Raw genomic sequence first — 60,948 nt, 5'->3', positions numbered from 1 at the left:
TCTCCTGCTTGTTGCATCTGCTCGTTTCCTGAGGTTATTCTGTAGCAATTTTCCAGGGCAGGGAAAATTTCTGTGTTACGTGTGAATGGTGCCGAACACTGGGTGGCTGCACCCCTAGTGCAGGCAGAACTTAGACACTTAGACACAGTCTTTTGGTGCCATGTGCTGTTTTCAGTCACTTGAGGTGTAGCTTCAAGTTTTTTAACCACTGTGGTTTTTTTTCCCAGTTAAGAGACCCAGTAGACAGAAGAGAGCATTTCACTTGGTGGATTTCAGGAGAAGGTGCCTAAGGAGCAGCAGGAATAGACTGAAAGATGGTCCACATAGCCTTCCCCAGGGAAAGAAAAAAGTGAAAGGACATGGGCAAAGCAAGGGAAACTGTTGACCATCCTCCAGTGGTACAGGCAGTAAGAGGTGGTACTGAGGGGCCACATGCACGTGCTTCAGTATTTGATTCTCTCTAAGCCAGTAAATAATAGAAGTCCTCTAAGCCGCATCTCTATTGTTCTAGTGAAAATGCTGTGACTTGCTGTGAAACCAGATTCAAATGAACAGAGAAACTCATCCCAGTTACCTATCCAGGGGCAATTCAAGCCTTTGACTGCAAAGACTTGTGATTTGAATTGGCCCACTCACAGAAAATAAGGGGAGAGTACTAAGTAATAAAACCACAGTTCATCTTCCAAATTGTAGGAACAAGTACATAATTTCTGGTTTAAACAGTTTTTCCTAAGCAAATTTTTCTTGAGAAACCAGATCATGACTTTTAAAAATGTCTCTGTTTTATCATTCAGCTCTCTTTTCCTGTTACTTTCCAGTACCATTTAAGAATTGGTACACAGACACAGAGCAGCTGCTTCCTTTTTATTAGTCTTAATGAAACTCATTTGCTTATAAACAAACAAACAAAGCCTCCCAACACACCAGCTTTGATCAGCATTTGCACTATAGTCTCCCACTGGACACCTTAATCTGTAGGTCCTCGTTTTCTGCTGTATGGTCTGTGTATCAACTACATGACACCATCATGATGAATTGCTGTCAGAGGGATCAGCTGTTCCATCTGTACATTCTACATAAGGAAAAGGAACAGTTCAGAGTTGTTATTTACAATGTAAACTTTTTGGAAATTGGTGGGTGAAATGACCTGAATCTGTAGGTGGACTTGTCCTGTGTCTGCTGAGGTATTTGCTGTGGCATTAATACTCCATGAATGGACTATAAAATACTTCAGTTCCCTGGCACTGCAAACTGGAAATTGTCACATCCACATATCTGACCTGGCAGTGTGTTTTTTGCTCCTTTATGAGGAATGAGCTCAAGGAGAAATGTCCATTGTGTTTTGGAGTGGCAGCACAACAGTCTGGTGGGTGAGAAATGATAGAAGCAGCCCAAGCAGCAACAGCTGCCCTGTGAGGAGCAAAGTAAAGAGTCACTGTTGTAAGCCAGAGCATGTCAGCACAGGTCTCCCACCCAGTCAGAGCCAGGATTAGATGGTGCCGCCTGACACAAGTGCACAAGCACCCACAGTGCTTCAGAGGATGAAAGATGGAAGGACATGCCAGATGGCAAATCCAACCAAGAGAAACCACAGCAAAAGCTACCCAAACTGCCAGCAGCCAACACACAAACTCTGCTTGTGAGCTGTCTCTCTTTCCCCACTTTTTGGGGCATTTTATTTTGACTGTTTATTGTTCAGAGCTAGCATAAAAAAGCCTCACCTTCAGTTTCTCAAAGACATGTCTAACAGCAACCAGAAGAGTGACAAAGAATCTTATTGCTAAGTAACTGTGCTAAATGAAAACTAGCAAAGATTATATAGAATAAGTTGCTAATGAAGCTTCATGCAGGGAAGGCTGAAATAACAGTGATCTAAACAGAAGGAATATCAACTAAAGTAAAAGCAGGAATACCAGCAATTAGCTGAAACTTGAACACACTCTTTGGAAGGATCTGAGAGACCTGTCCAAGCCCAGTAAGTCTGCACTTGTGTGCTGTCACACAACCGTTACCCCAAGATACTCTAAAGCAAATGGAGCATCTGCTGTAGGCTGGGGGTTGAAGGGAACAGCTTGATAGGAATGAACCAGAACAGTTTTACCACAGAGTACCTTGTAACTTAGGAGGCAAAGCAGCACGGTGTAGGGTCAAATCCTTCATGGGTAAATGAAAGACTATTCACACTGGGCGGCTGGATGAGAGAAAGCCACCAGATTCCTTTCTGATTGTTTCTGAAGAGACTGATGTAAGAAGCACCCAAAGGTGTTTAAGTGAAGGAGGGATACACACTGCTAAGCGCTGTCTACACAGAAATTCAGTGGCTGAAGAATGATAAAGGCTTCAGAGCCTGCATACTAAGATGAAACTGAGCAGAGAACTTCTGAGTATCTAATTTTGGGCTTAGACACTTCTAAAGAAAGCTAAGCACATAAATCCTTTTTTAAACATAGCCCTCCTTGCAACAAAAAGGCATCACTATAGGATATCATCAGGTTTTGTGAAGGTTTTAGAGTTTACTTCTGGTATGTGTTACGAAATTTGAGCCGTAGAAAACTCCACAAAGAAGAGCAGTGTAAAAATAAATGAGACCAAAATCTGCCCCACAACCAGAAATACTTGTGGAGATTGAATGTTCTTTGACACATTATGTAACACATTTCCGAAAAACATTCAGTTGCTTCCAGGACTCTAAACAGTATGAAAATAGAGTTATTTTTTAAAAAGATGAAGAGATATTTTTTATTCATTAGAGTAAATTTTTATCCAACTACTTGTATATGGAAGTGCCTTATTCGAAGTAGAACTGGGTCACTTTATCTTTTGTTTCAAAATAAATGTCCTTCAATTTTTTTCTGTGAAGGATGTAAGGGTGGGATAAGAGGAAGATGAAAAATTAACGCCAACTCTTTGAAATGTAAATTGCCTAATAAAAGATTAGCAGTGATAACAGTTGATTTGTGGAGTGTGATGGTGCATCATAGAAATGGTTTTTGACATGCTGATGCACACAAGCCTCTAAAATAGGTTTTTATTTCTATAGCATGTCCAACAGATTTTGTCTTCCCTTTTCAAGTACGTCAGTGCACGCTAAGATTGGCAATTTATTCAGTACGAAAAATTAATGACTTTGAAAGAATACATAGGTGATAGAGAAGCATGGCTTCTGCAGTAAACATTAAAAAACCCTAGCAGTACTGTTCTCTGGACTTTGATTGGTAAAAATTCTAAGCAGTAAAACAAGCCTTCTAAAGTTCCTATAAATTTTTTGAGATTCCAGATTATGCTAGCACTTCAGGGTTCTAGATATAAATTAAAGTGGATTAAGCTGGAAAAGAAGGAAGAAATGGCTTGTAAGAAAATGTTTTCTTTTCAGATTACTGTCAGACTTTACAATACTACCCCTATATAAAATGTTACCAGTGTGACCTGGTTTTGTTATTAAAGTGTCTTACAATGATAGCAAGAGATGAAATCCTAGTTGCAAACAGTCAGTATCGATTTCTAGTTTATAGAAAATTTTATATGTTTGTTATTGTATTTATATACAATGTATTTATATTTGCTCAGTCACACAGTGTTAGTTCTGTCTTTGGGACTATGCACGTTTTTGGTAGTTGCCTAGACAATGTTTGTATGTTCTTCCAACTACCCCAGTGCAATTCCCTAATTTCTCTACAACAAAATCAGGTCTGGGTGAGACTGAGCAGTAACATCACGGCTCGGTGCAGGCTGGAGGGTTGCTGGGAGCACTGGGGGTCCCTGGGGTGCCCGGAGCAGTGCATTGCCACCCAGGACCATCCCACTGCCCCAGCCAGGGTGCTCCGGTGCCCTGCTGTATCTCAAGCCTTCTGTGCAGCCAGTGCAGCTACTTGCCACAAACACCCTCTGGGCCTCACGATAACTCTGATGGAGAGCCCCAATACACTCATGGTGATGTCAAGACATAGCTGATGTCCCTTTCTCTCATCTGCATCAGCACTTGCTCTCTGCTTCGGAGGAGTTTTATCTCAGAAATATATACAAGCAGGAAGAGACGAACCTTTCAATAACCTAAGGAGCAAGTGTTAACTGAGTTGTCCTCCAACCACAGCTTCTGGGATTGCACCATTTATGTGCCTGCAGACATACCAAGCTGGGGGTTTGCATCACTGACAGCCAGCATGCCTGGGCTTTTCAGAGGCACTGAAACTGATCCTAGTTTTCATATTTAACACCTTTGAAAAGAGGGAGAGACGAGCCTACGTATGATACACAGACCTCAGTTAGTTCGTTTTGTCAGGTCAAGTGGGAGTAACAGCAGAGAGAGAAATAGCTTGATTTGGGCACACTCTAACAGTGATAAAGTGAGAGAGGATGTCCCAACAGAATCAGCTGTACAAAAGGCTCCTAGGTCATGGTCCCTGGACCAGACACTGTGAAGTGAAGCTCTCTCAGAGCTGGATCCCTGCCTTACAGGGGGATCCTACAGTATGGGGAGGGGACTAGTTAGGGTAATATGGAAGGAAAAGAAAGTGGAGAGAGAGGGAACTACTCTTTCCCGTGATAGTAGAGCTGATTTGGTCCACAACAGACATGTGGTTCTTAGTGACAGAAAATCGCATAGACATAACCTCTTCAGCAATTTCTATTGATCTGCTAAAACAACCACTCTAAAACAATATTATTGCAAAACTCTACAACTTGGAAATATCTCAATGAAATCTGCTGTGGTCCAGAAGCACAATAGATATAAGGGATATGGTGAACATTTACACGAGTGCTCTTCTAAAAAATCCTTATTTTCTTACCCAAACTACTGTATTGTGTATTTCTAGTGCTGAACTCCCCAATTTGAACCTGTAGGAAGCAGATGAAACAGATTCATTTTCATCCTAAAGTGAAGGAGCTCTCGTACACATCGGGTGCTCACCTCAAGGTTCCTTTGATCAAAAGGAATATGTAACCAAGTGCATAACACATCAGAGGGTCCTCTTCCGTCTCCTGACTAGAGAAAAGTGTTACTGCTAGTCAGGGGTTACAGAAAGCAAGATGCAAGTAGTGCAGAAACTCCCCCATCCCCTACAAGTCACCCGCAGTAAACAAAAAAACAAAGAAAAAAAGCAACAGCAACAAAAATTGACCCACAATGAAAAAAAACCTACCAAATTCAGACTTTTTGAATAGGTACTACATGTATCTGACATTTCAAGTAAGTCAAATAACTCAAACACCTCACATAATTTCAAATAACTAGTCAAAGTGCTACAACTTCTTAAACATACATTTCTAAAACAACTTGTGACTCAATGTTGATTCTGTATTTTACAAGCAGAGTGATGACTGGCTTGCATCCACACTGAACTTCTGAGTCTGTGACAGTTTCAAGATGGAGAGTTTAGCGTACACTAATTAAAGAAAGGAAGTATGTTTCATATCTGCATGTCACTGTGTCACTTCTTCAATCATCTAAAACTCTCTTTTAATATTCTTAAGACTGTCTTCTCATATATTTCAGTCACTTATGCACTATACCACAAAGGTTTTCTTAGAAAACCTTTTCTTAGAGAGAAAACTCTGAAATTTCTATTATTCCTATTTAATGAATTATAGAGGCTATTCTTTGACACAAAGAATGAATAAACCCATTTTGTATAAACATATTTTACCTGATATTTTTACTTGCTTTATTCTACTGTGATATGACAGATGCTTTCACAGAATTTCTATTACGGAAATTTATTTTTCTTTTCTATAAGTTCACCTTGCTTTGTGAACTCAGACACAACATTATTGCAACTGAAGATTTTGGTCATCTCCTTCCCACAAGGAAAATCTTGCCTCACTCTTGATACCTACAGGGAATCCATTAAGGAGAGACAAGAAAGACATGGACCTGTTTGGTCAGGTCCAGAGGAGGTCCATGAAAATGATCAGAGGGCTGAAACACCCTTGCTAGGCTGAGAGTGTTGGAGTTGTTCATCCTAGAGAATACAAGGCTTTGGGGAGACCTTGCGTTGCTGCCTTCCAGTATATAAAGAGGGCTTAAAGGAAAGGTGAAAATAAACATTTTGCCAAGCCCTGTAGAGACAGGAAAAGGAACAATGATTTTCAGCTGAAAGAGGGTAGATTTAGATTGGATATGTGGACATATTTTTTATGATGAGGGTGCATAGGCACTGGAATAGGTTGCACAGAGAGCAATGTGTGGATATCCCATCCCTGGAAGTGTTCAAGGCCAGCTTGGACAGGGCTTGGAACAACCTCATCTAGTGGAAGGTGTCCCTCCCCATGGCAGAAAGCTCAGATGAGATGGCCTTTAAAGGTCCCTTCCAAGCCAAACAGTCCTGTGATTCTGTAACTTCCTGATAAATTTAAATCACACAACATAAATCATACACAGACCACTCTGCATGAGGAATCAAAGAGGTAAGAGTCAGGTTTGGGTCTCTCATTCTACATTCTTTTGCTCTGCTACCCATACCTCCTCTCCCCTGGTGCTTCCTGTCCTTTTTTGTCACCTCCAAAGACATTTTATTCCAAGGCTCTCTCAGATGTTATTTCTTCTCTGAAATCCTGTCCTGTTACTGATCTTTCATTCCAGCCCTTAGTTCACCACCTTTTCCTGGTACCCTTGACCACTTGCCATACTTCTCTCCTGACCCATTAAATCTCTGTCCCACAAAGTGCTCAACTCAGATGTCCAGCTTGGGCCATGACACATACTGTGCAGTTCAGCCTATATGAGTGCATATACTGCTTACACGGTCAAATTGAAAGGCCTTGTTGGGTTTGGCAGCCACAGTCAGTCCCATGAGGAGTTATACCCATCTTTCATGGAAACTACAAACAGCTCAGAGGAGTTTCTTCACTTTTAGTAAACCTAATCAGAAACTAAGTTGGTTTTAAAGTTACTTCATCAATCATTCCGCTCACTACAGACCTGTAGCTAAGAACAATATCATGAAGCAGCTACCTGAGGAGGCTGGATATTACAGCTCGTCATCCTCACCAAAAAGCTTTCAAGTGCCTTGAAAACTGCAGCCCAACATGAAGCCAAGACAAACTCTTTCCTCCTTTTTTGTAAATACTCAAAATACACTAAGTCTTCATTAAACCTTCTCACTTCCCAGCTGGTTATTTTTCCCTGTTTTCAGTGATTATTTTTTAATTTTGTTAAAACAGGTTGCCCAATAACCATCTGTTGCAGTGGGGATTCTTGCAGCATGTATAAGACAGCGGGGCCTGTGGAAAAGAAATATGGACCGATTCTTGCTGGATGTTTTCAGAGATGTTTATTTTCCAGCCACATGGCCAGGGACTGCCCAAGAGCTGTAGCAATCATGGCACCAGCTGGTACAATGTCAACCAGCCTAAAGTAGGTATTAGACAGTTAATCTGCAGCAATACTAGTTGTGGTATGAAGAAAAGTTCAGGACTTACAAACCCTTCATTTTTCTGTTTCAGTAGCAAATCATGGCATCTTAGTTGATGATTAAACTGCAGCAGTACTAATTGTGGTATCAAAAAGAGTTCAGAACTTATAAGCCCTTTATTTTTTTGCTTCCATGGCAGATAATGACATATGAGTCCACTTCTAAATGATAAATTAGTAAAGAAATGGCATCTTTATTCAGCATTTCAACAATAAACGGATGAACTCTCAAAAAGAAATACAGCCTTAATAGGTATGTAAGTGATCATTATAGTGAACCCATCTTGTTAAGAATTTCCACCTAAAGGAATTTCAACATCAGTTTTTCTCTATTAGCAAATGTTGACTTTTTAATGAGATCATCGCTGCACTCTCTGGTGGTGCTATTTCAGTTTGCCTCCAATTATAAACTCAGTAGGTCACAACACAGCCTGAGGGGGACTCCATTCCCCCCTCCCCCCAAACAAAACCCAAACAAAAAACCAACTAAAAGCAAAATGAATAAGGAAAAATCTACAGAGAGCCAAATTTATCAATAGTCCCAGTAAAAATATCAAATACAAACTCAAGGCTTAGGGAGGAACCAGCAGGCACAGTTTCACAGTTTCATTTTGTGCTGAAAGAAATACTAATATGTCCCCAGAATTACTACATTTAAACCTTGCTTGCATACCTGGGGGTTCCACTTGCAGAAATACAGTGCCATCACCTCCAACCTGCAGCACAGGAGTTCCAGCCTTAGGAACGTCCCTGTCAGTCTTCCACAGTGAGAAGGAATGAGAGCACAGATACATTAGCACTATAGGCCAGATGGGGAGTGTGTTTTCGAAAAGAATTTACCAATCGCCTTCACATACGTTGGCTCATGCCAAGGAGCAGGCTCAGACCAGAACAGCTATATTCCTTCTGGATGACACTGGGATGTTCAGTGCTTTTCACAGACTGACCTAGTGCCCTCCAGCCACTGACAGACATTCAGGTCAGAGGATGAGACCAGGGCTTCTTTGAAACAACTTCACCACCACCTCCAAAAAATATCATCGTGCCAACACCAGCACCATGGCAACAACCTTGTTAGCTTCTAAGTCACGCTATTAAGAGCACAGATTGAGCTGAACTGTAACATGACCACAAACAACTGCAACTCTTATAGCATAACTACAGCACTGAGAAAGTTTTCCTTGACCTTAAGCAGTTTTTCTATTCCTCTGGGAAGTACTCAGAACTTTTAAACCCCAATTCATTAACAGAGCTTCCCTACAGAAGGAATAGTTCTCCTTGCAGATGCAGTTAGCAATAAAAGTGAAAGATGGAAAGATTACTGAAAATTATCAGTGAACAACTCAGAGCACTGTTTTGCCTAAACCACAAGGCAAGGGGAGAGGGAGGAAGAACAGGATAAATTGACTGTGAATACATTTAGATTGTTAATAAGAAAAAGATGTGTAATTCAAAAAGGAGTCAAAAATTGAAAGCATCCCAGAAGTTGCTGTTATCACAATTTCTAGCCAGGTCAAATGTGACCTTGTAACACTTGATCGTGTTTTTAAAGGGATTACAGAAATAACTGTCTGTGAATGCAGCAAATTGGACCATGTATCCCAGTAAATCTCTTTAACTCCTATTTTCTCCTAAGCTCCCCTGAGAGAGATGTACTGTGGGTTAGTGTGAATATCATGAAGGAAGAAGATTTGTTCCCACCTAGATCCTGTGTTATCACTGCCTTAGCAGGTGAGGATCAGCTCGTCAAAGACTCCTTTGAGACCTGGAAGGGAAAGACAAGACAGTCTAAGCAAACTGATAGGTCCCCACTGTACTTTCTCATGTAGCTCTTTTCACCACCTGTCGATACAACAGCAAATGCTTATGTGAAAAGCTTCTCTAGTTTTTATGGAAGAATGGCAACCCAAATCATGGTATTTTAGCAGCATATATGTATGGAAGATTACATGGCAATCAATCTTAACATAACAAGGTACTAATTTTTTACATAAAAACACTTCTAGTGAATGTGGCAAGTAATATTGCTGTGCATGCAGCCAGAAGTGTGTTTATCTGCTGATAGTGAAGGCTTACAAAGATAGATGTACCTGTCTGAAATTCACAATTTCCCACTCTATTCAAAGGGCTGAAAAATGTTTCACCACAAGGAAAGCCTACGCTATCTCCTTCTCTGAAATGTAGAGAGAAGTGAGAGGATCATGCTCCTTCTTGCAGAATGAATAGTGTCCTACTCTGGAGATGGGAGTTTGGTTTCCCTAGGTATGGCAGGGGCCAACACTGTCCTGTCCAAAGTCACAAAACAAACTGATGAAGCCAGAAACCTCACTGTCATCCTCAAGTAGCACAGCTTTCACACACTGTTTTTACTTCCCTGCAGTCGATTGCTTTTTAGTTCATCTAAGAGTGTCTCTTATTACTTACAATCAATCCTTTATCACGGGTTTTTCTTTAGCAATGTCAGGTACTCAGCTTGCTCCACAGGAAATAGTTCCGGGTCATGTCAAGCAGGGCAAGTGGTGCAGGTGGACCATCCTTAAGTAACAAAAAACAGAAGGCTGCAAACTTATCATCACTGGGAAGAGGTTTGACATAGCAGAACAGAGGCTCCTGAGCAATAGAAGTTTGAGATCATCTTGTACATTCTGTTATCTTTGTTCTCTAAACACTAGTCATGTTATTTTAAATGCCTCAAAGACATCTCTCTTTTCTTTTTTCAAGAAGGGAACTACTCTTAAAATAATTTAAAAACCTGTTAGTACTATGTGAATGTTATGAGAAGTAAAAACTCATTTGAAAAAATGCCTATCAGACTTCATATTTAGACACCAGGCACTTTAACAGAAACTGTCTTACTGACAAACATACACAGTCATTGCAAACAGAAAGAAAATGAGAAATGTCTGAGAAGGGAGAAAATATGTCTCTTCAGTCTTTAGCAAATCCAACACTAACTTCTGGTAATGATGCCATCCATTTAATTGAAGCAAGGTTACAGACTGGGACCATATTCATCATTTACACCTGGAAATAAACTGGGAAGATAAGATGCAAACCAAAAATCAATGGAAATTTTATCTTATCTCTCAGTACAAGTCCAGAGAATACCAAGTGACTTTGGTTCCAGGATGCCCTGATTCTATTACGAGAGGCTCACACTGTTTAGAGCTGCCACAAAGGCAATTCTTTCACCATCCAGAGAAGACCCCTCAATACCCACAATAACAAAAGAGTGTATGGATAAACATTTTATCTCATTTTTGACATCAGGTGTTTGAAGAACACAGTTCTGTGGAAAGATAAACTTCCTAGTTATATTCAGATTCATCACTATTAAAGAGATTATCAAAAATAATTTTAGACTTACCTTTAATTTAACAATTCAGAATTACTACTTAGATCTCCAGTGGCATTCTCTCAAAGAAAGCCTTTGAAGTTTAAGGACAGAGGGGGAGATCTTGTCCTTCCTCCTTTTCTGCAACAGAGATTTTAAGAAATAAGCCCAATTATTATGATAAATACCAGGCATAGAGTGCTGTAGTTATGGAAGCTGCTGCAGGAGACTTACTGAAACCAATAGCCTATCGATCTGATAACTGCATAAAGACTGATATGAAAAATTACATACTCCATATGTAGAGACAAAGAGAAGTGGGAAAATTGCTGTTGCTACTGCATTCTGAAAAGCACTTCTCAGCTGCGCTAACGATTGCTCCATGCAATGTCCATCAGCGTGACAATAAATATTTTTATCTATTATTTCAAAGATGGCAGTATAAAATAGAAATAGTCTCCTGGAGCTGAGGCTTTTAGCTAGGGCAGTGGTGCCCCCTACATGCCAAGACCTAAAGTCAAAAGACCAAGTGCCTCAGCCAGATTTGTTACTTTCCCGTACATTGTATTTTTTCACTACTTCAGATTGTTTCCCTTCCAGCTACATCTCACCTATACCTCAACTTTAAATATAATTTTCAAACTTTTGTGCCCAAACTGACACAACAGTCCAGCCAACACAGTAGATAAAATAACACTCTAAGCCTATGGGAAAGCTTTGTCATTGCTGAGCAAAATAAAACGTTAGAGGAAATCATGCTTACAATAGAAGCAGAATTTTTTGTCAAAAGGAGAACTGGAAAATGAATAGCTGGTTGAGACAGAGGAAAAGAAGTACATGTAAGGGATTTGAAATTCAGCTGCCAGATGTGAAAGGTGGGAAACAGGAAGTACACAGAACATGATTATCGCTCACTGGACAAGAAGCACAGAGAAAATTTCTCCAAAGAGAGATTTGTAATAAAGTCATCAGGTTTCAACAAGAGGATCAGGGACTCCTTGATATTAGTGAATGTTTTGACACTGAGATCAGAAGGATCTGAATTTCGATGCCTGGAGGCCTGGAATTCCTCTCAAGACTGCCTGTTTTTACATAATGAAATCATCTTGTTAGAGCCAAGATCAGACTATTGCATTTTTCTGAGCCAGCAGCAGCAGCAAGAATATCTCTGGTGAAAGTGAAATACGACTTTAGTGTATATAATACTGGATATATAATATAAAGTATACTTAAGTTGCAGGTGTTTACTCTTTACTCCACCATAATTCTAATTCACCTCAGCCATGGCACATAATAGTCATTCTTATCCAGCAGTGAGCCAACACATCATGTTTGGTGCCAGTAAGGACATTTTCAAGACTGCAAAAAGCTGCCAAGAATTGCAATAGGAGGAATTTCATTAGTTTCCAGCTTACCCCTTTTCTACTGTGAAGAGTTCTTATCTCCCCACTGGGACAAACATCCAAGTTGTTACTGTAATAAATATTGGTTTACAAATTCTGGATGAATTTTAGCAATTTAGAGTAAATTCATGGTATTTGTATAGTCCTGTTGTCTCAGATTATTTTACTTTTAAGTGTCTCTACCAAGATAAGAGGCTATCCTGTCCATGTCTTAAATTCAAGCACCAACATGATTTCCTTGAGTCTAACATGTCTTAGAGGTTGCAAGATTTAAAAACATGTTATATTTTGATTAGGAGTTTGATACACTAGATGCCTCCATTAAGTACCTCAGCTGCAGATGCTTCTAGCTTGTCTAGGGAACGACCCAGCAGTGTTGCACCGTTGACATAATGCTACATATATTAATATTTTCTACACTAAACTAGTTCTGCAGCTTGAGGCAGGCTTCAGTCTGCTCCCTGTTCAGTTCTCTCCTTTGGAGGTGACATGAACTGATGCCCAAAGATCAGTACTGCTCCCAGGTCAGAACACAAGGATGCAAGAGAGTGAACAGGACTATGCTCACACACAGACATCTTCCTGCACTTCCAAAGCCCAAAAACATTTGCCAAGACCTCAAAGCAGTTTGTTGCAGGCTGCTCAGCAGGAATGCAGCAGACCAGGGTCCTGGATCTGAACCCCATTTAGATGTCCCTTTATAATGAGCAGCACCTAAGTAGTTATTAAAACTGGGGAAAAAAGGAACTGAAATACCATTATAATTTGCTTCAGTAAAGGCAAGCTGTAGCTGCAAGTATGTGTCTGACAAATAACATCATGCAGCACATTTGTTTTTAAAAATCTCCAGATCTGACATATTTCTAATTGAAGGAAAGCTTATAACTTTCAACGACTTCTGTCCAAAATAAGAAGATTTCAGTTTTAGAGAGATGGAAGTACCTGTGGCTCTCAATAAAATAAAATAAAATAAAATAAAGTAAAATAAAATAAAATAAAAAATAAAATAAAATAAAATAAATAAAAAAATAAAATAATGCCCATCAACTTCAGTTGCAATAGTCATGAAATCAAATAACACTGGTGCAAAGTTCTCTGTACTTTCCAAACATTTTAGAAAAGAGTGGAATCATAACTGAGCGAGGAAGAGCGAAGCAAAGCAAAAGAAGATACAAGACTGTGTCAGGTGCAGGTGTCCAATATGTGTGGTTACAGTATTTAAGAAAAGGTAAAAACACCACAAGAGGGAGGGGGAGAGAAAAATGAAGATATGTAAAACAGGATCATGGACACTGAGGTCTGAGATGAAGGGGCAGGAGGAGGTGTCCCATGTGTACAGGTCTACACTCTTCATGCCATGGAGATGAGCCCATGCTGTAGCAGTTCATGAAGGACTGTGCTCTGTGTGAAGAACCCAAGCTGGAGCAGGGGAATGGTGTGACAAGGAAGCAGTGGCTCTGTTACAGACAGAGTGCAACCCTAATTCCCCATTCTCCTGCACTGTCTTGTGCAGAAAAGAGGTAGAGTAGTGAAGCTGAGACTGGTAAGTAGTTGGGGAAAGACATTGTTTTAATTTTTGTCTTTGTATCTCACCATCTTACCCTAATTTTAGTTGGCAATGAATTAAATTAATTTACTGGAAGTTGAAAACAGTAAAAAATTTGAAAAAAGTTGAGACAGTATTTGGTAAGTGATCTCTCTGTCCTGACCTTGATCCCTGACCTTTCTCATCCTCTGTTCTCCCACTGCCGCGGTGGGGCAGTGAGAGAGCAGCTGCGTGGGAGCGTGGCTGCACGCCAAGGCTAACCCACCACAGTGACTCACTGAAGGTCACACAACAGCTCACAGAAGCAAAGCCGGGAACAAAAACTGTCTCTCTGGCCTCCCAGCCCGGTGTATGTTACTGTCAGCCAGGTCTCCGACCTCCCTCATAGCTGCAGGAGAACAACTCAGTTCATGCAGGGCTCCACAGGAAACATCAACAAGGTACACAGAGTAGCCAACAGGAGCACTGAGGCTGTGACTAATGCCTGACTTCAAAGGCAATGTTGCACTGGCACGGTATAGCTGGGGCTTAAGAGACCTTGCAGTTATTTCAGTAAGTGCTTTGGCACCAGCCACGTCAATAACGTTTCATGAGAATAGCATCTGCAGAGCATCAACGCATGTCAGTGTAACATTACACTATTTTTACACTCAGATTTGTTGTCTGCAGTTTGCTGTAAACACCCAGCTGTTTTAGAAAGCAGACCTTACACAACAGAGTAGGGAAAAATTCGGGGTTTTTTCTATGACAATTTTCACATGCCTTCTAAAGCACTGCCATTCTCTCACTTAAGATACAGGAATTTTTAATTTTTATGACATACAGCTGAAAAGCAAATTCAGTCTGAATCAGAAGAGATGGAAAATTAACCACAAAAGATATTTGTATGTTTACAAATAAATTTATAGAGAGATATATAAGTATATTTAGAGTAACTATAATAGAATTTCACCAACATACCTACAGCAGGTATTACTGTGGAAAAAACCCTCATATTTATACAGGATTTTGGAAATATTCCAATATATATTGGAAAAATGTGGCATTCATACTGCGACAAAACACAGCTTTTTCTTTTTTCTCCTCTACCCATTAGCCATGCTCATTGTGTCTGCTCAGATTCAATACACTGTCAACAACCTCCACAAAATACCCTATCACAATCTGTATATATGGATACACACAGGGCTTCTGAAAGAGCTTGTAAATATCACAATGGCATGGACGGGTGTTCCAGTCTAAGGTAATTTTTTTACTTTTTTGATCTGTAAAAGCGACACACAAGGGCAAAACAAGCATGAATCTACTGTGGCACTCTGCTGCAAATGGTCAATGACCACATCAATTGTCTAACTGTTTTTCACAGCTCTGTGTGAGCAGAGACAAAGCCAGTTACTCTGATAAGAAAATTGTTAGGCACTATTATGAACGTCACATAATTTCAGGATCTGTTTGTTTTAGCATGTTATGCCCTATTTTTAGGGCACAAATGCTTAAACATTTTTCAAGGTGCACAAGTGGTAGCAACTTATCCCATGGCAGACAATAATATGAAAAAAATTTGGACTAAAATGACGCACTTATGAGAGAAAGACAAAGTGATCAACTTTGGCTGTATTTCAAGGTTTTCCAGGCTGCTTACAAAACCAGTATGTGTTGCAATGGAAGTAACACTTGAGAGGAAAATTGAAGTTTTGCACATTTTCCTTTCCTCAGGTAGAAATGGCCACTTAACTTTTTACACAGGTACTTATACAACAATCACCTGCAGTGCAAGGCTGTTATCAACAGTAGATGCTGTGATCTCCCTCACATTGTACTACATCAACAGAGACTTGAAAGACACTGGAGTATTTCTGTGGGCATATAGTGGGATAGGCAATCAGGACATGTAATCTCTCTTACAATTTAAATATTTTAAGATGCATTCTCAGCAGATTAGCAACCACAAATGTAATCTTAAAGCTTTGATCTTGTTTGAATCCTCAGGCTACAGAAAATCTTTGATTTTGTACCTCTATAAGAGCTATGAATTAGAAGAGGCTGTAGAAACATGGCAACAAAATCAAAAGAAATTTGGCCATGATGAGCTTGTGCTGAGTTTACAAAAGAGAGTGCATAGCCAAGACTTAGATAAGAAAATAATGTTGGAATATATGCTAATGCATTGAAAAAGGTCTGAAATAAATAAAGTTTTTACAGTAAAAGTGTAAGGTATCAACACTGAACCGCGTTGAACCGAATCCTATTATGATAATGTTATCTGATTTTGAATTTAAACCAAACAATATCAATTGCCCAAAAACCTCTAGCAAAAAAAAAAAAAGAAAAAAAAGAATGCCGTTCCTTTCTATTACACTCATAGAAATTCCTACAAGGTAATGTTTCACCTTTCTCTTCACAGGTAAAAAGGAGAGTGTGGGGAAAAAACTTTCAAAGTTTTTGGTTTTGCTCTTTTGAGTAAAATATAAATTGCATGGGGGAACACAAAATAAAGGACAAGGTTTTCCATCTGCCACTTGTGTTTTATTAAATTATACTGTGAATTCAGATGTGACTCCATCCCCAAATACAGCTATAATATAAATGCCCTCTGGTACTACTTGAAAGTTAAGCCATATCTAAGGTTTGAGAGATGCTGGTGATCCAGTAAAGCTATAGAGCAGTGTTTTTATTTGCACTGAAAAGCACCCCACAAGCCAGCTAGCCCTACTTGCCTCCACAATGTGGAGTAGAAGCACGTATATGGAAAAGGAAAGACTTATGTCCTCGATGAAAGCATGTTCAAATGAAATGAACATCAGCTATCTGAGGATATAGAGAAGCCTAAAGAAAAATCAATTGGTCAATATTTTAAAAGGGTAAAGAAAGAGATTAATTAGTATTACATAATCTGGTTCTCTCTTCTTCGAAGCTTTTGCCTCAAAAAATTATTCCACCTATTGAGTGCATCTAATCGGCAAACACTGTTTCCCTGAGCACAAAGTAATTTCTCAGCTTACCTGTTGTGTGATGCTTTATCAGCTCACAAAGTTCTTTTTTTAATACCTTCTCTGGATCAGCAAGGCTGGCCTCGAAAGGTCGTCCTTGCTCCTGGGATGTGGTGACTGACGGCAGACTGTGACCTCCTGTGCCACTCACTGTCTTCTTGGCTGTGTTGTGTCACCAAAAGAGTGGGAGGCGGTGTGAGAGGCACAAGACCTGTGAGTTTATTTCACTCACTCACGGTCACTCGCTCAGTCTCCACTTCCAGCTGAGTCACTATCCTGTCACTTCCAGTTGCACACCTTTAAAGTGGGTAAAGCAGCCGATGAAGAGGAAAATAATCATTTGTGCACAAGGCTGAAAGCATAAAAGGAAGTATTAATACAATCCTCCAAGACTTAAAACAACAACTTCTAGAGTCAGTCAACTCTTGCTTCTAAGAGGAACTTGGAAAAAAACAGAGAGGAACTTTTGTGCTTACAGGAGGGATATCTGACAAGAAAACAGCTTGTTGAAGAGGAGGAGACTGGCTATAGAAACATTTGCATGACTGACAGCCTGAAGTGCCATTTTCCTTTTGAATCCTTTTCTTTCTTCTGTGCACCTGGATAAAAAAATAGTGCACAGCTAGTTGTCATCATGTCCCCAAGAGATGATGTCTATTTGTCTTTTAACCCAGCTACAACAAACAAGCCCTTCAGGAATAAATTTTTTATGCTCCCTTTTTCTGTCTTTGCGGATTATTTTACATGTCAAAAGCATACAAATTTTTTAATTCTTTCAGGTTTACAAAAGAACAGATCATTTAGCTACAAAACTTTTCCTTTTTCTTTGGAATAAAACTTTAACTCTTTTGGTAATTCTGCATTTCTGTCCCTTTCACTGAAGAAAGGTCAATCAGAAAGGCATTGTGACACTGAATATCAATACTATTTAGTAAAATGCAGGTTTTGCCCTTCTTTGTCAACCTTTTTATGTTAAATGTCCTCACTGATTTTAGTGGGGCTTCTAAATGAATAGAAATTTATTTAGTGGGCAGGTAGAGTGAGCTATGCAGAGCTTGGCAGTGAGTAGTTATTTAAAGTTAAATATTGGCTTGAGGTCCAGAGGCCAGTCTGCCATTCATCCCAAATTCAGCTAATCAAGCAGAAAGACAATCTTCCCTTAATCAGCTATAGCTAAAAAGTAATCAAGATGGACAAGTGAAATAAATTACCTTTTTTGTCTTTAAAAATTCAGTTCTTGACTATCTCAACAGCTAAACTTTTATTCACGTTATTCTGGATTTCACTGAGTTTTGTAATTGCTCTCTTCTCTTAAACATGCTTGACATGAAGTTAAATCCTATCAGTATTGAGCAAGGTGGAACACCATTACTTTCCAGGTGAGACAACAGACAACTTCATGATGAAAAAAACCTGTTAACAGAACATTGCTTAAAGACTGTACTTCAATAAGTCACACAGGCTTCTTTTTTCCTACTTTTAGTGATAGTAGGTTTTACTTCCCACAGTAGTTCACAAACATATTTCTCCATGACTCCAGAAAATTTTCTGCGATTTTTTAGAAAAACAAATTTTGTTTCATCTCTGTGGATACTGTTTTCCCAGAAAACATGAGAAAACAATTACTAATGTTATGACATCGGTCCCTTCTAACTTCTCATGTATCTTTGTTTTTTCCTTAATTGTCTGCTGTTACTGTCTTTTGCAAGGGTACTGGACATGCAGAACATGCTCAGTTTCATGTCTCAGCACACGTCTTTGTTATCAAGTGGGATGATGGCCTGCCACAGTTATGCTGAACATAATTTGAAGGGAGATGAACATCACAGATGGCCGTGGAATCTGCACGTGCAAATTAGGAATGAATAATGTGGTCTATGTCTTACAGTGTAGTTTAAAGCATTATGTGTTACTTTGCAAAGACACTTTGGAAAAGACTTCAGGAACATGGACTTCTTCAGGTACAAATATTAACAAGGAACAGTTTGGTATTTTAGTCGAGGACCTCTAGTTCTGAGAGGACTGAAGGGATTATGATATAAAAACATTTGTCAGAGCTGTGGTTTAACTAGGCAGGGAGATAAGCATCACACAAATTTTTGTTCACAGGGGGAGAACTGGGTAGGGGGAGGGGGGGAAGTAAACGATCCAGCATTATGTCACATGGTATGGAATATCCCTTTGGCCAGCTGGGGTCAGTTGTGCCAGCTGTGTTCCTTTTTCCTTTCACAGCTTCCTGTGCACATCTAGGCTCCCTGCTGGCAGAGCAGGAGAAGCTGAAAACTCCCTGATTTAGTGTAAGCACTGCTCAGCAACCACTAAAACATCACTGTGCTAGCAATGTTATTGTCATACTAAATCCCAAACACTGTGCTTATGCCAGCTACTAGGAAGAGAATTAACTCTATCCCAGCTGAAACCAGGACACCCACATAAGAAATATGGGGAACCAGCACCTAAAGGATCCCAGATTATTTTAAAGAGAATGTAATACATGTGATCATCCCTTGAAATTATGTTGCCAAATAATGTGCCACATTTCTTGTAAATGCTTCTCAGTTCACAATTCTTTCTAGGCAAAACAGCTTAATTTTGAAATAATTATTAAGTACCATTTTGCTTATTCTTTTTATATGCTGAGTGATTCATAGAAGGCAAAGTAGAAGAACTGAAAAGAAATGGAAAGAAGTGGTAGTCTAATAGGAATAACTACTGTACTAAAGGGAATTTAATAAAGGGACTGAGAAATGGGCAGAGAAAGGAACAGACAACTTCAAGAATTATTTGGTTTTCATGCAAAACTCAGGCTATCAGACAGTGTCAGAGAGCAGTTTGTCTAATGTACTCTGCCCATGTACAGAAAGTCAAAAAAACCTACAGTTAGAAAGTGTCTCCTGCTATAAAATATAATTAATTCCCTGCAGAATGTGTTGATCTCCTCCTGTCCTTCCCTGAACAGGACTTAAGAAACCATCAGTGTTCCTGCACAAGACACATTTTGTGCTTGAGGCAGCATTGCCCAAATACCTTCTCCCTGTTGTACTCCTTAAGACTCTCTGCACTGTTCTTTCTTCAAAAAGGAGCACATCCTCCAGCTGAGTGGGGAGCTCCCCAAAAAATCACCACTCTTATTTCCCCTACTTCTTTATAATCCCACCAGTGAAGTACCACAAAAGAGTGTATGTCTTTCTAAGGCTGTTATCATATTATTTTTTTGAATGCTTGACTGCCTTTTAAACATTTTCCAATCAGTGACTGAAATCACTAATGGCAGTACCTCTTTACACAATGTCTGGGAGAGATCACCAAAAGCACCTCAAGACATTTGAGTTTGATACCAATGTGTGACAATCACTCAGAGAATAACTGATTTCTAACTCATTATGTTTTGGGTAACTGTAAAGAATACCATACCTTGGTATGAAGGCAACACAAGTCACATCTTGCTTCATCTTCTTCGTCAGTAAGCCAGCTGCTTTGACAAAGAAGAAAATAATATTAAACTGACTATCAGATCTTAAAAATAATCCTGCTGGTTTCATTCTGTTGTTAACTTTTTAAATTGGCTGATTGAGTTTATTTATTACAAGATTTACACCCCAGGTTTTAGAAAATCGCATTATCTTTATTATCAGATCTTTCCACTGATCAGAGCGAGGTTGATCAGCCAGTAATTTTCTAGTTCATCTTTCATAAAACACAAACACCATGTCACGGTTTTCATGCAACTGATTAGGTAACTAATTCTTAGTTACCTAATTGATGACAGAAAAGAATAGAACTTCCACAGGTAGTGGCCTTCTTTTCCCTTTAATGAGAAGAAAAAAAAAATGCTAGAGGATTGCAGTTTGGGGTTTTTTTGTTGGTGTTTGGTATTTTACTGTTAGATAATATATTTATATGATTAAACAATGGAATTGTTTGTGCATCAGAGTTATCATAGCCATTAAATCTTAGAAAGTATATTAAACCCTGAAAAAGAGGAAATAAGCTCATCATAATTTATGTTTAACTACACACACATATAGGACACTAAACAGAAGATATCAGACTGACAAACCATGTTTTTCAACCTTCCACTCAGCAAGTTACAGTGGAAAAATCCTATGCCTTCCCCATATGTGCTGCAAAAAGGTCATCACCCCTGATCCTGTGCTGCTCTGCTGCTTGCCAGCTTTGACTTGTCTGTGGATCCCCACACCACCTGTCCTCCCAGCCCCTCCATGGGGTGGCTGCTGCTCTGTTTTCCCCTGGCTTTACCATCTGCAGGATCCAGGCAAGGACAAGGAGAACACCACTGTTGTCACTGTGTTAAATACCAGGAGGGTTGGTAAGGAACCTCCTGGAAACAGTAAGCCAGCAGCAACCTAGCTCAAAACCTGACCCTGTGATAAATCCAGGAAAGCAGATTATGACAATGCAGAAATAAATTTATTTTAGATGAAGAGAACAGGTTCTCAATATATTTCTGTGTTCTAAATTTACCTATGAGGAAAAACAGTGAAGGTTTATTGATGAATGAGAATATCTCTGTCCAGTGATGAAAAGAAATTGAGTCAAGGAGAAAACCTCTCATTCGCCTAAAAAAAAAAAAGGTAAAATTCTGAAAATATAGTCCCGTAAAGTCAGATAAGAAGCAATTTAATGTGACTGTCCAAATCTAGTAACACCTCTATGAGGAGACACAAAGAATAGAGGAAAACACAGTTAAGCCACAGGTCAAAGGAGGCACAACTACCTTCATCTAACTGATGGCAAAGACATATTGAGAGACAGACATAATGAGAATAATTGGAGTAAATTTGGACTATTTAAATAAAGAAAGGAGCAAGAAAGCATGTAAAAGGAGTGAATGACTGGGACAAGACAAAGTCATGTATATTGCAAAGGAGATAAAAAGAATTTATTTCTTACAACGTGGTAGACATTTGGGACAAGATGCTGCAAGACAGAACAAACAATCAAACAAATGAAGAAAAAGATCAAAACCCCCTGCACTTGGGGGGCTCAGAAAGGCTCTACAGCATAGCTAATGAGAACATCCATAGGGTTAATGTGCAAAAAAAAAAGAAACAGATTTGAACTCCTATTTATTAAGAAAAATGGTCTCTCCAGTAATTACCGATTCAGTAACCTCTGGCAATTTTTCCTAAAACACTGATAGTATCTACTATAATAAAAAAGACTAGACTGGATAAATTATTAATCTAGTCCAGAATGGCAATTGCATTCCACTGTAAGAGTAACCTTATTCATGTCCTGCTGTTTGTTGCATGCTACTCTGGATTTTTTCTGGACATGACCACTCTCAAATGTTTTTTCTGTTACTTCCTTTTTGTTTTTAGTTGGATTTGGTATCGTGGTATCTTAAAAAAAAATAAAAAAGCAACAGCTGGTAAACTCTGTTTAAAACCAGTACTTGGAAACATACAGTGATGTCGCAAAGCCAAAGGTCTTGCTGTATTTTTGTCCACTGCATGCCTGCAAAGTTGAAATGTACCACAGCTGGCAATTAAAAAAACAGCCAAAGGACAATAAGGCAACATGAAAGCAGAGACAAATGAAAAAACCCTATATTTGGGCAGCAGATGAATGAGAATTCTTCTTTCTGGTCACAGGAAACTTAGAACTGTTCTGCATCTGTATTTTTTTCTGAGATGTTGGTGGTTTTTCTCAGAAAAAACCAATAGAAAACTGAAAACAAACGTTCAAAGAACAGCCACAACATAAGAGAATAAATGAGATCAGAGGATGTAATTGCTGGTTACACCACCTACTCCAGATGTTCCTTCACATTGATTCATCTGATTGATCTGTCATCCACCCTGTCCTGGAGGAGGAATACTTTTACCACTAGACTTTTGTGGGTTAGGTAACCCTTGATACTCTCTTTTGAAGGTGCTTCTCTGTATCAGTATATATTTCATTTGCAGGGTAGGTCAGGATGGGAAGTTTTCAGTTCCTTCATGTGCCTTATCTGCATTAGAGAGAATGTTGGTCTCTAGCAGGTGTCTGCTCATGGGAAGGGGGGTGGGACTAAATGATCTTTGAGGTTCCTTCCTACTCAAACAATTCTGTGATTTAATGAAATTCAAAAATACGTGGAAAATGGCGGATGTCTGTGTGTGTTTAACTGCTGAGATAAAGTGTGAGCATATGGTTTCATTGCCCATGACTAATACCAAAAGTAGCTATCATTTTTCCATTCTGGTTCTAGCTGGTGCTTTGTGAAAAGGAACTACAGTCCCAATCTTCCTGTCTGCTGTTTCCTGCTGTGCCTTATCAAAAAAAGCATGGGCCAGGACAGGGTGACTTCCTAGGTCCAAGGCTGTCACTCTGTATCTACAGGTTGTTGTTCATATGTTCTTACAGGTTCCCAAAAAAACAAATTCTGGCCAACCTCATCATCTACCTAGCACTCCCCTATTTTTCCACCAAAAAGGGTTTTTTATCGCTTAATCTGAATGGTGCTTTCCACAGATTTCCCTTTGCACTGCAGTAAAGACAGAAGGAAAAGCAAAGAGAACACGTTTGTAGATGGCCCTTTCCCTCTGAAATTTATTTGAAGGACATAAAAAGTACAAGAAGTGCACAGTCAGAAAACTCTCAAGAGGTGGGAGAGAGCAGGAGCCTGAAATATTCTGACTCCTACAGAGGCTCCCAGCTCAATCCCACCAACACTGGACGGGTGGAGAGAACAGGCCAGAAAGCTCATCTGTTTTGAAGCCCAGATGCTCTCCCTGCTGAGACACTGCTACCTTGAAGCACCATGCCAAGAAAGATGCCAACCAGGCAGGATATTTTCACATTCATTTAACAAACACTTTTTGTGTACTTGCACCTCTGCTGCCCAGAGGTTAATCAAGAAAAGCAGGAACAGGCCTTGCTATCAGCATCACTCCATCACCTTCCCCTCCCCACCTTCCACCTGCATGTCTCCAGGTTTCATATCCTGACATATTTTCTTTTCCCAACTGAGAATTGATAACTGATACAAGACAAAACCCCTGGTAACTGCACTGTAGATCCTAAATTTCTTTCTTGAAGGAACAGCACTATGGGTAAATTGTTTTTCAGGTAAAAAATAAGTTTAGGAGTTCATGGATAACTTTTTACTGAAAAGTCAAGTAGCCAGTACCCACTGTGATATCAGACTGAAATCCCTACAGCTCTTGAGCTGATGACCGTGTTCAAGACAGACGGTGGTGCAAGAAAAACATCTCTGAATATCACTCAATGTTTACCACCTGAAAGAAACCTTTGGTCATGCCTTGAAGCCAAGAAAAGAAACTTAAAATTAACCTCTATTTTCTTTTCAGTAGGAGAACAGGAAACAGAGGTGATGAATTTTTAATGAGGGTCTAAGGCATTACACTAATACAGCTTTTCAGTTGGTGAAATACTTCCATATGGCCGTAGTTACAAACCATGGGAATGATCATCAGTAAAAGCACTTGAACATTGGAACAGCAAGAACCAAGAAAAGCATTCAGATTGTATCACTCATTTCACCCAGGAGCAGCTGTACTTGCCCCACCACTTTACAACTTGCCTTTGTTGACTCCCGAAGTTGTGACTGTGGTTTCACTGAGTTACTCACGCCCCTTAACAGCAATTTCCATGCTTTGAATTAGGTGTCTACTGCCAGTCCAGCCCAGGTTCTAAGCATGCCATTAGTCTAAAGTATTAAGTCAACATGCTTATGCACACAGAATCATAGAATTGTTTGGGATAGAAGGGACCATAAAGACCATCTAGCTCAAACCCCCCTACCATTGTTTGAGCTTTAAGTTTTCTCTGCTGCTCACAGAATTAAGGACATTCCCATTAGGACTCCATTATAAATTTGGAACTACCAAATCAAGTCTTTTAGTCAATGAAATAGCTACCAGGAAAATAATACATTTCATCATAACCCATGTCAGATGTTCCTAGCTTGTGTTAGAGGCTCACATTAAGCAGAAACAGCTCAGTCCTGATTTCTTTACTATTTCTTCACTTAAGGTAGTTGTTTATACTTCCAAATATCTCTGACCCAAAAATAAAAATGATTTTACAATTATTTTGTTTTTAAAAAAATAAATTCTGCAGTGATACATCCTGGATTTGTCGTTGTTTTAATTACTCTGCATAATCCTGTGTGAGCGGATCCAGCACTGGAAACTAAGTAAGGGTGAAGTTCATACTCAAAAAAAAAGAGGAGAAGGAAAGAATATTTCAAAAGGGAACTCCAACTGTAAAAGAAGAAGGTATTTCTACCATTTGTGAAACATAAAAAATGTGTTTTTTCTCCTTTTTCTACAGCAGATATTATTCTTGTGCCCCTGAGCAGTTATTTCACTAAAAGGAGGACACTCAACAATATGTCCCCATGCTTTCACTCCTGCACCATGGAAAGTTATTATGGATCTTGCAAAGACACAAAGAGCCTAAGTCACTTGATGCAACTCTGTTGCTAATCTGAGTGTGATTTCAGCAGAAAGGAAATATCAGAAGACAGAATATTAATAAACAGACCTTCAGTATCTCAAGATCACCCTACTAAATGATCAGTGTAACCTGAAAACCTGTTTCCTTCAGTTGAATACCAACATCCAGTTTAATTAATAAAGTTCATCTGCAAGCCAAACCATTACAGACATAATGAATCATAGAATCATACAATGATTTTGGTTGTAAGGGACTTTAAACATCATCTAGTTCCAATCCCCCAGACTATGGGCAGGGGTATCAGTTAATGAAATTGTGTGTCAGAGTTCAGGACCGAATGTACATTTTTTGTGTTAAGCTGTGAGGAGTTCTGAATGTGTAAATATCCAGAACTCTCTTTAAGGAGGTCAGTACTACTCATATCTCCTCCTTACAACCATAACTAACATAGATTATGACCTTCTAAGTATTTCTAATAGTGTCCTCATCAGTGTCAAGTCTTTCCAGAACAGGTCAGGTTACCTAAGAGTTTTCCTACTCAGCCTCTGCATGCTGTTTACTTTATTCTCACTGGACTGGTTAAGCTTATCAGTGAAACTTTAATCCATATATGAATGTGCTAGTTATATTTCTATTCCCATTAGGAAGGAGATGTTCATTGGAGAAATTTTCCAAGTACAAACCAATCCTAAAACAGAGAAGTATAGGTCCCTTATCAACTTAAGTATACATAATAATTAAAAATTTCAAAAAGGATAAAGGGCTTAGAAATGAATTTTAAATTAGTTCTGATAACATGAACACTTATTAAGATTTTACATAGCTTTTTTATTATTGTGTAACTTTTTGAAGGTCAATAAGCAATCTATTTTCAGAGCATTTGGAAACTGCCAATGAATTACTTTTTCTCTAAAATAGTGATATCATCAGACAACTAAACAAGTGTTGTCATGACTATCATGACAGTCCCAGTCAATTGCAGTTGATATCAGTTTTACTCACAGATAGCTTTAAAATCTATCTTCATAACTAATTTTACATAGAGAATAGGAGAAAAGACCTTCTAGGTTTGTTTCCCAGTCACTCCAACAGCAGCTATCTCACTGCAGGTTTCTTGTGGATCACAATCATGGGGTAAATCTCATCTCACAGAGTTCTGCTGAAGAAGGTAAGGGTCATACATAAGTATGGTGAGAATACAGAATTAAGCAAAGTAGATTCAACTGAAAGGATACTATGTGGAAAGGGAAAGAGGATCACTTTCTCTTAGATGTTAATCCTTCCTTATTGCTCTGCTGAAGATACGTGCACTACAGACAACTTCAGCACTTCAGCTATGACAACCTCAGCTGTCACTTGTAGCTCTTTTCAACACAGTGTCAGTACCCACCTCAGTATCTTGCCTCACCTTCTCAATTTGTTTCTTAGATCTAAACTAGACACAAATTAGCATTAAAATGCAGAGTCACTGAGAATCAGGGAAAGACCCCAAGTTTAGAGGTCTACATGCCCGTGAGGAGTACCTGATTTTGTTCACATGATTCTTACCCTCCATTTCAGAGTTCCGGAAGATACACAAAACACCATAGTGTGTTGTTCTAAAGTAAAACTTTATCCATGTGATCTGCTGACAAACTCAGATGATCAGAGAAATATCTCATTTCCATTTGATGTGCAAAGGAATATGCAAGGTAAACACGGAAACACTTTGGGAAGGCTTTAAGATGCTTGATATCAGTACAAATTTGACTTGGAGAACATTCTGACATCCATTTCACTGTTGTTCAGGAAGGAGCATTTCTAGTATGTGTAGCCACCTGGCACATATGTAAGAACAAGCAGCTCTGCCTCCCCTCTCCAACAGGTTTTACTTAGCAAAGTGCTGGAGACACTTATAGTAGGGGTCACAGACTGCCCTTCCTGGTATCTCAACTTTCTGGTAAAACTGATGCTGCATTCCCTTGTTGGGCATGTTTTTACTGCTGTATGTCTTCTCAACAAACCTTCAACAGAAGCTCTGGAGCAGAGAAAACAGAAAAACAGAATTTTAAATAGAACCTTAGAAAAAAACTTATGTTTCCTGTCCCTCACACTTGATATTTGTAGGCACCGATTTTGATTAGACACTTGGTATTTGTAGGCACCGATTTTGATTAGCAAACTCAAAATTTAGCATAGGTAGAATTCAAATGCCCTTATATTTTAAGAGCATCTAAATTAGGAAGTTAGGACAAATCTAGTTCCACTCTTTCCTTCAATGGTGTTTATGCTGTTTTCCTGTCTAAAAGCAGATGTCGTCAACAACAGTTATATCAAAGACCTTTCTGAGTTTAATATTTGCAAGCTATTCCCTTTTTTGTTTTGTTAGCAGCTTCTCTTGTACATATTAATTACTTCAGACCTCTGCCAACAAATGTTAATATCCTAACACAGCCTCTTTCATGGGAAATGTCAAAGATTAAATTCAAATGAAGGATGACATTTCAGTTGGCATATCTAATGTATAATGTTTCTTCTAGAAACTTCAGCTGAGGAAAACCATAAAATTTAAAGAAAAAAATAATCACTTTTTTCATAAAATTGCTAGGTCACCAAATTATCTTTGGAGAGGCAAAAAGTCCAAACAATTCTGATATGATGAAAAATATTGGAAATTAAATTTAACTCTGTCTTTACTTGCCAGGTGCCAATACAGAACTGCCAGAAAAATAATAAAATATATCTTATACTCCTGTCATTTTTTTTCCTGTTTGCGTGTTTGGGCAGAATGCATTAAAAAGCACATCTGCTTCTCCCAGACAATGTTCGCTGCTTTAGACTAAATTTCTCTTTTTGGCAGGTTTCTACTCACGTGTCCAGAAGAAGTAAGGGCAGGCTGTTCTTCCAGGGAAGGTGAATCAGTGCTGACATCCCAGAGGGGGCAGAGGCAGGAGGTCCACAACATCCAAATGAGGACACTGATGTGGGGCTGGGATAGTGACAGGCATGACTGAGGGACTTGTGTCTGCCACACCAGCCCTGGCAATGAAGCAGGTCCAGGATAAATACAGGTAGCCAAACCAGCCAGAGTCAAGGCAGTGTGGGACTAGACACAGCATTCCTGTAATGTACCTCAGGCAGAAACCAAGGGCAACACCTGTTCTCATGAGTAGATCCTGAGAGAAGAAAAGGTGAGGTTCCTGGGCAGTCCTTCTCACAGCTGCACGATTGCTGTCTGAGATGGATCCACTCCCAGGTAGCTGAACCTCCAGCAGCAGGAAGAGGCTGATGATACACTCATGTCTGACATGACAGTCAGAGACAACCAGCCACCAAGATTACTTTTGGAGGGTAGAAGAAAGCTATGAGAATAAAGATGATTATTCACAGACTTGAGTTTTCTATATGAAGAATTTGCAGCTCCATGGAAAACATTTTGGTGAACTCCAAGTTGAAGAACATTGATAAGCATTAATCTCAGGAGAGTCTTCGATTGAGTACTTTTTCTTGTGGTCTTCTCCATGAGCATGTTATAACCATACAGACTTCTTTAAAGTTTCTCTGAACTGAAAAAAAAGCAAAGCAAAAAAATGCCCCATGTCCCAGAAAACCCAAAAAACAAACCTCAAATTAAAATTGTAGACAAGTTAGGTCTTCAACAACTTAAATACTCTTAGAAGAAATATCCTTGAGATTGACTCCAATTAATATTCTTTTTGTTTGGCTGTTTTTCTCCTCTGGGAAGTCTTCATGTTGCTGGTGTTTAAGGGGAAAAGCACAAAAAATATAAGAGATATTCAAAGTGTTAAAAGTGTGAAAAAAACAGGAGAGTGAAGTGACAAAGAAGGATCTATCATGAGACAAGATGACTGAAATACATACTTCTACTGTAATGCCTTAGACTTATGGAGTAGTAGAGTTAGAACTCTGATGTGCTGGAGGCAGCTGTGAGAGTCAAGAACCCTATTGGATTTGTGAGAGCAGAAAAATGATTGACCAGACATACCATCTCTATGTGAGCCCTGCTAAAACTGAAGAATTACATAGCTAGAAATTAATATCCTGAATATTGTTGTGATTTTATATACTCCATCAGGCAGTTTTTTGGATTAATAAGTCCCTGGATAGTTAAGCATAACTTAAACATCACTTAGTTTATTTTTATAACAGAGACTACTGTATTTTTTCTTAATATTTGTAGTCTTGTCTTGGTATCTGCATAGTATACCACAATAAAATTGACATTTTGTTTTCATTGACTCTCAGCAGGACTCAGAACTAGTCCCACAAGTCATTTTCTAGTAAGCTGAGCAATGACTAAACTCAAAATACAGAAGCTCAAAAGTTCTGCCTTACAAGCCTTGGGCACTCTGCAAATACAAATTAAAGAATAATTCTCAGTCATTTGTCTAGGATCTTCATGAAATATGTTGTACATATGTAATTGAATAGAGGTAGAAGTTCTACAGTACAAATTTTAATAAAGAATCACATAATTATTAGTTCAGGAAGCTTCTAAAATATGTTCTTAGATTAATCAAATATGTCATATGTCTTATTTATGATCCTGAGGTTTATATGAAATGGACGCTTAGTCACAAACATCCATTTTTTAAGCAATTTTCTTGTCACTGTTATAAACATTTTATAGTAAGAAAATATATAATTTATAATAAGAGGAAATAAGAAAGACCTTATTCACTTTCCTGTACTTGGTCTCAAAAAAGCATATATTCCCCACATTAGTTTTAACTGACATATATTTGTTAGAGCAAAATTTTGTAGATTAGCATTTGTATTTCTTTTCTGCTGCCATTGATTTTCCTGGTTCAGCTGATATTAACAAATTCTACTGCTAATTGATTTTGATGGCTTCCTATTCCTAGGAAACAGTGATCAGTAGAGTGGAACTTCAGTGAGCAGCAACCGTGTTGCAATCAGAATAGCAGTACACGATGGTATCATCTGTTTTTCAAAAACCATTTGACTTGATATTTCTTTCAGAGTTGTATTAAACTATATTATCTGTGTAATGAATCATATTTGTTCATCCACCTTTCAGCATGTGCAAGCCAAGCATCCCATATTGCAACCACTGAAACATACAAATGCATAGACTTTGCAGAATACACTTACAGGATTATATTTTAAAAATCCCTTATATGCCTGAAATTAAAGAGCAGGATACAAATAGGCCTTAGGCCACAAAGCAGAACAGTAGTGCTGGGCAGCACTGTCCCTTTTGTGTCTGAACAGGACTATCCATAGTATATTCCCTCATCAGAAGGGATAGGCAGAGCACTCCTCTGCCCACCTGGCTCCTGTCCTGCCACACAGGCAAGTGGAAGTGATTGATCCACAGCTCCTGTTATACCATCACCACTGGCAGCACAACCTACTACCCCCAAATACAGCCTGGTAACTGCCTCTTCTCACAGCTCCTTGAGAACTCTCAAAATGTCAAGAGGAGTCTCCTGTGAACGGTTCAGGAGAGTATTTATGACTCTGCAGAAGAGGAACTGCACACCAGAGGGGTTTTTTTGGGCACTGTGAGCTCTCAAGCAGCTCTGGGACAGATTGTCCTGGGCTCTGCAGCTGCCTGATTCTCTTCAAGGCATGAAGCATTAGGCATGAACGCAATTGAACATGCCCCCCTGCCCCAAAACCTCATTTATGTTTCTAAGGTATTATTCCCAATATTTCACCCACAAGTAGTATTCAGGATCTTAGATTTATTTATTTATTAGATTTATTTTGTCCTGCTGCTGGAGAATTATTTCTTCATGTAGACTTTCACTTTGACCAGCATCCATCTCCCACCTCTCTTCTCTCATAGTGATTTCATCCTTTGGTCTTTCGAGCTCCTTCTCCATACATTTGCCTCAGGGAGTTTTGCAGCTGCAGCATATCAATAACCTTAGAGAAGATGCTGCATGACTGATTCACAACTATTGCTGAAAATCAAGGACAAAGAACTGAACTGGCTGATAAAAGTAAATGCAATTTTCCATTGCTGTTTTATAAGCAAGCCAACCAAATGGGTCATCATCCAAAAAGAAGTATTTAAATTAACTGGCAATATCTAAAATAGAAATAAATAGGAATATACTGATCTGCTTAGAACAAAAATAGAACAGAAAAGACTCAGTAGTTTGTCACTGTATGCACAGTCTGCAGAGCTGAACGTTTGAGCTTACCACTTTCATTCCTAAAATAAAATGTACCTCAAATTCGCAATAGAAGTGATGGACCAAATCTTACGTTCTTGGCAACAATAATATTTTTTCTGCACAAAGATCCCTGAACACCCTGAACCCAGGTTACAGCATCTATATTTCTCCTGTGCTATTAAAGTAATAATGAATTCAGTGGGTACTGAAGAACTCTGATCAGAGGATCCTATACTGTAATTAGTAAGACATCAAACAAACCTTTTAAAGAGGTTGTTTATGCTCCTTGTTTACATTTGCCTTGTTTCAGACTATCAAAAGCTTTCTCTTCTTTCCCTCTCTTTCTGTTTCACTTAAAACTGGTAAATTCTAAATTTTAATCTGTAAAGAGAAATAACAAAAGCTGGAGATCTAAATTATTATACCAACTGATATCTTTTTAAATACTGTACTGGCAGACAGTTAACTACTACATTATATTTTCATAACAAAACATTCTCACAATCCTAAAAAATAGTAATTTTGGTTTTAATGCCTGTCACCTCTACAAGCTTCAGACTATGAATTACAGTCTCAGAACTGCAAATTCAAGCATTTGTTCATTCACTGTTAGTTTTGACTGGATAGGAACACAACTATTCTGCTCTAAGAGCATCAATTTTTGGAAAGCTTAAGCCAGGAAATTTTGGAACTTCTCATGAGCTATGTTGATGACATTTTGCTGTGTATGAACTCCTGAGGATGCTTTTTGAAATATTTTAATTTTACTGCATAATAAAGGTTGATGCTACAGGAAGAGATACTATTGGTTTTGTAATTAAATTACAAAAAATTTCTACACAATTCACTGCATATATCTCTTCGTGTATAAAAGACATCTGTGAACTTAACTCTAGCAGCACTATGAATCCTTCCTTGACTCTTGTATCTTTTGAATGAAATATGTCAGGATACATATTCCTGTATATCTGTTCAGTAAGTATTTTCTGTTATCCCATAATTCCTAATGTCTTCACAAAACTGTAAAAATTACTAAGAATTATGAGATTAGCATTTCACTAATTCTGAAAAGCCTTTGGAAAATTAAAAAGATTTAGGATTCAACATGCTCTTCAGTATATTTCCACCTCTGTACAAAAAGTGAAAGAGATTTAAGGAAAAATGTCATGACAACACTGTTATTTTGTAGGACTGAGGCCCATAATTTCTTGCAAATTAGAAGTAATGCTAACAGTTTTATCCAGTATTTGCAGTGTGCATTTTACAAAGTATTTTTACCTATAGTTGAAACACTTCAAAAAGAATTAAGCTAATCAAATCTCAGCTCTCTCCCACCAAATAGAAAATTTTAATAATCAATTACTTGGAATTTTGATGTAAGAGTGTAGATTAGTCTGGTAGAACTAAAAATGAACCATGGTGCATTTCTGCAGGCTTTTTTGTTATAGGAAACCAATATAAAAACTGGCATTGGCTTTGATTTTGTAGATAAATCTAAAATTATATTTCTCATATTCCAATTGCTATGTTTATCTGGAAAAAAAAATTAAAAGCTCTATACTAGGTGGAATTCTGACAAGGCATGCACACACAGATGCACACAAACTTGTGAAAAAACCCCAGTAAATTGTCCAAGTTCAGAAGATTTAACTAATGGCAAATAGAACATCATCAAATTAGCAAGTCTTCTTCCTCTGCTTCTTGTCCAAGCAATGGCAAAACAAAGCTGTGGAAGGTCTTGGAAAACTAAACCAACTGCTGTTCTCAATAGATTTTGTGAAATAAAGTGTTTTCTCCACTTGTAAAATAAGTCTTATTTAAAGTGATATCTCTGTTCTGTTCAGCATGCTGCTCTGGCAGTTACAAATACCTTCTTACACTTTTGTCCTCCCACTTTGCTGTTATTAAAAATACGTTCTAAAAGGAAGCAATCTTTTAACTTCCACAATTTAATTAAGTATGGGGTTTTTTGTGTGCTGTGTGGTACCTTATGATGTGACACAAGTGGAGAGCACTATTTATAAACTACTCATTTACATTGTATTTATAAATGTGCAGGGAAAAAAGAGAGCAACAGGATGGTTTTTTCACTTAGCTTTTAATGTGCTATGTGAGGCATTTTTCTCTAATTCACCCCTTGTAAGAACTGCACCGAATTATATCAGTTTCATTTCAGCCTATCATTGGATCAGTTCTATTTCTTTTCGATTTTTTTTTATTATAGATAAACTATGCATTTACCTCAGTAAGACATCTACGATCATTGTTTTGTTTATCTTCTAGCTGCCCCAAAAGAAACACCAGATCCTTTTGGTGCAGTTTCTGCCCTGAGATAAGACTCTGGCAGTTGCTTGTAGACCTATAGGTTCTTTCTGAAATGCACATATGTTTTGTAAAAAAGCCGTTCAAATTCTCTGTATCTGTGCCTGCAGCAAACAAAATGTGTTTCTTTAGACATTGCTTCTGCCTGACTGCCCACACAATGAACACAAGACTATTTTGTTAAGGAATCAACACTTCTAAAGAACTTCATTTTCAAAAACCTATCACAGGAAAATAGCATTTACTTAACTAGATATAACAATGGTAGTTAGATGAGTATTTGTTCTGCTATCATGAAAGACTATGCCAGGTTAGGCATTGTCCATACAGATGTTTCAGGGGATACTTCACACTCATGCAACTGAGCTAATTCTTAGTAGAGTGTGTGTAAGACACTAATAGATATTTACAATTACCCCAAAAGTTTGCAGTTTTTCATTAATATATTATAGCTAATGGTATCCTCAGAAGAGTATTCATTAATGGAGAGAAAATGTAAGAAAGCTATTAATTAATTTGGTAGAGACACAGCACTTTATGAATCCTTGTATAGAGAGGAAGTAAGAAGGTAAGTAGCCCAGTTTATGGTTAAGAGCCTTTATCACATCCCACAGTGCACCAGTTCAGTTACATCTGTGAACACGACAGCACGTAACAGCCACATTCAACTCTGCTATGACATTAACTGATTCAATACCAATCTCTTCAGAATTCCTTGGCATGATTAATAGACAAGAGACAGAATTAAAGCAGCAGGTTTTGGAACTTCAATTTTTCAAGTAGTTTGGTATATATGATTTTTACCTAGGTAAAGTTCTTTCAGCTGTGTATAATCAAAAAAAAAATCACAAAGAAATCATAATTTGTTGAGAATATTTAAGCCACTACACATAAAAAAATTTCCTTTGAGTTGCTTTGCTGAAAATTAGTGAGTCTTTGGGTTGAATAGCAGGAGGCTATGCTGTAGGTCTCTTTTAAGCAGTGCCCTAGCTGACCAGAAGTTTATAATGTATTGGGAATCTATACTGAATTTAGAAATTTATCAATGCCAGTTAAGAAAATCTACAGTTTTGTAAACTGTTTTAAAGGCTATTGCAGGAATTTTCTGGTTGTACATACATTGCTGGAAGAGGGAGAATACAGGTACTTGGAGGAGCTGTGTGCACTGCTATTGGTATAAGAGTCCCCACAAAGAGAATTACCTTAAGAGTAACTTTATGGGGATTTTTTTCCTAGACATCACTTTGCTCACTGCCAGACTTAAGACACCAGCATAGAACATGACAGCCTCAGAATATTTTCCCAGGAAAAATTAAAGATAAGTATTGTGCAGCTTTATAAATAGATATGAAATCCAATGCCATTTAAAGACAATATCTTTTTAGGCTGTTTGAGGAAACACCATTTTCATATATGCAGAAGTAACCATAGACAGAAAGAGGGTTGTTTCTTGTTACTGATCCTCTTCAATTTTGTTTTTTTCTTTTATTTTTTCAATGATATCTGATGCCAATTTAAGTGAAAATTATTCATCTTTTTGCAAAACTGTACAAAAAAATTACCAGTGAATAACAAAGCAAGCATACAATTACAAGCAAAAGGTCTCTCTTGCACTGCCACCGAATGAAAAATACTTGATTGCTGATTATGCATTCATTCTTTATGCCATTTTATGTTCAGTTTTACACAAAAAGAGTAAGAAAGTGTTTTTCCCACTTATAAATGAGCCCTAATTCAAGAATCTCCTTTGTTTCAGAAACCTCTGGGTCTTCTTCTAACTACCCCTGAATTTTGCTAGATCCTGATTCTTTTCAGTTTAAGCCTAAAAATTTTTGTCTCTCAAAACAGCATCTCTGAAAGCAAAATCCTCATCGAAATAGGTGCAGAAAGGGGTAGCAAAGGTTAGTTTTTTTGCATTTCTTTTGTCAAACGTAGAGAAGCCCACTTCAGGGCAAAGCTGAGGTTAGGGAGCACCTGCAAAAATACTGCTGCCTGAGAGACATTTGCAAAAGTGGAAAAAAGTCTGTACATGATACAGTAAATAGAGTTTTACTTCAGAACAAGACAGTCACAATCTTTGTTCAAAATATCACACATTAATGCTGCAGTTTAGAACTAGTGATATTTATATTCATCCTCAGGAAATCCCATCTGAACCATATATTGTCTCATAAGAGTAGTCCACTACATTTTAATTTTTGAGGAAATGTGTGCAAACACCTTCACGTTTCCTTCCGTATGGTCCCAGTGAACAAACTTATTAAGTGAGAGCACATATAAGCTACCACCTTATTCTACCAAGTCCCCTCTTCTTCTTCCCTCACAGATCAGAATTCATGTAGAAAATTGCTCTTTTGTACCCACTAATTGGCATATTGTGGTAAATATCCTTAGCAAGTGTATAGAGACTCTGGATCTGATAACAGCCATCGAAGGCCCCATGCCTCTCAACAGGCTTCAAGTGCACAGCTGACCTAGGGTACAATTTCTATTGCCAATTGCCACATCATCTTTCCCCTTCTAAACTCTTTCTCATTAGTCTTAAGTGCAAGATACAACACAGAGATGACTGTAGTAGTCATAATGCCTCAAATGAAAACCAGGCTAAAGCCTGAACTCTATGAGTAGCAGCATAAATAATATTTATTTGGTGCTCCCATTAGCTAGCTATATTTTTAAATTGCAGGAAAATAAGGACAACGTATCAATTGATCAAACTTATGTTTAATGCATAGCCAAATGTAGCAAGCCAAACACACTTGTATTAAACACACAGATTTATGAAGTCACATAACTTTTCTCAGCCAAATGACTTCCTACTCAACAAGCTAGCTAAATGATTAAAGTGCCCTGTTACTAAGTAAATTATTATTCCCCGTATGTAGAAGGTAGCAAGAGGTGGTCCCCAAGTACTCATTCATGCATTCACCTTAATAAAAATGGTAGGTTCTCACATTGACTTTGGGGATCCATTACATATATTTAATAACTCCTATGGTTATAAAATACAATATAATTAAGAGAATTAGCTCTTTCCAAATTTATTCTGTCTTTAACCATCACTCATATAAAAGAAAAGTAGAAGTGTATGGTAAACTCTTACCTTAAGTGAAACTTCCGGAAGGAATTGGCTATAAGCAGATGTGTAACACAGGCAAGGAACGATTTCATCCATAAAATAATTTATTGGAAAAACATGGTCATATTTCAGATCTATGAAATTCTAGTTTATAACTGCCAGGGATACTTACCACTACTGACAAAACCAGAAGGCTAAATGAAACTGTTGCATCAGAGTGACCATTTTGTGCACTGGGCCATTAGTAACCTCACCCAGCTTATTAACATGTAGCCAACACACAGAATTCAGAAGTTTCTGCAAATTTTACTCCAAATGCTAGCAATTGGATAACAAAGTCCTAGTAATTGACCAGACAGTCAGTGAAATATTTAGAGCAAGAAGATAGCCTTTCTGTCACAGGCATAATTTCTGATTAGTTAAGTCATTGACAATTTTGTCAGAACATGATGAGGAGCTCATGCAGCAGTTTCCACCATGATAGAGGTAACAACCTTTTCCCCAATAGAAAACAGCTTGAAAAGACATTGTGATTAAGAGAGAGTTGCACTAGAGACAAATGTTTACCTCTCACATGGAACTAACATATTAGAACCTCTGTATTGTTTTGGTTACTCCTTTTTGCACAGAGAAATGCTTCACCACATCCATCCTCAGAAGATGACCACAGGAGTTGCTGCTGGGGGGACATCACATACCCCCTCAGCTTCCACTGTCTCTGCTTCAAACCCTCCATTATAAGCAATCCCCACTCTTATACTCCTATGACCAACAAGATATGAACAATTTATTGTTTCACTGTTGCCTAAGGGGTGATGGAAAATTTGATGTCTCTTTGTGTTATTCTTGTTGCTTTTCATATCTAAGAATAGGTCCGCAAGTCAATAGACAAAGCTTAAAAGGAGGAAATGCAAAGAGAATGCAGCTGTCTTCCTAGTAACCTACAATAAACTGTGTTAGGATATTCTCCAGCCTAAAAATCCCCTCTGTGTAGAATATCATTAAAAGAGAAGCCTCGTATCTGTCCAAACGTTTTCTTTATAGGCCATGTCCAGAAAATGTTGCAGCCTTTCCAGAGCAGCTACTAAAAAGACTGGTAGACAGGCATTCACTGAGAGAAGACTTTTTCTGATTTGGATGTCTGCCTTCAGAAAATTTCTTCTGTGTCATAGACATTGCGGCGTGATCTACCCTATCAAACGCAGTGTTAGTCAGCAATTTTTGGAAGAAATTTTATGTCAGCAGGATAACATACTATCAGTAACTATGGCTGAACAATATATAATGCTTGCAATGAGCAATATCTGAGCCTCCACGTCCTTTCTGCTTCAGTAACATGTATACATATGAAGAATCCTTCCACTATAATTTCAAAGCAATTTAAAGATATGTAGCTTTTAGTAGTGCTAGTGACAAACTCTCAAATTACGTACGTGTTTCTGTTACCTTATAGCATCCTGGTAATCGAAACAATTTCTTTAAACAGACCCATAGCAAGCTCTTTGAAGTTCCACCATTTCTCTGAATTTTCAGCAGGTCATGAACAACACAAGTACAATCAAAATCAGGGCTGGGTTTTCAGCTGGGCATCTGCGGCCAAAAATGTCAGAAATATGTTCAGTAAAATACTTAATGCATTCTCATCACCTGCACCACCTTAGTCAGCTTTCAGGGAACACAAAATCAAAGTGGCAACTTAAGTTCTTTAATCTAAAAATTAAAATTGTTTCTAAAATTCTTAATACTACTTTTAAAATGCAACATTTCAAAACGGAAATAATTTCTTTCCTTCTTCTTCCAGAATTTTGGATCAAAATTGATCCAATTTTTGTTATCAAAATATGTCAGTTCTTTATGCTGTTCCACACATCCATCACGCAGTTCACAACAGCATACGTGATTTGTGCACACCTTGCAAACATACACGATCATAAACTAATGAAATCGGAATTCCTTTATAGTCAAATACCTACAAATACACACTATAAAAACAAATAAACAAACTTGAAAGATCAGTTTTGTTAGGGAAATGAAAGGAAACCTATACTTAAACTTTTAAAGTTTTTGCTTTAACTTGTAGGAGAAATCTTGCTGCACAACTATGCACTAAGTAAGAATTTGGGTTATATTAATTTGAAGCACTTTAATATCCAGATTCAACCCAATTTGTTTCAACTTATGCCACATTTGATCTTGTGTATGATGAGCTCCTAGATAGAATGAGAGTCTGATGTCATGTGCCATTCAAAATTCAAAATCAGATAAATCTGCAAGCTGTACAACACCACCAGCAGCTTTCTCAAAAATTCCAACTTAATTCCAAGGAACTGCTTTAGGCACATTTCCTCACAGCATCACAGAATGAGTCAAGTCAGAAGGGATCATAGTGGTTCAACCTCCCAGCTCAAGCAAGTCATCCTAGAGCACATTGCACAGAATTGTATCCAGACAGCTCTTGAACACTTAAAAATACTTCAAAATCACAGAAAAAAACTGAGGATGGATACAACATTGTGAAAAACAATTATCAGACCAAAGGATTTTGAGAAAAGTTAAACTTTACATTCCTATTCAAGAAAAAATTCAGCATCACCAGTTGTATAAGTTGATTTCCATTCACAATATTTATGTCTGTGTAGCACTGGATACCCACTGTAAGAATCAGACAACCACTTCTAAGAATGTGATGAGATACTCCAAATCAGTGGTATTAAAAAACATGTTGCTATGCATAATGGACCCCTAGACAAATTGAACTTTCACAGTGTACACCCTAACTGCTTCCTCCTAGAAGTGTCTGATTCATGTCATTAAATATACTCAAGTATAGTTATGGTAATTTATTCTTGAGAAACCCTTAGTGGTAGCTGCAGCATCAGCCAATGTTATACAGCCAGTTACCATATGCAATATTTGTGTGAACACACACACAAAATATTTAATAAGTCTAAAACTTTTTCTTAATTGAGTCCTTGCAAGACCTTGTAAGCAAGAATATTATAAGGATATTGAACTTCACCCCAAAGTTATTGATTTATTTCTTGTCTGAACAAAAAGTCAGTGTAGTAGGCAACACCTAGGCTGTAGCAACTGGCTCCAAATCCATCCTTCCCATGCCCAGTGCACAAAAGAGTCTATTACTCCTGGTTAGCCAACCCTATTCTCACCAAAAGACTGGCATGACTGTCCATGCCAGTGAGAGACTGGAATATTAATGGTTAATGAATCAAACAATTGGCCATTTGCAGTAGCCACCCAGGTGCAGAGTAGGTGTAGACCCATCACCAGAGGCTACAGATGGGTGTTGAGCAAGATAAGGGAAGAGGCTGATAAGGGGCACGTCCTGCAAGGTAGGATAGTTCTTTTTATGACGCCAATGTCCTTACATCAGTGGCTCACCTGCGAAACTCTTCTCCGGGGCAGAGCACCAGACATCCACAAGCCTGAAGGTAGTCATTCCCACTCCCCAAGTGTCCCATGATCCACAGCATTACACCATTCACTGTGAAACTTCCTGTCACAGGGGAAGCACCTGAGCATTACCAGCACACCTGAGCAGCTGACAATTCCCTTTGTAGAGACTGTCCTGCCAGGTATGTTGCAAAAAGGAAAACAGACTGCAAGTCTTACTCCAAGTATTTTATATTGTATGCTTATCATAAATTAGAATTGATCTAAATTTCTTGGCTTTTCACCTCTCTTTCCATGGTTGTCTAAATGGATTTAGCTTGTTATTTCATGATGCCAGAATATAGAAATCTCTGGATGCTCAAGACAAACTTCAGAAAGAAACACACAACGTTTTCAAAATATTTCCATGTATGCAAGACAGATTAAAAATTGAACAAATAAAAAACTCCAAACCTACCAACTTCACGAGCCACTAAAAAGATGATAATTGTATTGAGAGGACATTAAATTAAGCCCATGAGACCAGACTAATAATTATATGACTCTTTTAATGGAAAAGATTTTTCATTTTATGATTGCAGGGAGAGATAATATATTTTCTTTTGCTGCAAGACTAAGATTGCTTGACAAGAGACATTTGCAGTAAGCAAGCTGTATTTTTGTTCTTATTTAACACTTATGTGCAAGGGGAAGCAACTGAATAACATATTATGCCAGTTTAAATATGCATTGCACATAATCCTGCTTGAGGGTGTATCAAATTGCACTTTTAAGAATAATTGAAAATTACACAATACATATTTGAGAGGAAATAGTGGCATTATAACAGAGTAGGCAAGCATTTTAATACAGTTGCTGCCATTACTTCTGAAATGTTACGGTCATTATGGAGATCTATGTACACCATTTCCTCAAGACCAAGAAAAAGGGTGAAGTTTAGCGAAGTGTTGGGAATAGAAAGCTATTTATTCCAAAAGGGCAAAAAGTTTGTTGAGTATGCATATTCTTATTCCTCAGTAAAGACAGTTCACACACTGTACATAGAAAAGTTTATGCAAGAAGGAGGGAAAATCTATTTCAATTTTTATCTTAATTCAGACAAAAGTGTGAATTTAGTTAGTCAGGAATTGCTTGGGGTTTTTTTTCATAATTCTCTTTTTTTCTACTGAAAGAGAAAATTTCAACTGGATTTATTGCTAGAAATTATTGCTAATAAGTTTTTTCCATCATTCAGAAGTTATAGTTAAAAAGGAATAATTCTAATTAAGCACAACATTCAAAATTAATATTTTTCTTAATCATTACACATTACATCGTCTCTCATCTAATGGTAATTTCATCATTTTTTAGAACATCTTTAAAAGATAAGAAACTAAAGCTCAACACTGTTGATCTGGTTGGGAAAAATATTCATCCCTGACTGAAGTTAAAATCCTTTCATATGATACAGGTTATTATTATCAATATTTACAAGCAGAATTAGATTCTTTATTTGTTAGAAGTACGCACCTCATGGAGTTAGTCTTTAAAAGGCTGCATTCACCACATTCTGATGTTTTGTATTGGTAATTTATCTTCTATTTGCTATAATTACATTATGTAAATAATTTTAAAATTCTCTTTCTGTCACAAAAGGCCTATAGCTTCCCAAGAATATATGCAAAATAAACATAGGTTCATAAGTGTATATATATATATATACACACACACACTTACCTATATTTGCATATTATATCTTTTTCTATATCTTTCTAGATAGATTGATATACACACATTTTTCTGTATATGTATATGCAATAATATTGCTGACTCAGTCTTTATCCATGAAAATACAACATGCTACGCTGAAAGAACAGAAGACTAATGTTTCTGGCATTACTCTGAAGTCAAAACAAAAGACAGGAAGATGCCAAAATTAGTCCAAACTGGGAAAATACCCTCATTATCAAATTAGACAAAAAAACCCTTAGACTTTTGGCACAGACTACATAGCAACTTGCTACATTTTCAAAGAAAGTGCTAATAACCGGGATACTGACTGGAAAACATGCCACCAATCAATATGATATGAAGAACTGGAGTGTAATTTCTCCTCAGATCTAATGATGTCTGGATGGACATTCTGTACCTGTTACACTCTCTGTCAAGAAATAAGCAACATCTGTGTGACTGATTAATATCAATTAAACCTGTGGAGCATGAGTTAAATCATGGAGGTACCACAGCCTGGGAGCAAAGGGAGTCCACTCAGGGGTCTCCAACAAGCATGTTGGTTCGTCAGGTAGAGGAGGATGCAGTCTGGCTCTTCCTGGCTGGTTATTCTGGGCTGAATGAAAATAGCACAGTGGGCCCTTTGCTCCCCTGACCCTTCTGCCTTCAGAGAAGAGCAGGAACCGTATGTGTCTCACATGTTTTTTCAGACTGGAAAGTATTTTCCAGAACTAATTTCAGATGAGCAATCTTGTTTAAAGTTCTGCTAATTACAAGGCCTTTGTATTTCTCTGGCTTTATTTCTGAAGAACTCTAAAAATTATCTAGTATGGATTCCCCACCTCATTCTGTTTTTTTAAGCAGTGTGTAATCTCTACCATGTATCATTTTTTAAAACATGTGTTAATCTCATACTGAATGAAAGGACAATAGCTTGAAGCAGTGTCGTGATTTATAAAAGTTAATCCCCAATTTAGTGCTCCCACTGAAACACAAAACCATGAGTTGTTTGCTCTCTCGTCCCTCTCTGCTCCTATCCCTATGGGTGAGAATTGCAGTTAAATTTAAAAATTCAATAGATAAAGCTTAAATTTTCCTACTCAAACTATTTCTACAAGTAAGTAGTTTAAATTAAAGACTGCGAGAAATAAATTTCAGTAACAAGCTTTAAGAAGCAAGAAGAAACCTGTGATATTGTAAATGTTTTATAAATTATGTAGATGAATCTGTATCTCCATAACTCCAAGAGTATTCATTGCTTTAGTTTTTATCTTTTGAAGGGGTTGTATATTTGTAGGTATGCCTCTACTATTCCTATGATTGTGTGGCAATGCTTTTCATTTTGCTGTTTTTCCATGGGCTCTGGCTCCCCAGCACTGCCAGGACAACAAGCTTCACTTATCAGCACTTAGCTGACAATGTCCACATTAACACATTAACACTTCTGAAGACTTTGTCAAGCCCTGCAACTTCCTTAACCTGCATCTAGAATGGACATCAAAGTGAAGGGGAGGCAATAGCAGAGCAGAAACAGAACCTGAACTGAGGCCTTCCTGAAAAAGCATGAAGCTTTTCTTGTGAGAAGATGAAACTTAGGCTGAAGAAGCGTGTTCTCTAGATGGGTCTACGTATTTTAAAGAAGCTCTTTAAAGAGCTGTTGTAGTCACACTGCAGTTATGATGGTCCATTTTTTACTCTGCGACAAAATTTCTGGCATGCAAAGAGTGGTTTGTACGTCATTATGCACACAAGACTGCATCAGGACTGCCAAAAATTTACCTAGACCTTGCCACGTAGAAATGTTCTGAGGTCTAGAGACATGGAGAAGAAACTCTGTTGCATTTTAAATCGTAGCAGGCCCAAAACACCACAGTTGATGAAGTGAATATCTCTAACCAACATGCCCGGTCTGCAAGTGGGATCGTCCTGGAATTTTACCCTGAAGGCAGAAAACAATTATTAAGCCATTTAGTCGAAAGTGTATCTCTAAAGAAAACTAAGGGAAAGATACAACTAGACCTTTAATTGGAAAATATAGGAAAAGCAAAAAATCAGGGAAAGAAAAGAAAATGGCAAGTTGTTTTCCAAATGTTTTTTCAGTGCCTCAGTCTTGAAAGATAACTTGTATTTCTTCTGTGTGGCACTCAGCTGACAGGCACCATGTCTCCAGGGAACTTCAAGAATGTCATAAAGGTGGCATCTATGTTTATTTTCTTGTGTGCACTGAGGAAACCTCACAGATAGGAAGGTAAAACTCTGCAATGAAAATATGAAAATGCTGAAAGAGAACAAAGGTGAGGGAAGAAAGGACACTTCAGAGCTAATTGGAACATGATTTAAGGATGTGACCAGAATGAAAAGCAAGAAAAATAAGGAAGAAACAAATAAAAGGAGACAAGAAAGAAACTGGCCTGAAGGAATATTTATAATCAAAACAAAAGTTTTGAAGTAAAATTTTCTCTATTCAATTTGTGCGTGTCTGACCATAAAGAAAAACCCCTGCCCCACATTTTCTAATCAACTCTAAAGTACAAGGCCAGAACATAAGTCTCTACCTGAAGAAAAGTCTAAATCATAATCTCTCAAAGAAGCCAAAGCCAAGAAAAAAATGTATGCTCTTACATTGCTTTTCCTGAATTTAATCAGTATGGCATATGTAGTGGCCAGCTCCTTCATAAAGCCAAAGAAACCCAAAACAAACAAAAGTTAGTTTAAGATGTATTACAAAAGTATAATATATAAGGATTCATAAGGACTGGCAGCATTGACATAAACTTACTTGTGACCACAATTACTGGAGACAACAGTTCACATCAAGTACTTACACGTGTGAACAGGTCAGAAAACACAAGGTAATTTGTTACCAAAAAATTGTTTAAGCTCCTTTATCTAAAGCCTCTTGCTGACATAAAGCTTTAACATGTATGTAAGCTCTTACAAGACATTTGATTGGTGTTACAAGCAGAAAGTGGAGGATGTTACAAAGATATTAAGAACAGATTGTCTTCTTGCATGAAGGGATTGCAGTTTGTGTGATTTCCTGGAATATAATTATTTTTCTGTTATAAGCTCTGTTACCGTCATCAATAGGTAAAGATGTAAGGAAAGAGGTAGGAGGTATATAAGTTAAGGTGTATATATCATTAATAGAAGAGTATAGGCAGGAAGATGGAAAAGATGGAAGGAATATTCAGGACTTCCTCAAATACTGTCAAGTGATTGCAAAATGGAAAAGCAAAACCTGCTGTGATACTACCTTATCTTCTAGAACTCTATCTCACTCTAACAAGAAGATTCCGGCTTCACAGGTAACATGTATAAAACTATGGGACTATTAAAAAACCCCACCTGAATGCAGTCAAGAACAAAACAAAATGAAAAAATGTCCACTTACTTTTCTGTTTAGTTCCATACTTAACAGCCACACTTCTAATACTTCAGTTTCAAACTGTTATTTACAGAAAAGTCAAGAATTTTGTAATGCAAAGAGGTTAAGATACAAAAAACTAGCTAACCCAAGAGACAGACAGACAGGTATATAGATAAATTATGAATGTAAATACTTCCTTGACATAATTTGCCATTTAAACCCTAGAATTATCAAAGCAGGTTTCTGTAAGAATGGGAACATCAGAGCATTGCAGTCAGCTTAGCTGTTAGACCTGGTTAATGTCAACTACCATACTACATTACTTCATGTACATCATTGGGCAAGCTTGTGCAAGTGTTCCCTGCCTCACAATACACTAGCTGGAATATAAATCAGCATTGTAAAACCAAAAGCTGTGGCTAACCCGAGGAACCATACTCAGCATCTGCTCCAGTGCAGTTATAACCTGCCCTAGTACCTGGGCTGGTTCTTAAGCTACTCAAACCACAAAAGTGCTACTTCAAGGCAGAACAGTTACCTCACAGTATGTACTCCCTCACTCCTCAGCAAGCACAAGCCTGTCCAAGGGAGCAAAGGCCCCTTAGCCCTTGTCCCTTCATCAATCCACATCTGAGCATTATAGAAATTCACATATATACAGGTTTTGCTGACATGTGAGGCAAAATAATTCAGAACATTAACTTCTTCACTGATTCAGGGGCAGAACATACAAAATTTTACTGAATCTAACCCTCACTTAGGTTTGCTAGTACATAGAGAATCACATCTTAAAACATTCTAGCAAAGACAAAGCTATAAATCCATACACTAATACCAGAAGCCTCTATAATTGGGAAAAGATCCTAAGTAAGGGCAGCAAACAAGCAACACTCCATTCAACATGAAACAGCAGCAACACATCAAGCAACAGTTAAACTTGTAAGTAACAGAAAGATGCAGACACAGATGGAAAAGAAAAAGACATGCCTACCTTCCCTTCCAGTGTTAACAGTTGAAATTGACTTCCCACAAAGCTCCTTAAAGCTCATAAGCAGGAGCTTATATCAATAAGCAGAGTGATTAATCTCACTGTCTAGTGCTTCAACACGGACATGTTAAGTTCCACAGAGTGCATAACATAATCAGTCAATTAAATGAGATCGTACACAAAACATGCCTTCACAGATACAGACAATCAAGTAACAGTAATAAGAGAGAGATTACTGACTCCAAACAGAAGTAAAATCTCTTCACGAAAGGCAGCAGAATTAAGAAACAAATTAATGATCTTATAAAAGGAAGACTCTTGGAAGAGTAGCAGTTGAAAAAGAACATGGCCTGTGTTGAATGCTTTTACACTGAATGATATTCCTTTACTATTTACTGCATGGAATCAATCTCTTATTACTGTGAATATTCTGTAATGGGCTTGTTAAAACTGCATAATTTACTTCCTAAAGTCTCAAAGACACATAGAACTTTCTGCCTTCTAAGGGAAAAAGGAGATGAAGAGACAACACTATAAAACAGCTAAGTTTGTGTAATAGATCTCCATCTGACACAGGAAAAAATTGGGTGGAAAAATGAGAAAAGTTTCTGTTTGAATTTAGAAACTCCAATCTCAGTCTAAATCATTGCTACAAATGGTTCCTTGATTACGTTTGATTTTTTAAATCTCCTAAAAGTGTCCTTCCCAAGCTCTGATAATGACTAAATTACCAGGCATTAGTGTGTTACTTGGCTACTACTGACTGTCACTGGAAGAAAAATTCTGCTGATGTTCCTGGTTTTTCTTAATTGTTCTTAATATCAATCACAGATATATAGTGTACTTCCCAGCAGACCTGGACAAACTATGCAAAGAGATAACAAACCTGAGTGTTTCCAAATTACAACCAAAACCAGCAAGAAACACTAGTAAAGTTATGACTGAATAAAAATCAATAAGGGAAACAAACAATGATCAACAAAATTGATGGGCTTCAGGTCAGGGAGCCAACCATTGACAAAAATTCACTGACACTACACAGAGATAGTAAGGGAATTTATGGAATTACTCTACATGAAGCGCAATGAAGGAAACTCCTGTTGAGAGGCAAATATGTGTAAACAAAAACAAACTGACATAATGCTAAGAACTCAAATACTTTAATAAATTAAATACTCACTGATATTTAAGAATGAAAATCACCAAAATACCTTAATCCTGCAGGTTCCTATATTTCTTCTTGTATCAAAGAGGAGCTCACTTTCTCCCAAGCTAATGCATCAAATCCTGCACCTCCTCTATTTTTTAAAAGCCTCTGAAGTTCACAGTAGTCAGACATTTCCAACCCTTTAAATATTCCCTCTTGGTCTGTGTCCAATACATTTAACAATCCAATAGTAGTAAAACATTGCTTTCAAAACCAGTCATGGTGTTTTTCCCTGCCAGGTGCACCCCACTATGGCAAGAAAGCCAAAATACCGTTTGCAGCAGTATGCAGTAATTACAGCAGAAATGTAATATTGTCCCAGTAAAAAATGCAAAAACCAAACAAAACCACAAAAGCCCAAGGACATAAAAAGTTTGTAAGTCCAAATACTACTATTTTTCCCCTTGTATATATATCTTCATGAGCCAATTTTGCTGTGGAAAGACTTTTTCAAATATCATCTACCTTTAATCTTTGATTCATCATGCAAACCTGGCTAAAGGACTGTTGCCATAACACACAAATTTCAAATCCTGAACTGCTCTGTAAAGGTGTCTTCAGAGGTCTTGTGAAGTTTAGATCAGAATAGGCTTTGGAGAATAACACCTCCCTGTCTTCCTGCACCAGATGTTGCGTTTTTCCACCACTGATAAACTTCACAGTAAAATAAGGAGGTTAGATACTTCACATAGCAGCTAATTTGTTTATCTGCAAACACACACAAAGCCCATATTTTCTGCCACTGGCTTACTGAGTAAAAAGCAAGTACACTAAAAGCAGTCATAGTAAGATTCAGGCTATAATCAGGGAGGAATCAAGTGTATTGTCCAGGTTTCATCTGGGAGGGAGTTAATTTACTTCCTCGTGCTGTGTTCTGGATTTAGCATGAGAATAATGTTGATAACAGCCTGATGTTTTAGTTGTTGCTAAGCAGTGCTTGCTGTAAGTCAAGGATTTCTCAGCCTCTCCTGCCCTGCCAGTGAGAAAGCTGGAGTGGCACAAGAAGCTGGGAGGGGACACAGCTGAAACAGCTGACCCAAAGTGGTCAGAGGGACATTCCACACCATATGACATAATGCTCAGTGTATAAACTGGGGAGAAGGCTGGACAGGCCTGCTGCTTGGAAACTGGCTGGGCAGCAGTTGTTGAGTGACAAGTGGATGAGAAGGGCTTAGTTGCCAGCTGGGGTTACACCATGACACTGAATAAAATCAGTTCTGTTTAAATCTGAACTACGGTAATTGTGAAATAGAAACCAAAAGGAGAAATTAGCATAGCAAATGGTTACATACATATTAAACTTAGCAAATATGAATGGTCTCTTTAAGTTCACAGCAGACAATAAAACACATGACTACTTGCACAATACAGATCTGGAGCTAGGACTCACTGAGTGAGAGCATAGAATAAAGAGAAATATTACAAAAGAGTGCATGAAAAAAAAGCTACTTCAAAGTTATTTGATTCTAACTCACCTGGTAAGATCTGAATTTAAATATATTTATTTCTTCCATATTCCTGAAGATCTGAATTAGTGCACAAAACACATTCCTCTGCCTGAAGGCAGGCAACAGTGTCATTTCATACTGCCTAAGAGAAATTAGAGCATAGAAATCCAGATTCTGGCTGTCCTGGGTTGCAGTGTATTCTATTACCATCCTCATGAGCTGTTGAAACCAGGTGGGGCAGTGTTTCCTTGCCTCCTCCCCCCAGACTATCTTTCTGTTAATTGCCCATCATTGTCCTGCCGCCTGACTCAGAGATAACTCCCTCCAGACTATCTTCTGTTAATGAGCCTAATCAACACTTGGCCTCATGACTCGTTACCCCATTGTGAGATGCTCCACCCAGAGGGAGGAACCAAGCATTCCATCCTGGATATAATCTGAGATTCTGAACACCAGAGAAAACTTTTCTACTGGATTTCCAGAGGACAGGAGCTACACAGCCACCACTGGGCCTTCTGAGGAAGAGCAGACCCTTTTTCTACAGGATCACTGCTTCAGGAGGACTGCAAACCCCTGATTAACAGGGTGTCAGGTTGTATCCTGACTCTGTCAGTTTAACCCAGTGTTTTCTGCCTTTATTTTTTTCCCCCTCTTTTTATTTCCCTATTAAATTGTTATTCTGACTTGGTGTCTCCCACTAGTTTGTTTTCAAACTAGTACACTGGCATTGAAAAAAATCTTGTTTGTTAAAAAACCACATCCATTTATCATAATAGTACAAAGACTGATCTTATCCCTTTCCAGTGAAATTGTTCACTCACGTAAGCACTAAAGAGTCACCACAGAAAATAAGTGGTTTAGGTTATTGTTTATTCATCTCTTTTTTATGTTGATAATTTCTTTTTTTTTTCAATTATCTTGAAGTTTCTCCTATTGTCTCTTCAAAGACAGTGGTAGCTGGTGGTAGGACTCCTCAGGGACAGCAAATCTACTCAGAAAGTTTCACTAACATAATTCTAGAAAGTCAAGAAATTGCAATGTAGGGCTTGTATTCTCATCAACAAAATTCAATATTTTCAGTATGCAAGACATTTCTGAGGAATTCAGCAGAAGGACAGTTTTTGGGATTACTGCTCTAGCCCTCACCTCTGTGATTAAAATCTCTGCATCACTCACAAAATAATTTAGAAGAGAGAAAGTAAGTATACCTTGGAAAGCAACTAAATTAAGATATACTAAAATCAGTTCTAAACTTCCTTTTAGAAGTATAATTATTTTTGTCAGTCTTGGACATTTTATATCTGATAACCTTATCTCCAGGAACACCTGACACTCTTTCACATTTACTTTCCTGCCAAGTAAACCAAAACCACTAGTTCTGAAAAAGTGATTGGCAGGCAGTCCAGAGACAGGTGGTCGCTTTGAAAATTTAGAAGATAAGGGAAGAGATTAATTTATGAAGAATGTAGGAAATACAGTAGGGGAAAGGATGAACAAAAGAGGGGGAATTTATATTTTAAGAAGTTAATCCCGTAAACGAATGACAAGTCTCTAAATATATATTTACTGTTCACATTGTTCTACTATAATTAGAAAATATCTCTTTTGAAATTCTATGTTTAATGAACAATACTGTGTAAATTTGTTAGTATAGCAATTTTGCATTGCAACTACCTTATATTCTTATTCACCTAAAGCTAATATAAGGAACAAGAGTCTTAATCAAATAAATCCCTGGTTCCAGCTGTATTACCCAGAAGAAAACAAAGCTGCCTAGTCTGAAGAAAAGAGACATGGAAACTTTTCACTCCTTTAAAACACTGCTTCAAAGTTTCCTTTAGATCAATCGAAAACTCCAACAAAGGAAATTCATTTATAAAGAGATTTACTAGCAAGGCATATGGATGAATAGAGCATTAGATCACTTTAATTTTGGCTACCAAATATTTTTCATGGTATCACATAACTGCATTTCTAACCAGATGAGATACAAATGTTTACCTCTGCTATACTATCTCATGAACATTTTGCCTGAGACTTAGAAGTCTGTGGCCAACAAGATAATTTCTACAGGGTAGAATGTTTGTAAGTAAGAGGAACTTGAGCAATAAACAGAGCAATAAACACACAGCATGCACAGGCCACCTTCTTTCTTGTTCCTTTCTGATTGTGAATAGAAGATAAGTTTGAAATGTCTTTCATTTCTAATGCTATAATTAAATTTATTAGGGATGTTATATGAGAAAACTTATTTAATCTTCCTACTTTGATTTAGAATGCTTTATACAGAGACATATACATATTTAGGGTTATTTTTTCCTTCTATTAAATGCAATTCTGTTTTTAATGGGCATAATAATTATCAGATTCTCTTTATTGTTTGATTTAAGTTTTTATAATGAGCACTGAATCTACATAAGTCAAGCTACTTCCACAAGCAGCTGCAGTGCTGTGGACAAAAGTGACTTTTTATACCTGAGGGGTCATGAAACAAAAAGAAGACCAGTGAAACAAAGCTTGACAAATGACAGAAGAAGGACAAGGACACCTTTTGGGAGGAATGTCCCCATGAGTCAGTAGAATCAGCCCTGCTTATTGTGGAGCAACCCTTCGAGGAGAGCAGTGACAGAAAGGACCTGCATGCATGCCCACTCAGCTACCCAACCAAACCCACTCATGTTGCCACTGCAGCACATTTCATGCCAGCGGCCCTGCCAGCAGAGACATGCCTTGAATGTCATCAGAAAGAAGAAAAAGCTGGGTCCAAGGTCCACACACTGCTAACAAACCTCCAGCTTCCCCACGAAAAGCATAACTCACATCTCTGCTACATCTTTCTCGAGGCTACATACGCTCCAGATTTTCAGGGTTTTGTATTATCTACTATGAATAACCAATGTCACTTCCTATGCACCTGTGGAACAACTAATAAAATACTTCTGGAGCTGAAAAGTCTGACACTGTACTGTGCCCCTGTACAATTTGTGTCAAATGTAGAACCATGCAGAAGACCATCTGAAATGGGTTTCTGAAGGCACCAAATGAGCACCTGGCCACTTGTGGGGAAGACAAGAAGAATGGGAGCTGCTTCATTTCCAGTTGTGAAAAGATGGACACTATTTAGCGAAGGTGTCAAGAAAAAGACAATGAGAAGGCTGAGAACAATTTCAGCAATATACTTTGCAATATTTAAAAGCTAGGTACAATTTCAAGATTTGTAATGAGCAGCATTTGAACAGGTTCTCTCGTCTAAGTTCTAAACACTGTTTAAACATACTGAAATTAATTTTACTGTGAATCAGATAGGAAACAAAACCAGTGAGTAATTTTATTTTTGCCACTGTCTCCCAAGTCCTAGGAGGTCCAATAGTACTGTGAGTGATTTATTAAATATGCATTTATTTAGGGCAATGCTTTTTGTTCTTGTGCATACTTTTATATGTGCATGTTTATAAGACCACTGTAAGACACTGAACACACATACTGTGAGAAATTATCCCCTCAGGATCGAGAAAGCATAAGCCAGGACCTGAAGTTTTGGAATCTTACTTTGACTAAACGAATTGAGCTGACTGTTTTTCATCATTATTAACATAAATCCAAAGTGCCACATATTGCCAGTGACATTATAATGCAGAACATCTTGGCATTACTAATTCTAGTTGCTTACAGACAAAAGAAGTATCTGAATTTATTGACCTAGCATACACAACACATACGGGACCACCAAAACATTTTTCTCAGGATGATCTTCAGTTGTGTTCAGGAGCTACCTGCGGTTTTCACATCATCGTTAGCTTATATGTAATTAATACAAACTCACACAAGCTGGAGCAGACTAGCAAATGTTGGAGAGGGTGAAAGATGTCAGCAAACTTTGCCTCAGCAAAGTCTCTACTTTGACTTGTGGTAGGTACAGGATCTTAATTCAACCAGAGAAATTTTCAGATTTCTGGTTCTTGTGAGTACTTGAAAAGAGATATTGTGCTTAAGAAGAGATATTGTACTTGCTTTGTCCATGAAATAAAGTTTAACCTGTGAATTTCTAAGCTTTACAAGAATTCAAAATCAGGACTTCCACCAGTTACTTGGTTTTGCTAATGAGATTTCTGTGAGGATGGTGAGATGGAGAAAGGTATGTGATACAATCACTTCAAACTGTTTAAAACCCAGGGAATTAAGACTTGTTTTCATGCAAGACTTCAAAAGGCATAATCTTGTAATACTATGTTTATCAAATATGCTCGGTGTTAACTTTTGACACCTCTTTGGTGAGTGCCATGCATTTTTCTAATCATTCTAAGGAAAAAAAAGCCATCATTTGACTGATTTTTCTTTCTCATGGTTTTAAAAGGATAATGGCATTGCTCTGCAAACCTTTCAAGCCATATCCTGAATTCTCAAGATACCTAATCCTTACTCAGAATATAAACAAGCTGCCATTCGGTTTCACTCTTTATGCTAATGACTTGAACATAGATTCACAGCCTCCTGCAATTTCAATTCACAGAACTGAGCATTTCATCCTGTTTGCCTTCCTTTATTTAAAGTCTTCTGTTTGCTTTGAGGCAATACAGACTCATTATTTGTGAATGACTCTTACTAAGAACTAACAGAGACAAAAGAATAATGAGGAAAGATAGAATAAAACATGCATTTTAAATGTGCTCAGATGTTTGGAATCATAAAGTTATAGAATAATTTAGGTTGGAAAAGGCCTTTAATATCAACAAATACAACTTCTAGCCTAGTACCACCAAGTCCACCACTAAACCTTGTCCCTAAATGTCACATCTACACATCTTTTCTACATGTTTAGGGGAGAAACTGGCAATATCAATTAGACAGTTGTATAGTTTCCATATGATAGAATGATTTAAGCATAAAGAAATATTTGCATTTGCAAATTTTTGCTACAGAGGCTATAACATTCTTAAAAGTTGCCTATTCATTGATCAAAGGCCATTTGAAATTTCATGCAGAAAGAAAATTAGAGATGCTAAATCTCAATTACAACTTCATATGGTCACCTCTGTAAAAGATTATAAAAATGATTTTATAAATACATTAATAGCAAAAGGAGGGGCAAGGAAAACCTCAATTCTTTTTTGGACAGGGCGGGGGAAAAAGATGAGGAAAAGACTGAGTTACTTAACACCTTCTTTGCCTCAGTTTTCAAGTATGAGACAGGTTGTCCTCAGGACAACTGACCTCCTGAGTTAGTAGATGGGGACAGGGAGCAGAATGGCCCCCCTGTAATCCAGGAGGAAGCAGTTAGTGACCTGTTGAGCCTTAGGTGCTCAAAAGTCTATGGCACCAGATGGACTCTGTTCTTGGGTGATGAGGGAGCTGGTGGAGGAGCTCACCAAGACACTGTCCATCATTTATCACCACTCCTGGCTGACTGGGAAGGTCTCAGATGATTGGAAGCTGGCCAATGTTATGCCCATACATATGAAGGGCCAGAAGGAGGATCCAAGGAACTACAGGCCTGTCAAGCCTGACCCCAGTGCCTGGCAGGGTTATGGAGCAGATCATCTTGAGAGTGATCACACAGCACCTACAGGACAGCTGGGGGATCAGACCCAGCCAGCAAGGATTTAGGAGGGGCAGTCCTGCCTGACCAACCTGATCTCCTTTTATGACCAGGTGACCTGCCTGGTGGGTGCAGGGAAGGCTGTGGATGTGTCTGCCTGGGCTTCAGCAAAGCCTTCGACACTGTCTCCCACAGCATTCTCCTGGAAAAGCTGGCAGCCCATGGCTTGGACAGGGGCATCTTTGCTGGGTTAAGAACTGGCTGGAGGGCCAGGCCCAGAGAGTGGAGGCAAATGGTGCTGCACCAGGTGGTGGCTGCTCACCAGCGGTGTTCCCCAGGGATCAGTGCTGGGCCCAGCCCTGTTTAACATCTTTATCAATGATTTGGGTGAGGGGATTGAGTCCACCATCAGCAAATTTGCAGATGACACCAAGCTGGGTGGGAGCATTGGTCTGCTGGAGGGTAGGAGAGCTCTGCAGAGGGACCTGGACAGGCTGGAGACAGGGGCCATATCCAACGATATGAGGATGAACAAGACCAGGTGCTGGGTCTTGCACTTTGGCCACAACAACGCCTGCAGCCCTACAGGCTGGGGACAGAGTGGCTGGACAGTGGCCAGGCAGAAAGGGACCCGTGGGCACTGACTGGCAGCAGGCTGAACATGAGCCAGCAGTGTGCTCACATGGCCGTGAAGGCCAATGGCATCCTGGCCTGTGTCAGGAGTAGCGTGGCCAGCAGGACCAGGGAAGTCCTTCTTCCCCTGTGCTTGGCACTGGTGAGGCTGCACCTTGAGTTCTGCGTCCAGTGCTGGGCTCCCCAGTTTGGAAGGATGTTGAGATGCTGGAGTGTGTCCAGAGAAGGGCAGCAAGGCAGTTAAAGGGTCTGAAACACAAGTCCTATGAGAAGCAGCTGAGGGAGCCAGATGAGGGATGATTCTAAGATCCTGTGATTCTGTGATTACTTCCAGCTGTGGTAGTTGGCCATAGTTTTGGCTTGGAAGGCTTGCCTGATCTGATTTCACAGAGTCACAGGATCAATTAGGTTTGGAAAATACCTTTAAAATCATCAAGTCCCAGCCTATGACCTAACACCACTTTGTCAAATATACACTGAGTGCCACATTCAGGCTTTTCTTAAACACTCGGGGATGGTGACTTCCCTGGGCAGCCCATTCCAATGCTCAATCACCCTTTCTGTGAAGAACTTCTTTCCAACGTCCAACTTAAACCCCCTGTGGTGAAGCTTAAGACTGTGTCCTCTTGTCCTGTCGCTGGTTGCTTGGAAGAAGAGACAGATCCCCACCTGGCTGCACCCTCATTTCAGGGAGTTGTAGAGAGTGATAAGGTCCCCCCTGAGAGCTTATCCCTGATAAGGTCTGATAAGAGAGGCCTGAGCCTCCTTTTCTTCAGGCTCAACACCCTCAACTCCCTGGGCTGCTCCTCATAGGACTTGTGTTCCAGACCCCTCAACCGCCTTGCTGCCCTTCTCTGGACACACTCCAGCATCTCAACATCCTTCCAAACTGGGGTCCCAGCACTGGACAGAGTACTCAAGGTACAAACACAAATGATACAAGTGTAACATAGAAAGCTGTCAGGAAACTGACCGAGCATAGAGTTTGTACCAGCTTGCCCTGCAGCAAAAATTCAACCTCAACACTTATCCCTTGGAAAGGGTACGTTGATGGTATTGCCAAATTCTTCGAACTCTCTAAACACAAAACATCAGGTTTAGAAAGGAGCCACTGTTTATTCTGCCACAAATCAAGCATGCCAAGGACTAAAGCAAGAGAATTTATGTATTGAAATCTACATTAACCCATCTAGCACATAGTTACAATCTATTGCCTAATGGTTTAGTTGTGCAGCCTTATGAAATACTTGGCACTGTGCCTTCATGGGCCTCTTTGGGGATCTCTGGTGGTCTCTGGTTGTCATCTGGGGAGGTTTCCCCTACTCAGTTTCAAGCAAAGTTCAGCTCAGTAAGCCCAGAACCCAAGGTTAAGTGCCAAATAAGGTGTGATCTGCAACTGGATGCCACATCTTTTTTAACAATTGCCAGGCAGGATGTAAAATACAAAAGCTTTCTGTAAGCATTAAGCACTACCTGCTGAGGTCATCTTTGTAGGGGAAAATAAGTTAATTTTGTTGATTTGTAATTCATAGCACAGATAAAATAGAAAATGCACCTTTTTTTTAAATCACTGTTCTGTTTTTTGGTTCTTTTTTATTTTATGGCAAAAAAAAAAAATTCCAGGTTTTTTGCTGGGATTCTAACCAATGCCTCACTTTGGCTTTTTTGGGGTGTTTTTTGTATTTTTTTATCAATAATTATGTATTTTTTAACCAATAATTGAAAAGCAGTGGAAATTATTGCAACTCTGGAATTTTCTGCAGGATGATGATAAAAAATTTTCTCAAGAGATCAATGAAAACCTTAACTTGGAAGGTTTAATCACACATGTGGTGCTGGGTTGCACAATAAAGGCTCCTGAGGGCTCTTCAAAGTCCTGTTGCCAAAGATTCAGGATCTGACTTTTCTCCACTAACAACTGAAAGATATTGCTGGTTCTGGGCTGTTCTAATTGATACTCTGGTTTATACTCACCAATGTATTAATTTTATTTCTATAACATAATTCAGTTGACTTTGACTATTAGCTTGACTACCGATAAAAATCATTATAAAGTTATCTGAAGTATTTTTTTCAAGTGGTTAGTTTTTATTAAAGCTTTGTGGCCTTCCATTCACTACTTTGAATACCTCTCTTTCTTCCAAAATCACATGACATCCATTTCTAGGACCACTGTGTTACCCTCAAAAGAATATATTTGGCTTGATAAATGTGGATTTACTTTCTGCTGTTATAATCTCTGTCTATCTCTAGTAAATTTATGGCTCTGTGTAGTTCCTGTTTTCTTACTTAGAGTGGCACTGTAAATTATGACAGAAGTGTCAAGAAGTTATTTTTATAAAAACCAGTATTGGAATTTTTTAAACAGATTAGTTCTGTTACTAGAGGAATACCTGTACAACAGCTCATATAGTGGTCTTTCATTCCAAAACAAAAAATGTCTACATGAGCAATTACTTTACAAGAATAATAGGAGCTGTTCTTAAAGAACTGGATCAGGATGACTGTTATTAAATAAAATAACCATCAGAAATGTTAAAATATTCATAGATATGTACCAGTACCATTCCCCTCTACTATTAAAACATCACTCAAATAAATTAAACTTCACATAACATGTAACAGATGCTAATAAACTGCTGCAGCATTAAATTCAACCAGATTGAATAAACACTATCAACAGCCTAAAACCAGCAAACAGTCACTCCCTCAAAAGTGATGAGACACCTACAGCCTGAAACCAGACAAGCACATTCCTGCAATGAATAACAGAATCTTTCCCAGTACTCTCTAAAATTATTTTATCATTAAAAATTGAATACAATTTGACTCTGTAGTGACATTCAGCATTTCAAGTTCTCAGAGAAGGCATATGTCAGGCTGGTGGAATGGGAAGATTGTTGGCATTGCCACTCTCATATTTTGAAGGATACACTCAGCTTATACTACCCAGAGCTGCTTTTTTGCAGGAGAAGGGTTTTGGGAGAATTCTGACTCTGTATTCAGCCCAGAACATCCTCAGGACCTGCAGGCAGAGACTGAGGCAGTGGGCTGTTTGAGCATGCTCTCCTCAAGGAGAAGCTCATCCAGCACACTGCAAAACATGTTGAGGCCTTTTGTGGAGCTAGTGTGCTAATTTTTCCTCAATTGTGTTCTGCCTCAGTCTGTGAATTAGAAAAGAGCATAACTTACTATGCAGAAACGGACAATTTCAGAAACTATTTGCCTTCTGGTAGAGGACAACTTCTGATCCTTTTCCATCTTCCTAGGACATGTTTGCTGAAGAAAAAAGAACTCATGTAGAGATTAGCAAAATCATTACACTTCTTGAGCAAAGGTTATATGTGCTTTAAACAGTGTTTAGGAGAAGCTAATTTATTACTATAGAAATTCAAAAATTCTTGAGACTCTTGTAACATAATAAAAAAGACCCCACGATGAATTGCTGTGACAATTTACCACCTCCTTGCACCATCCAGGCTTCTATTCATTACCTGAAGATTTACATTTGTGCTACAGTTGAAGCCTGCTAAATGTGCAACCTTGTCACTTGAATAAATTCACCTGTTTAGAATGTCTTTGTCTACCACAGCTTATAGAGCTCTATTACCTGTATGCTTTGGTGTATTTCAAACATTGCAGTCAAGTGACACACCTGTTTATAGTGGACGTTATTTTTTTCTTGGTTAATTTATGCAGAAAACAGGAATGAGTCAGTCTTATGCATTTAAAATTTGGTGAAGAAGATTTATAATTGGAGTCAAAACTAGCACCTTGCAAATAAAACCCTCTGCAAAGAGAGCAATATGTGAGTTTCTCTTAAATAGGGGAGCCTTTCCAGAAATCAGGGTCTTCACAGCAGAAGCTACTAGAGAAGATTTTCATAGTGAGGTCTCAGATAAATTCAAATGCCTGAGTCATGTAGACTACATTGCTTACAGAGCAGTATGGGCTTTCCTTTCAGATGTCTGTGCAGGTGCTCTGACATTACTGCCAGAAGAAAAATCATGCTATCTTCCCTACATCTCTGAGTCTAAAGTTCCATATTAGGCAGGAAACATTGCTAAGATACTGGGGAAACATGTCAGTATAAAGAAGATTGTATTCATTTGCAAACTCAATGTAGTGAAAATCAGAAAGACATAAGCTTTACTTCTGACTAACAACTTCATAAAAGCTTACTAATTTAAGTAACTCTTAAACTTCACTGTGGTATTCTTCTAACTTATTTTCCCATCATTAAAATTAAGGGACTCTATGTGTTCAGTCTTTTGTCAATCTTAGAAATCTATCCAAATATTATTTTAGGAATTCTTCTAGGTATTTTAGCCTAATGGATAGGATATTAAATAGTTGCTACTTTTTCTGGAACAATGACCCAAAAAAGATCAGACTATTTCCTCTTACTGTGTCACAATGGTCTATTTTGGTTTGAACTCAACTTTTCCATAGTTTGGGCATTTTTTTTCCCCTTTCCAGAATTTGATCTGACATTTCCAAGCAATTTTTAAGAGTGCAATGAGAAATACAGGAAGGCAGCAGGAACAGGAAACCTACCATTAAAGGGAGTAAGAGTCAATGAGCCTAAAAAACAGCTGCTCAGGCACATTGTATCCTAATAATTAAAGAATAATTTTTCAAGCATATCTTATATGTAGATATCTAACTGAACAGTGAGATAAATGGTTACTTTTGAAAAGAATTTGAAAGACTATTGCATCTGGTAACCTGTTACATGGGGTCTTCAAAAGCGTATGAAGTAAAATTGTATGTGGAAAGAGGGTTAAATAGGAAAAAATGGTGAAAATTATGAAGGACATTTGTGCTAGTCTTCAAAGGTTTTGAATGCAGACCTTCAGAATTGTACTTGTTTGCATTTTACATTCTTGCAGTATAGGGGCTTGTTTCATTGTGATGTCCAAATAATGAATCTGATATCTGAATATAAAGTCTGCATATGAATAAAAATGTTTGTATCTTTGATGGGAAAAACTTAACAAATATACATTACAATATCTGTCTTTTGATTTATACTTTTCAAGTGGTGTTACATCACAATTAATTTTGGTAACATATAAATAAAATGTTTTGACATAATAAAATTATGTACACATGAAATAACTGCCTGGTTATGGTCGTCTTATTACTCATCAGTCATTATTTTTAGCTCTTTTCTAAAGAGGACAAACTCTGCCTGAGTTTAAACAAATGTCTGGTACCAAATCCACAGAAAATAACTGGCTTTCAGGTTTCTAAGAAAAAAGAGTTCTTTACAGGTAACTTTTAAAAGTTACAGGATGCTGAAAAGATCTGACGTAGTCTTTTAGCATTTACTTCCCTCTTTTTCAAATCACTGAATAATGCAAACAGGAAGGAGATTTTCAGCTAATGCCCTTTTAACCTTAGAAGACAGATGAAGAAAGCATAGAGATGGCAAAGAGATGCTGCCAGACATCTCAATGTCTTTGCACAGGACAGGAAAAATGAGAGTATCAGGAAGCTTTCCAAATACCTGAGTAATTATGCAAAAGTGACCTTAGCATTTAAAATAAATGTGGAGTGGCCAAGGCATAGCATTGTAAATTCTTTATTAGCCAAGATATTTGCACTGCTTTGATATCAAAAATGAAAATCTGTAGCTTTCCCAATTTCTTTACTCCATGCTCTAAAAAATACTTAGAAAAGGTAAGCCTGCCAGCAGGTAGGAAAATTGCTGTGGAAGATACTCATGGGGTTGTGTGTGTCAGAATATATTTGCACTCCACTTGAACACTGTTATCTACCCTCTCTGCTAAGGGCCGGAATCTTATAATTTTACCCAAACGCCTTCCGTGCAGAGCACCTAAGAACTTCTCAATATAACCCACACATATCCTAAACAAATTACCGGAAAATAAAATATTATCTATTGAGGAGAAATGATTTTAAAATACCCGTCGAAATTTCACATGGATGAGCCTGTTTCCTGATGGGGACAAAGT

At 38.2% G+C, this 60,948-nt stretch overlaps 2 long non-coding RNA genes across 2 annotated transcripts; both read right to left on the bottom strand.

The window, feature by feature from the left end:
- Positions 1-7,509: 7,509 nt before the first annotated feature.
- On the bottom strand, positions 7,510-13,921 carry LOC125320584. Its single transcript, XR_007201203.1, has 3 exons — positions 10,779-13,921; positions 9,836-10,021; positions 7,510-9,176 (listed from the first exon to the last, which is right to left on the bottom strand). It is a non-coding gene; the product is annotated as an uncharacterized LOC125320584 (long non-coding RNA).
- Positions 13,922-16,275: 2,354 nt separating this feature from the next.
- LOC125320113 lies at positions 16,276-22,023 on the bottom strand. The gene is made up of 5 exons (XR_007201007.1): positions 21,170-22,023; positions 17,896-18,097; positions 17,161-17,283; positions 16,697-17,036; positions 16,276-16,520 (listed from the first exon to the last, which is right to left on the bottom strand). It is a non-coding gene; the product is annotated as an uncharacterized LOC125320113 (long non-coding RNA).
- Between the last annotated feature and the right edge of the window lie 38,925 nt (positions 22,024-60,948).

This window comes from Corvus hawaiiensis, chromosome Z, assembly GCF_020740725.1.
Source record: "Corvus hawaiiensis isolate bCorHaw1 chromosome Z, bCorHaw1.pri.cur, whole genome shotgun sequence".
In the NCBI taxonomy this organism is placed as follows: domain Eukaryota; kingdom Metazoa; phylum Chordata; class Aves; order Passeriformes; family Corvidae; genus Corvus; species Corvus hawaiiensis.
The sequence above is the reverse complement of the archived record's forward strand: the minus strand, read 5'-3'. Positions and strand labels throughout refer to the sequence as shown.